This window comes from Amblyraja radiata, chromosome 12 (assembly GCF_010909765.2).
Source record: "Amblyraja radiata isolate CabotCenter1 chromosome 12, sAmbRad1.1.pri, whole genome shotgun sequence".
NCBI lineage: Eukaryota > Metazoa > Chordata > Chondrichthyes > Rajiformes > Rajidae > Amblyraja > Amblyraja radiata.
In genome coordinates, this window is record NC_045967.1 from 38,064,245 (window position 1) to 38,136,333 (window position 72,089).

The window sequence follows — 72,089 nt, forward strand, 5'->3', positions numbered from 1 at the left end:
TACTGCTACTTATTCTGTTTTTATTGTAAAAGTGCCAACAATTATACATTTCCACCCATGGGTTAAATTACAACATTTTATCATCAGAACTAATTTAGTTCCAGTCCTTGGTTATAACAGCATTAGTAATTAAGATAAAGATGTATTTTTACTTATGCTGATAGGCTCCATTAACTTTAGCTTCAATTACATATTTCTTAGATTTAAACAAATATTTTTACTGACCAACAATTGAGTAAACTTTCTCGGCTCCAGTTCTCAAAACTAAGGTATAAAAATGACATTCTAGGCTATGTTTGGGTCACACCATGGAATCCAGATGAACCTGGAAATCATTGGAATCATACAGAAGTTATGTTGTTCCCCATTAGCCAGACTCAAAAGTAAATGGCTGTTGTTAATGAAGGTCAGGATATTACTGCATGAGGGTCTCAAAATGGTGACTGAGAGCAAATATCTGCAATTGCTTTATGAATGATCGCCTTGATAATGTCAGGAGTGGGGGGGGGGGGGGGGGGACGGGGGGGGGGGTGTTCTTTGATGAATGCACAATGTTTAGTTTAATTAGTTGAACTTTTATCCAAGCTCTTCATGTAAGGTACCAACACTCCAATAACCCAACAATGTGGAAAACTGCCCGTGTCTGACATGTTCACAAGAAGCAAGATAAATCCACTTTTGTCAGATAAAACTGCCCAAGCAGTCCATTCTCGATCATAGCAAAGTGGTGGAAGGTGTCTTTTTCATTGCTATCAACCGGCACTGACTCAGTAATAACTAATCCACTGATTCACATTCTGGCTCTCACTGGGACTACGCATCTCCTCACCTCATCACAACATTGCTGCAAACATGGACCTAAGAATTTAATCACAAGCATAAGGTGACACTGTTGTTGACATCAAGGCAGCATTTGACCAAATGAGGCATCAAGATGTCCCTGTAACACCGAGATCAATAAGTGTTGAAGAGGAAATATTCCGCAGGTTGGATTAATACCCTGCACACAGGAATATTGTTGTAGTTATTGGGGGTCAATTCAGCCAGCATCGAGGCATCACTGCAGGATTTTCTCAGGCCAGTGCCCAAGGCCCAACCATCTACATTGATTCGTGATTTTCCATCCAAAAATAAATTCAGAAATGGGTATTATTGCTGATAATTGCACCATGTTTAATTTCAATCAACGCCTCAGCAAGTGAAACAGTCCATATTAGCACGTAGCAAAATGTCAACAACATTGAGGGATAGACTGATAAATAAGTGGAATGGAGCACTCGTACTACAAAACTGCCAGGTAATAATCATATCCAACAAGAGAGCCTGACCACGTCCCTTTAACATTCAATCACATTTGTGTCACTGAGACCCCAGTCATTAATATCTGATCCTGGGCGTCATCTTATTAATAATCCCTTGGAGGTTCCCAAAATAATTTCAAATTTCAAATTTAGCACGTCTCCAATTTGACAGCACTTTCCATCCAAATGATTGATTCAAATGGTAAACTAAACTAGTTGTTTTTTCTGAAGAACAGGAAGTTGTGTTCACAGATAAACAAATAAGGGTATTCATGTTTGGAGAGTAAATTCCAACATGAACACCGTAAAATTCTAAAGGGGCTGTCCCACTTGGGCGACCTAATTGGTGAGTTTAAAAGAGTTTGAAAAAATGACATGTTGAAGACCTCCTTCGACTATGCAGAAGACTTCCTTCGACCTCCTTCGACTGTTGAAGACCAGCTTCAACTAGCTACGACTAGCTACGACTAACTTCGGGAAAATTGGACACCGAGTAATGGAGAGTGAAGACGACCTCCTTCGATGTCCTTCGACCTCCCTTCAACCTCCGTTCGATGATGATGAAGACTATCTACGACTGCCTTCGACTGCCCTCGATTACCTACGACTAACATGACAACCTACTGCAACCTACTACGACTAAACCTACGAGTAAAAAAAGTATCAATTTTTTCCATGGCGACCTTTTTTTACTCGCGGGCATTTTTAACATATTGAAGAAAAAAAAGCCGTGACCGAGCTGAGGCCTCGAGTACGCGGAGACCACTCTCGAGCATGAAGGAGAGTTACGAAGATTACGAAGAGTTACGAGGTCCTACGGCCTCGTGTCGACCATGCTGCGAGTATGAGTCGAGGGCAAACTCGCCAGAACTCGCGGATTAGGTCGCCCAAGTGGGACAGGCCCTTAAAGGGTTGAAAATACCAATAAAATTGGAAAAGATAATGACAACATTTTGTTGTAATGAAGGTGTGCTGCAGAACTAGTCATATTGTCCTATATTTATAGTTTATTTAAACATAAAATTATAAAATTATCATAATTATGCTGGAAAGCGAAAAATAAAATTTCTAAATAATGTGCAAATCAAGTTTTAAAACTTTTGGGGATCCTTTTGATTATAAGCTTTGCTTAATTACCAGCTAGAAGTCAATTAGATCATAAGTCTTTCATCAATGTTCTTGTTAATAAAATAACAGCACAGCACAAATCAGCTAATGAAATGTTAGGAATTAAATCTGGCCATTGTGGAATGTATTTGCACCTGATAAAATATAGATATATAGTCAAAATACAAACTTAAAGTAAATCCTATGGACATTTTATATTCCCAATTGATGTCCACATGACTGTAATGCCTGCAGGGCTTTATTTTGGTATTGCTGCTTGCCTGAGCAAATAACAGAGGTACTGTAGTCTACAATAAAACTACCTTTATTGAAAGCAAGAACTCTCAACAAACAGCAGTATCTGATGCAGAAATGTATCAAAAGTCACACCATATAGTACAGTATTTAAAAATATACTTACATTTAATCCACAATACTGCTTTCACCCCTGAAATCTCTACAAACTTTTCACTGGAAGTGATATATTATCAAGCAAGCACTGGTAACCCAAGAGTATTACTTTTCCTAATATGCTTCACTATACATATCATTTTACATTCTCTCTCTGATTGTTACTTCATCATAAATGACTTCATAACTATAAATACCCTTGAACTACATGGACTTAAGTGACTCCAATTGTCACCTGGACATATACAGGACTAGTAACCTACCAACTGTAGCATTTACAATTATACATTGAATTAGGTATTTTAATGGATATCATAAACTGAGTCACAACATTGTATTGTATTGTATTGTATTGTATATCTTTATTGTTATTTTCCTGAGTACTCACATACCCAGAGGAAACAAAAAAACGTTACTCAAACCAGTGTCCATTCAGTGTGCAGTAAAAAATAAATAGAAATAAAAATACATATATCATGAACACGTTTAACACTACTCTCAACTAAACATTAACAGGCGTTCCGATCGGCAGCGGCACGACAGTGGCTCTGTCCAGGTTGGTGGTTGGTGCGCGATACTTTGGCAGGGGGCAAAGTCCGTTTAACAGTCTTATAGCCTGCGGGAAGAAGCTGAGGAGCATCCTGCTGGTTTTGCAGCTAATGCTCCTGTACCTCTTCCCAGATGGCAGGATGGAGAATATGTGATGCGATGGGTGGTAGGGGTCTTTGATGATGGAGATGGCTCTGTTGATACATCTCTTCCTGTATATGTCCAGCAAGAAAGGGAGTGGAGCACCAATAATCCTGCTGGCGGTCTTCACAATCCTGTCAAGTTGGTGCCGTTCGTACGCCTTGCAGCTCCCGAACCAGGAAGTGATGCCGTTGGTTAATGTGCTCTCGATTGTCCCCCTATAAAAAGTTCGTAGATGTGTAGTGGGGAGACCTGCTTTACGTAGTCTTCGGAGAGGGTGTAGTCGCTGCTGGGCTCTCTTGACCAGTGCTGTGGTGTTGGTTGTGGACATCAGGTCATCTGACAGGTGGAGTCCTAGGAACTTCACGCTGCTGACCCTTTCCACATCAGCTCCATCGATGTGCAGAGGTGTATGGTGTTGTTTTCCCGCCCTCCTGAAGTCAACCACCATCTCCTTAGTTTTTTCCCACGTTGAGAATGAGGTTGTGGGATTTGCACCATCCTGTGAGCAGCTCCTACCACTTATAACATGTCTCCTTACCTCTCATTACACACAGATTGTAATCAAACTCTCACTCAAACCTCCCTTTGACTCCAGAATTTTCATTTTCATTCTTTCCCTTTTGGAGATTTGAAGTCATCTCCTTTACCTTCCCCATCTGGATTGTCTCCAAGCTTCTCAGTTTTACATTCTGAGACCAGGTAGCTCCCGTAAAAGCAGTGTCAAGGCCTTGCGCTATCTGCATCCACGTGAGTTGCAGCCTTTTCAACCTTTGCACTCACATGACCTGCTGATTCCCTCTGAACCTCTGTAAGGTGCCCATGTGATGATGTAAAATAGATTTCACTGCCTTTACCCTCTCTGTCGACTTGTGTCTTGCTTGCACTTCAGACTCTTGTCCTGAATGAATCCTCCTCAGATATTTGAACATGGCTTCCATGCACATGGTTATTCTACATGCTCCCTTGAATGCTAAGGCACCCGGATCAAATAGTTTCACCTTCATTCTCTTATTTGCTAGTCTGTACACCAAGTGATCTCATAATGCCCATCCAAAAAGGTCTGGAAATTGCATTTCTTTGTCAACATCTCCATTCTGACCATGTATTCACCAATTGAAACTTATCGAACAGTGAATGGCTTGAATAGGGTGGATGTGGGGAAGAAATTTCCACTAGTGGGAGAGTCTAGGACAAGAGGTCATAGCCTTAGAATTAGAGGATGTTCTTTTAATGGAGGAGATGAGGAGGAATTTCTTCAGTCAGCGGGTGGCGAATCTATGGAATTCTTTGCCACAGAAGGTTATGGAGGCCACCAATGGATATTTTTAAGGCATGGATAGATTCTTGATTAATACAGGTCTCAGGGGTTATAAGGAGAAAGCAGGATAATGGGGTTAGGAGAGAGAGATAGATCAGCCATGATTGAATGGAAGAAGACCTGATGGGCCAAATGTCCTAATTCTGCTCCTACCACTTATAACCTTATGACCTAATTGTTTCATCCAGTTTCAGCTTGCACATGTCAAACCTGTTGTAGCTCTCAAAAACCTCTTGCACTGATTTAACATTTCTCTGCAAGGTTTTTATAATAGGAAGTGGCCTTCCCTAGTTCATATCACTAGGAGACTCACCATTGCATGTCTATGCTACTTTACAGCAACAATAATTGACTTCCTATTCTAGGGTTGTTGAATTTGTCTGTTCAGCTTCCTCTCCCAGGATAAGATTGTTCAACCTCAGGAGCATTTCCACTCATTCCAGATACAACCAAATACTTGTATCTCTTAAGCTCATCAACATATGTGCGATGGACACTGCATGTCATCAACACAACTGTACATGGAGAACCCTGTACTCTATTTTCAACAAATAGCATCACTGTTTGAACATTTAAACTGTTTCAAATGGGGCAGCAAAGTATGCTAGCTCATGGAGATACTTCCTCACAACATCTGATACCATAAACAGTGCTGGAATTTCAATTTAGTTAATAATTTGGAATTAAAAATAAACTGATAGTTAATAATGTTGACCAAAAAAGTACTGGATTGCGGTGTTTAAAAAAAAAAGATCTTCTGGAAGGAAATCTTCCATTGTTACTTGTTTAACTTTAGAGCTATCTGTGTAGTCGACTCATATGTTTTCTCTGAAGTAGCCCAGCAAGCTACTCAGTTGGATCATAATTGTTAGGTATGAATCTAGACACTTAATTATTCCATCAGAATGTCAGAAGTGGGAATACACAATGTTGAATTCCATTCACAATTTCTTGGTAAATGAAGCAATCTAAATCTCCACATGGCAAGCCCTAGACAACATGCAAGCATTGCTTGTTGTGACAAGTAACTTTGGAGCCACAAAAGTGTCAGTTAATAGTCATCTCCAGCAAGAGAGGTTCAACTGCCAACCCTATGGCATTCAACATTATAGCACCATTATTGACAACTTGGGACTGGCGGGTGAAGAAACAAACTTGAATTGTTCACTCTGTTTCGCTTCCCACAGATAGAGCACTGACATGCTGGGTATTTCCAGCAGTTTCTGTTTATATTTTAGTTATCTAGTATCTGCAGGTTTTCTTTTCATTTTCAGCATCATAAATATCTTGGCTACAAGGGCAACTCAGAGGCAAAGTATCCTGTGGTGAATTACTCCACACGTGGCCTCATAAAGTACAGGTCAGGAGTGTGATGAGACTATCCACTATCCTGGACAAATGCATTTGGAACAACACACAAGGAGGTTGACACCATCGAGACAAAACAGCCTAATTGTTAGATATTCCATGCCCCACTTTAATTATTCAGGCCCTTCATCACTAACGTTGGCCACAGTATGTGCCATCTACAAATTGCACTGCATTTATTCATTGTGCTACTTAGCAGCATCTCCCAAAACTGCAACATCTAACGTCAAGAACTTCGGATCATCAGAGGTTCCTTTCCAAAATGCTCACCATCCTGACTTCGAAATATTTCAGCATTCCTTAATTGCTGCTACATCTAAATCATGTAACACCCAACCCAATATCACTAAGGGAGCACTTTCACTAGAAGATGGCAGCACTTCAACATGGTGGGTCATTACATGGTGCACAGTAAATGCTGTCCTTGCAAAATCCTCCAAAAATCCACAATGAAATAATATAGTAGAGCTATCAACAAAACTTTTCTTATTGAAGGCAATAAGTCTTAAGTAATGGCTGTGTTCATTAGAACAATTTGCCAAAACTCAGTGTGCAAACCGTCCTTACTTAACACTTATTGCACAGTAGTATTAATACACTTTTTATCTCCATCATAGCCTGTTTAGTTTAATTTAGAGTTACAACGCAGCAACAGGCCTTTCGGCACACTGAGTCTGCACTGACCAGCATTCCCCATGACACTAGCACACGCTAGGAACAGTTTACAAATTTTTTTAAACTGAAGACAATTAAGCTACAAACCTGTGCATCTTTGGAGTGTGGGAGGAAACTGGAGCACCCATGGAAAACCCATGTGGTCACGGGGAGAACATAGAAACTCCGCACAGACAGTAACTGTAGTCAGGATCGAACCCAGGTTTCTGGAGCTGTAAGGCAGCAACTCTATCGCTGCACCATCTTGCCGCCTTATTATCACTTATCACTTATTAACACATTCATGAAAAGAGAATAGACACAAAATCCTGGAGTAACTCAACGGGTCAGGCAGCATCTCTGGAGAAAAAGGATGGGTGACGTTTCAGGTCAGGACTCTTCTTCAGAATTTTGTGTCTATCTTTGGTATAAACCAGCATATGCAGTTCCTTGTTTCTAAATTATGAAAAGAGGATTTTCTACATAATTCCCTGTATTTATTTTCTTTAAGCAAATTGGAGAAAGTTGATTGGTATTATGTACAGTGTTAACTGAATAGTCCAATTTTGATTCCCATCACTCAATGTTACAGAGAGCTCTGGAGGAAGATCTGGAGGTCTCCCAGTAACCATGGAACTTAATCTGGCAAGAAGCAGAGCCATTCACAAAAGAGGATAAAATGGAAAGAGATTTCTAACACTGCAATTTGGTAATCACTGGTATTTACTTACCCAATGTGAAGTTTTGATGGCATTTTATTAATTGGGAGTATTAAGGCATATGTGGCAAAGGTGAGTACATGGATCAATCATGATCTCACTTAGTGAAAGAATATGCTAAAATGATTTTTAATTGGGAGTTCTTTCATTGGGAGTTGACCATGCAGTCAATGGGCTCTATATAATTTCAAGAACAGATAAATGCCCTGTAAGATAGATACAATATTCTGGAGAAACTCAGCGGGTTAGGCAGCATCTCTGGAGAAAAGGAATAGGTGACGTTTCGGGTCGAGACCCTTTATCAGACTGAGATTCCTATCCCAGAGGATACAGTTAAATCTACCCTAAAAATATCATATCAGGGTGGGTAAATATGTGCCTTTTGTGTCCCTTTGCATCATTATTTCAGCAGACAGCTTTGTGACTTTAGGCTGTATCACACATGACTTGTAACACAGTACCTGCAAACTCCAAAATAAAATGGACCTGAGGCTACAGGATGAATTATTGTGTGAGACCATTGAATCTTTAATGGGCTGGCTGAAACACAGCAACAAAGAATCAGTAATTTATTCTCAGGAGTGGATTTTTGCATTATTGCATTATAATTATAATTATTATTTATTTACCATACAATGAATTCAGGGATAACATGCCTGTGCTCTCTTTTGACAGCACTGAATGCAACATGAATAATTCCAGCATTTGAAGCCCATGTAGTCTTTTGTTCATGTGATTGTAACCTGCTGCAGAATTATCAGTTGTGACAGAGCCCCTTCCCTTGGATGCCGCTCTGATCTTCATCACCAGCAGACAGGTCAGGAGAGGCCAAACCTCAGCACCATTGAGCTGAGGACACAGCTAAATAAGTATTGCTGTGTGCAATTAGTTTATATTGGATTGGCCTATCTGGATGTCGTCAGCCTATTCCTTATAAACTGGGATGTTCCAGCAAGAGGGGGAGAGGGGAAAAATAGGGGGAAAAAAGAGGAACAGAAAAAGAGAGAAAAAGAGAGAAAGTGGTGTGCCTCCCTGCTAGCTGTGTCCCCCTGTTGTAGGTCTGGAGGAGGACAGAGTCACTGGGACAAACCGAGGCCACCACCTTCTCATTTTGTGGTGAAGACTGAGTTGCCGGGACAAACCTTAGATAGTCAGTGTCTCCTCTGAGGCCAAGACTGAGTGGCCAGAGCAAGCCTGAGACCACCAGTGCCTCTTACCTGTCCACAGACAACAAGGGACTGAGCCCACATATAGAAGCAAAGTTTGAGCCCCCAGGATAAGCCTGGGACCACCAGTGCCTCCTCTTCAAACCCAAAGCTGAGCTGCCAGGACAAGCCTGAAACCGGCAGCACCTCCTCTCGAGGGCCTGAGATTTCTGTGCCACCTCCTTCAAAACCATGATAACTGCCTGGAAAAGCCCGAGATTGCCAGCACCTCACAACCTGCACACTGATGATGAGGGATAGCACCCCTACGCACGCCTGGACCTTTCTGTCACTATAAGTAAACCATATCACGCAAATTCACCTTACTGTGAGTGTTGGTGTCGTTTTTTGTTGACCGGCATCTTCTCCGATATCCCACGGAGTAAACTTTGATATTTTTGTGCAGGCTGTACCTAGGTTATGAAGATCTGATTATGGACACCCCTATGTACAAACAAATTCCCAAAATATTATTAAATTCAATAAAGTCCAAAGTAAGCACATGCGTTCATTCCTACAAATGGCAGAAATAGTTTCCTGTCTTACACCACTGTTCATATTTGTTCTTTCTTATCAGTGTTATGTGCTTTTGATGCCTTTCATTACAATACTCAACTTTTGGACATCTTAGATGGAACCCATTCGTTCAGGGACCAACTGTCCCAGGGACAGTTTGCATCTTGGCATTTTATTAATTTATTAAACACCAGAACACAATAGTTTGTAGTTTTTGTCAACATTCTGCAATTCCATGTTAGTTGCAATGTAGCTAATGCAGTGAAGGGCTCTCAACATGACACCCAACTAATATCTCTCAATCTCACATTATTTCTTACTCTTTTGGAACTTAGGAGCACATTTACTGCATGTTGACTCCAAGTAAAGTGTTCTAGTTCAAGTTTGAATTTATTGTCACATGTACCAATTAAGGTCCAGTGATATTTGAGTTACCATACAGCCATACTATGTGAAAGGCAACAATACACACAGCCACATAAAATAAAATTTAACATAAACATCCACCACAGCGGAATCCACATTCCTCACTGTGATGGAAAGTAATAAATTTCAATCATCTTCCTCTTTGTTCTTTGTTCACCCGTGGTCGGGGCTGTTGAACCCTCCACAGTCACCGCTGCCGACGGTCCGATGTCCGAAGCCCTCGCGTCGGGATGATCGAAACTCCGTCATTGGGACGGATTGGAACTCCCGAGTCGGCCTCTTCTTACTGGAGACCGCGGGCTTCACGGTTGGAGCTCTTCATGGTCGATCTTCGGCAAAGGGTCGCTGGCTGGACATGTTAGAGTCCGCATGCCCGCAGCTTGAAGCACCGGTCCAGTCATCAGGAAAAGCCGCACCACTCCACGTTGTTAGGCCGCAGGGGGGACGGAGATACGATACGGAGAAAATCGCAGCTCCGTCGAGGTAAGTGATTGAAAACAAAAATTTCCCCCAATCTCCCCCCACATGAAGCAAACCAAGAAACACTAAAACATACTTTATCTTCAGCATAGGATAGTTACTTTTTAAACCAATTATTTTTGTGGGAAACAGAGAGCATAAAATCAAAAAGCATGATCCATACTCCAATTCAGTATTGTAAAATAAAGCTTCAGTTTTATCTTTTCAACCAGCGCTTCAAAGGGATATTGTTAAAATATTCACTTCAAGATTTCCCAGGCATAAAGAGTTCTCTCTAAAGGGTCAAAATCCACCAGGCAGGTTTTAGCCTTTTACAAGCCTCCAGAACAGTTCCAGTTCGGCTGGAATCAGTTTAATACATGGAATTAATAGGGGTTTCAGGCCTGGCCAAAGAAGATTATGGACCACTTTGGCCCACAGGCTTGTTTTGAACATTTTTGGCATTTGTGACTGTATCTAATATTGACAGACAACAAAAAAGGCTTTTCTGACAAACACATAATAATGGTAAATGTGTGTGTGATACTGATTACCAGCTTTGGCAGCAGGAAGGCTAAACTTTTCTTTTCAAATAGTTTGTATTGAGAATAGAGCTAATTAACATAATATTGCCTTGCAATAGTGATTTTGTATAATTTGAGTTGGAGACTATGCCAAGTGAAGGGATGGTGCTGGATATGAATGAGAGTTAGTCAAAAGTAGAGTCTAGCCCTCATTCCTCTTTTAACTTCAGGAGAAGTAAAAATTGTTCTGGTTTGTCTCCTGCAAAGCCTCCTGTAAAACATAAACATTGTGGAGAAGAAAAGATCATTCAACCCATTGAAGGCTTTGCTCGCCCACATTGACTCCACAATCACTGCATCTAATTGTAATTTAAATAACTCAAAAGCTTTATTAATTCTACATTGTTTTCTTTAGTACGTTATGTTTACTCTTTTATCACTCTTCACGCTAAAATAAGTTTTTATTTCTGCCACTTGCTTCAAAATTCTGTTCCATCATTTGTTCACATCATTGATTCTGACTCTTGATGCGATAATTCTGATATACCTTAGCTATAATAAAATTATAAAATAAATATGACAGAATATTCTTGATATACTTACTAGTCCTGCAGATAATCAAAGTGATGCAGTATATACACATCAATGCCAAGATACAAGGTTGATTAATCCAGTTTTTCTGCACAAATAATACATTAAAAATAAGTTTGCTCAAGTTAACGATCATTCGTTTGGATAAAATTGCACTGGACACACACACCATTTACATCAAAGCATCAAATATCTTCCGATATCATCTGCATATTATCAACAACAGTTCTGCTTGTGAGCACCAATTTATGATCAGTTACAAACAAATGCAGAATCATGAATTTCCCATTGATGGGTCTGCATGAAGACTGACATATTGATCTAAACATCTGCCTGGCTCATACTCCACTTGTCAAAATATCCCCCAAATCTTTCATTAGAGCAGCCTCATAACTTTATGGCTTTCCAATTTCACTCACCAACACTGTCTGAGTTCCTTTCCCACTCCTACTGATCCACCAAGGAATGCCCTTGTCCAGCTTTCTTCTCCACTACCCCTCCCCCCCAACACTCAGTCTGAAGAAAGGTCTTGACCCAAAACCTTACCTATCCATGTTCTCCAGAGATGCCGCCTGACCTGCTGAGCTACTCCAGCATTTTGTGTCCATCTAGGCTTTATTCACCCTTTGCTGACAGAACATACACACCTGATTATTGAAATTTGTTATCTTAATCGTCCAATCTGCCCATCACCCATACACCTGCCCAACTGGGTTTCTTCCTCCTTGGTTTATCCTTGCTATCCCCTCCCTCATATGGTTCCACCTGCTCCTTTCCCTGGTTCCACTTATCCCTTCCCCATCCCCTCAAATTTGTCTCCATTTGCCAAATTTGTTTTCCGCATTTGTTTCCAACTACCCCCCACCAAACTGTCTCAAAACTGTCCCTTTGGTTCCTCCACATGGTACAATCTTCCCATACTCCCCTACTGCCCCTATCTCCACCTATCACCTACTAGTGCCTGCTTCTCCCCTGCCCAACTTGGTTCTCTTCCCTATGTTCTTAGTCTTGATGCAGGGTCTCAATCTGAAATGTAGACCATCCCTTTGCTTCCGTAGATGCTGAGTTGGCTATACTTTGAATGTAATGTTATGTGACCATTGGGTCATATGACTCTGTTCTGCAGCAACTGGCAGTTATTGTAAATGTAGAAGTGAGCAAACGTAATGTCTGAGACATTGCAAAAAATATAATGTTAAGCAAGAGAGCGCAGAATCAGGGTGTTAAAGGGTTCCGTTTGTGGAACTTTGTTCTTGGCAAAAAAAAACTTACAAAATATGATTCACTGGTTCTGAAGCACTCTGTCCATGAGAAATGGCACATACATGCAAGTTATTGCTATTGAGAGAAGTTTAAGTGCAATTGTAAGCATCATACACTTAGGTTTCTAGCTCTTGATGATGATACCATCTCTCTTTTCAGCTTCCTCCCCATTCTAACATCTTGAAAACTAGCATTGAAAAATTGTCAATGTTTGCTGGCATTACATTGACATTATAGTTTCAATGCCTATTATATCCCCCCCTCTCAGTTTCATTGAAAGAAATATGAAAGAAAGATGGATGCAGAGGACTGTTGATAGCGACCAATGTCAAATTCCTACTCCCTTTGACTTGAATGGTTTGATTTTGGCGCCTATGTCTCCCAACATGTAGGGATTCCTTTAGTACATAAATATGCAATATTATCCTTGATTCACCATTTATTTTTTCCCTTGATAAATGCTGAGCTTCACAAAGGGTTGCTCAGAAATAGCAGCCAAATCCAACAGCTGAAGAAAGGAATGGGTTTTCCCTTTGAACAATAGTTCAAAAATAATGGGAATCGTGTTTTTTTGTAATTATTATGCCCATAGCAGAACTAAGCAAATAACGGAGCCTGGGAAGATGTTACAGGCTCAATCTTCCCCACAGCAAGCAGTTCAAAGTGCAGGTACTAATGAGTAAATGATAAAAACTAAAACAATACTTCAAAGACAAAGAAATAGCTGACTCTGGGTTTTGTTTAAGTTTAATTTTCACAAATTTGCATGTTGACTTACTGAAGGACCATGTCAAAAAAAAGACATAAAGATTAATACCATAAAGTAATTTGACACAAGGGAAATTGTCTGTTTGACAGATGTCATGTGTTGAGAAGGGAATTCCAATTGTGGCAGGATCAACGGGTTGAAGGGAAAATGAAAGGGGAGTTAACCTTAGTACTGTGCTGCATGTTCTGGTGTCTGGTTACAGAGCAGATTAGCACAAGCTGATGTGTGACATGGGCAGAGGGGAAGAGAGAGGGAGGTAAAAGTCAACAATAGTGCTGGGGAAAAATTAAAGCTGTATCATGAAGTGGCCTGTAAAGCACATTTTCTAAAAGCTGGTACTGAAGTTGAGGCCTGGTGTTCACACTCCAGTAAGCAGCCTATTTTAAGCTGGAAGACCCGAGTTCAAATCGTGATGTTGACTCGCATTTGCAATTAGGGTTCCTGAAGAGAACTACATTGAGTGGTCTCAGTGTGATATCTGCACAAGCCTAATAGCCCTGTCCCACGGTACGAGTTCATTCCAAGAGTTCTCCCGAGTTTGCCCTGATTCGAACTCAGAGATTTACGGTAATGGCCATTCGTCGGTACTCGGGGCTCTCGTGGACATTTTTCATCATGTTGAAAAATCTTCACAAGTCTTCCCGTGCTTGCCTGCCGTTGGCAAGTCTTCCCGAGTACGTGCCGTTAGCGCTAAGAGACATCCCCGAGCTCCGACGTACCCGCTACGTTCATTCTCCGAGTTCACCACGAGTTTGATTTTTTTTAACTCGGGAGAGCTCTTGGAATGAACTCGTACCGTGGGACAGGGGTTTAAACCAGTAAGAGACTTCATCATGATTGCAGCAAAATCTTTATTCTCAAACATGGAATGGAACAATCTTATATCAATACAAATTATTTCCTTGCTGGCTTTGAGGGTTAACCATGGAAGTTCATAAAGATATAAAAAGACTAAATTACTGTGAATTCTGGCTTGGTAATCTCTATAAAAATTCTCAATGTGCATTTATATATTTAAGAGCAGTTATTCTCCATATACAGTCGCGGTGGCGCAGCGGTAGAGTTGCTGCCTTACAGCAAAATGCAGCACTGGAGACCCAGGTTCGATCCCGACTATGGCCGCTGTCTGTACGGAGTTTGTACGTTCTCCCCGTGGCCTGCATGGATTATCACCGAGATCTTCGGTTTCCTCCCACATTCCAAAGACGTACAGGTTTGTAGGTTAATTGGCTTGGTTAATTGGCTTAATAAAGGGGCTGTCCCACTGTACGAGCTAATTCAAGAGTTCTCGCGAGTTTCCCGATTCGAACTCGGAGAATTACGGTAATAGCCGCTCATAGGTACTCGAGGCTCTCGTGGACATTTTTTAACATGTTGAAATATCTTCACGAATCTTCACGAGCTTACCGCGTTTCCCGAGTACCCGCTGTTAGCATTACAAGCCGCTAAGAGGCGTTCCGAGCTCCGACGTAGCTGCTACATACATTCTACGTGCTCACCACGACTTTGATTTTTTTTAAACTCGGGAGATCTCTTGAATTAGCACGTACAGTGGGACAGCCCCTTAAATGTGAAAATTGTCCAGTATAAAATTGTCCAACTTCCAGTATTGTCCCTGGTGGACATAGTGCTGAATGATGCTCTACCTAGAGCTTTTCAGCATACTACATCCAGATCCAGTATGCCCAGAATTTTGGACCTGAAATATGAGCAAATCTATAGTAGGTCCCAACTGTACAGGAAGCTGGTGATTTTAAGTTAGGAACTGCAGCAGTGGAGTAAATCCATTGATGACTTCTGGGTCTTTTTAAATGAAAGGAACCATTTTCAAGAGAGAGTTAGATTTATCTCTTAGGGCTAAAGGAATCAAGAGATATGGGGAAAAAGCCGGAACGGGGTACTGATTTTGGATGATCAGCCATGATCATATTGAATGGCGGTGCTGGCTCGAAGGGCCGAATGGCTTACTCCTGCACCTATTTTCTATTTTTCTATGTTTCTATTTCCAATGCTGTTGTGTCGCTTCCCCGAGTGCAGAAATTCTGCTGCAGTCCCAAAATTCCCCAGACAGCGGAGCCACCCCGATTCTTGTGAAAACTCTGCAATCTCATGTCGAAGCTGTTGCAGTCAGAGTCACTTCATTTAAGGGATGCCTTCCAAAAGATTCAGTGTTGTCAGTGCTGTCAATTCTTATCTGTAGATTCCTGCCACAGTGTCATTGTTTTATTGCTGAACTAAATGTTTTTACAAGTCAACTGAGTTGTTTGTAAATGACCGACGTATCATTTTCACACGTACCATGCATTTAGCCGGTCTCTTCCTTGCAACGTCTTACTCTCCAGTTTACTATCATTTAGCGTTTGCAATTGCTAAATAATTGGCACACTGCTCTTTGCAAAGGAAGAGGAGAAATGTATTCAATGCATTTTTTCTTTCTGCAAACATTTTTTGATTTGTGGAAGTGTGACTGGAAATGTAACCACATTTTATATCAATATTCCAGCAGCAAGATTTTATCATTCCCATTTCTATAACCCTGCGTTTGGTTGTGCCCCATCCCTACAACACGCGGAACAGTTTATTTGATAGGTAAACAATAAAAGAATGGCACTTAGATGTATTCAAAATACTTGATATTTAAATGGCCCCACAATAAGGTGATAACATGGATTTCCAATGGAACTCAGGGCATAGAAAACAAAAAGATAAGATAGCTTAAATTCTTTATTCAATCTGATATATTTTGAGCGTCCTCACTCGTTTATTGTTCAGGTGTTGAACTGAATATCAAAATATAGCTCGGCGATGCCTTGCAAAAAATGCTCCCTCCTAAAACCTTTACAGTCCATATACTGTTACCTCAGCAGTATTATATTAACCCAATTATACATGTTATGTACGGACCTGTAACCTCGGTGTTATTGAAAGCACAGCAGGGTTAGTAAAGGGAGCGGGCAGGTCAGTGATTTCTATTGAAATCCTTTATTTCATTGGAGAGGGGATACATTCAACTGTATCAATTCAACTGTATCAATGTTTTCTTCGGGATTTTGGTGAAATGAAAAGCTATGCATTTCCAGCATTTCTTGCTCATATTTGAAATATCCCGAATTCACAACATTTCTGACAACTTCACCACAGTACTTATTTTCTCTGAAGATAGCCTTGAATCTACGCTGATAAGAGGCAGCACGGTATCACGTCGGGTTTTCATCGGAAAGTATCCAGGAGAAAAAAAACCTCCCAAAGAAAATAAAAAATCCAAGATTATATTTGGTGTCAAGCAGCTGCGCAGGAAACCGAACAAACGCACTAGTTAATGACTTCCCTCAAACATGCAGGAAATCCGGCACTACGAGGGTTAATGACTTCCACCTCAAACTTGGCAGGATCCCAGGCTGAGAGCGTTTGTTTGACTGTATAGTTATAATAACCTTTGGATTGTCCTAGAGGGCAGGCCGGCGGTTTCCTAGTGTGGGGTGGAGCAGAGAGAAGCTGGCCCCTCCCGCACGACCTACGGAGTGCTGAGGTATGAGACGTGAGCCACATGATCGGTTGAGCTCCTATGCATTTAAGACACAGCTTCCCACAAAGACTCCCAGCTACTGAGACCCGAACAGCCATTCAGCAAGCACTGGAGCACACACACGCCTCCTCTCGCAGCGACTGATCACTCTACAGCAATTGCAAGTTCACACTGTAGACACAGCAGAAAGAATATGAACGTCAAGTTCCACACACTCGCCCTCTTGGTCCTCTTTGTGACTCTGACCCTTGTATCTGGAGGTAAGTCGCTTATTTGAACTTTTTCCTATTAAATCTTTCCGGGAAGAAACTGAAGTAAAGTTGATCAGTTGACATTGTCGATGAACTCAATTTATTGTAGAAACACCTGTTAATGATTATAAGATGAAAATTACTATTATTAAACAGTCAATGACAATAGAGATTGTAAGATATAACGGGATTCAGCCAATAATGCATAACTTTTAAATCAACATTGTCTTTGATACACAGAACGTCTACGTGCATTTACCTAAGCTTACCTTAGAAATGCGTGCAAGTGAAAGGAAATTATGCTGTGCATATACCTGTTATTGGGCCACAGTGGCGTTTCAGAGAATATAAAATCATCGTACACACACCATGTTGATTGATGGCGTGATACTTAAATCATAGACTTCGTTGAGCTGTTTATCTGCATCTTGCCCCATGGGAGAAGCCACTGTTCAATTTAATTGTAAAAAATTGAATTATTATTTTAAATGTCCATAAATCAGAAAATACTGTCATTTAAACCAATTCCAACTGATACCATATTATAATATTCTCCTCTGTCATTGCCTTATTTTTTAATGTTAAGCCTAATGTTTTTTATATGAAAAAGGAGCCATGTTAATCCTGTGAAGAAAAAAAACTTGCTTTTTTAAATCCATTCAGTAGACCCTGACATCCTCTAGCTGTGAAATGGAACACCACGTGAGATTGCATCTGCATGAAATGTCAACATTTTACATTTGCTCTCACTGTAATAGAATTTTGAAAAAAAAACTCAAAGCCACAAAAAGCGATTCTTATGTCAGTTTTTTGTATCGAGACAAAAGCAAAATATAATTTTAATCAGTGTGTTTATTCATTAGAGTATTATAAAACAAGGCAACAGCTTGAGAGTAGACAGCTTATAATATCAATATACTAACATAACGGCACAAATACCTTCTTTGGTGCTGATGTTTCTATGGTTCTATGATGGAATACTCGATGCCATTCAGTGAGGGTATTTATGCCAAACCCAGCCACGACCTACACTTGGTTGACCAGCCTTCATGGGTATGCAGTCTTTTACATTTGGTCTGCCAGCTGACATGTTTTCAATGGCATTGATAAATGCCAACAGCTCCAAATGGAATCACAACATTTGCCAGTTTAAACAGCAACAGTTTAAACAGACGTCCTGGACATCTTCTGCAAGTGAATGAAAAGGGATGGCACTGCAGGTGTCAATATGTTCTGTGACCGGACTCCATGTGGCCATGGAGTTGGGTGGCAGAAAATATGAATTTAGCAGAAGGGGAATTGCCTCTCTGAACCTGTGGTATAATCGAAGAAATGGATTTAAATGGGGATTGTAAAAGTGTAGGTAGAAATCAGAAACATAGATCATGGAAACGGGGCCCTCAACTCTAATCGCCCATATTAACCAAGATGCCCACTGGAGGTAACTTGTAGGCTGGTGGTGGAGCCTTGACGGCTGTCAAATGTCTGACAGAATGGCCGTGGTGTCCTGGTGGGGGCCTTTTCACTACATAGGCTGCTCTGCTGGAGATTGTGATGCTTCGTGTCAGCAAGAAAGGCTCTCTACAACTGGTCCAGGTAAGGATGTGTGTGGGTAGACAATGATGTAGATCTGAATGGTGTACTTAGGCTGCAAGAGCCATGCCCAAACTAAACCAAGCTTCTTGTTGGGGTTGTTGAGGGACGAGCTTTGGTGCACTTACTGAATGTTGAGTATATATGCAGACAATGTTTCATTCCTAGGATGGATCATATTGGGCAAATTGGATTCTGGTCTCTGACTTCTGAGCTTTATGGAATATTTTCCCTCAGTTACTCATGAGGATCAGAATAATAGTCCAAAGTCAAATGTGGCCAATTCAAAAAATGACCATAGATCCAAGTACCCCAATGCAGTTTAGTTTGGACACATTCATGTTCCTCATGAATGATTGGATTGTAAGTCAATTGCTAGCTGTACCTTAACCAAATTGAACCCTAATTCTGGAAGTCTGAAATAAAAACAGGGAATGCTTGAATGTGATTGGGCTGCATTTATGGAGAGAGAAAAAGAGTTATTGCTCTCGATTGATGACAGTTCAATAACGATGCATGAACTCTATTTCTCTTTCCACAGGTGGCACCCAACCTGCTAAGTACACCCAGTGTTCTGTTTTAACTCTAGTTATCCTTCTGTGTTGTATCCTTAGTAATTTGGTGATAACAGGTTGATGCTTTCTACTCTAAACTTGAGTGATATGAAATAATGCTCCTTGCTTTTATTGTGTAAGTTGATGTAAATCCATGTCACGTACTTTAAAATCAAAACTTAAGACAATTGGATAGGACTTGATAGAGTTGAAATACGTGCTCACTCAAGCAACATCTATTGTTTATCAGGAGTGCTATGGTCAGAGTACTCTGATCTAAACCATTAAGACTTTGTGCCACTCCCACCGGTAATGAATGCACCTGTGGCTTTTCAACAGATTGTGCAATAATGCTTGAAACGGTTTTCATATTTCTTTTGTGTCCCCATTTTTCTCCTCTCTCCTCCATTACTAACTACGCTTACCGGCTGTCCACTATCATAGAAGTGGCGATTAAAATACCAGCCCAACTGACCATTTCAGCAGCTCATTCAAGATTTGAGGTAGAGCTTGCTCATTTTCATGAAATAAATCTGTACATGCTCGTTTTCCAGCAGGAGTCACTGAAAAGCAATTGGAATTCATGTGTAATCTCCCATCCTGTATCTTGTGGAGGTACCAAAGCCAATTACATCCACAACTTCCAATTCATAAGAAATTAGCAGAAACCTACAACCTTCTTGGCTCGAGTAGCAAGAACCATGTTAGATTGTTAGTTTCATTGCTCAATCCACATGCAAGCTACAATTTTGCAATTTATGATCGCAATTAGAACATAGAACAATGCACCACAGGGATGGGCCCTTTGGCCCACAATGTTTATGCCAAACATGTTGCCAGGTTAAGCTGACATTTGCCCTTACATGATCCATATCCCCCTATTCCTTGCACTTCCATGCGTTTATCTTATTGCTTCTTAATACCTGCATCGTATCTGCCTCCACGACCACTCCCGGCAATGCATTCCAGGCCCCGCCACTCTGTGTGACAAAAAACATTTCTTGCACATCTCCATTAAACTATCCCCCCCTCTCACCTTGTAGCTATGCCCTTTAGTGTTGGGCATTTCCACCCTGGGAGAAAGGTTCTGACTATCTATCCTATCTGTGCCTCTCATAATGTTACAGACGTCTATAAAGTCTCTCATTGACCTTTGATATTCCAGAGAAAATAATCCAAGTTTATCCAACCACCCCTTGTAGCTGAAACCCTCTAATTCAGGCAGCATTCTGGTAAAAAATGATCTTTGTTTCAATTAAAATTACTTGTGTCTTTATTCTTTGATTTCACTATGAAAAGGAAGCAAGCTCCTCCAATCATGATTTGGGGAAACAAAATCCAGAATATTTTGTTTTAAGGCTACCAGGTGAAAATAAGAGACCATTGGTAAGGAACAGTAGGTTGGATTGTTTGAACTGATCAATATGGAAATGTTATTATTATGATGGAGCAGACACACGTTTCAACCCAGTCTGTTTAAATGGCTGGGCCCTCCTAAGTATTCACTATTCAGCCTGTTATGTTACATGGTGAAATTCGATAGGGTTTTTGCATCCAGATATTGAACCTCGTGCCTAGATCTACAAGGCCAAAGTTTCCCATAACTGGGTCCAAACATGCATTCCCTTTCCTCCTGGGTGTGAAATATTTGTAGATGTCTTTGGGACCCTCCACTGCTGTTCCAGCAGATATTGTTGTTAGAAAGAATACTCCAAACACAAGATGGTTAAATCATTTCAGGATTCAAATTGGGATAGAAATGTGATTCGTACATGCTGGAGGTACATTGGCATTAAAAGGTTTGAAGATAGTCCTCCAGGGCATTGTACACTACTTGCTTTCAAATTATTTTCCACCCAATTCCAGACATAATTACGCACACCTATTCTTTGTTTTGTTTTTGATTGAAATTTGATAACCAGGAAGTGATTGAGCCTGTAAATCAACATTACAGCTGCTGGCATCTGATTAGCTCGATATAACTCAAATGCTGTAATAAAAGCACCAAACATCACGGTCCTTGGAACCCATAAATTGTTCATACAATCAACTGAGGAGCACTCCCAAGTATCAAGAAAACCATAATGATTGTTTATGTGGGATTTGTGGAATAGATTTATGCATCCTGCAAGTTAAATCATCCCTATTGTAGATTATCTAAATAATCATAAACTCTTAATGCAATTTACCGTTTAACTCCTTACACTTAACGCAGAGATACAAATGACATTGCATTGAATGCACAATGCACCCCCTCCAGTTGTAATATTGTTTGTTTTCTGGCCCTGTGTTCCAGATATTTATGGATATGCTTACATTTCAATTCTTAACAAAGATGATGATCTGCAGAAGACTACATTTCAAGGAATGTTGAAACATTCTCTGAATTCTAGCAATATCATATATTTTTCACTAGTAATCAACGAGGATTAGCTGGTCTATACTTAGGTTTTTGTTTCACTAATATGTAGCATATTTTGACTCCCAATTTCCTCGGAGGATATTGCTTGTATTATTCGTATCCTTTACAAGAATTCACTAATTATAGGAAGCGGTTCATTAGGTCTAAACATTGAACCAGCGGGTGTGGTTTTGTTACCAAAGTTGTAGAGTGAGGCTCATTCATTTATTTCTAAATTATTTTTGTCATTACTTTTAAACAAGGGGTGCCCGCAGTTCATGTAGTCAATGATTGGTTAACAAAACATATAACCTTTGTGGTTGTATTTATTTTATCAGGCCTTATCACACTGGTACCAGCCAAATAAAACACTAGAATTTATTGATCAAAGCGTGGATGACAGAAGCATAATATATGGAAATTAAACCAGCTCTGTGGCACGTCCCCGTGGCTCAATATGTTTGTACAGGGAGTAACTCAGCCATCTAGTTCAAGATCTTTAGGTCAGCTTGCTGAATGTTGTTAAGTTAACAATTGAAACCAGCTTCAGAACGAGTGAAAATCAACCATTCCCATTTCTTGCTCAGTCTGTGGAAGGGTCTCGACCTGAAACTTGAACTAATACTTTTCTCCACAGATGCTGCAGGTCAGGCAGCATCTGTGGAGAAAAATAATACTCTGGCTTTTTTTGTCCATCTTCTGATCGTGTCTTTATGGATGCCATTTAAGAATGGGATTGGTCCTTAATTATGGCCTTTAAAATTAAATGCCTTGCAAATATTGTACAGGGTATAAATGAGATGGGATGTACCATCAGAATGTATTGTTTAAGTGCATGTAGTCAATTCATTGACAATTGTATTTGAGATAACTCTGTTCCCAAAGCCCAAATAAAAAATGTAGTGGTATAACAATACTTGAAGGAAGTTTACCAAGAAAACTTCTACATGGTTAGATCCTGCATTAGCGGCTCTTTATATCAGGCTAAAGGAATGGTCATCAGGATGTGTTTAAATCATGAGAAGAGGACTTGCAAAGGGCCTTGTGTTTAGGGGGTTGTGGAACCTGGAACAGGTGTGTCTTAAACCTTTCTTGTGGCGTCCAGATGACTACACCTGGAGCTCCTGGAATTTCGAGGGAGGTAGAATAAACATACTGTTTGTTTTTTGTCTTCCTTTTATTTGCATCTGGTAGGAATAGGACAAGAGGTTCTTATCTCAGATCATTAGCTAAAGTATCAGCCAGTGTTTGATGCGTGATTGAATCCTACATCATCAAAGAAACCTTTAAGTGAACATTTTATCCACATTCCCCCCAAAAAAGTAAAATAGAAGACATTAAGGACAGAAAGCGATGAGTGGTTTACGCATCAGGTCAATTTGAAGTCTCTAACTGGCTTGTTTCTGCTTAGTGCTTGAGGGGAAAAATTCTGATAGGTCAGGAGAGGTGGGAGACTGGCTGGGTAAGGGATAGGGTAAGGGATTTCAAAAAAATCATGTCTGTCTACATGACTGAGTTCATGCAGTGCAGGTTTATTTTAAAATTCACAGTGTTTCTCATTTCAGATACCAGATAAAAACAGATTTTTCCTTCATGGATAGGCACAAAATGCTGGAGTAACTCAGCGGGACAGGCAGCATCTCTGGATAGAAGGAATGGGTGACGTTTTAAGTCGAGACCCTTCTTCAGACCCTCCACTTCATGGAATTTGATTACCAATTGAGCAGTTAGCTCTTCCTTTCACAATGAAGCTCGCTGCTTCAAAACTGTAGTGGTTATATTAAACAGTGCTGATCAGGGGGATCTGTCGGGGAGCTTGGTTTAGTTCAGTTTAACGATACAGCATGGAAACAGGCCCTTCTGCCCATCTAGTCCATGCCGACCAATGTACGCTAATTCTTTCCTACACTGTACGTACAATTTAGCTAATTAACCTACAAACCTGCATGTCTTTGGAATGTAGGAGGAAGCCGGAGCACCTGGAGGCAACCCACGCAGTCACAGGGAGAACATGGAAACTCTGTACAAACAGCCCCCATGGTCAGGGTCGAAGCCGGGTCTCTGGCACTGTCAGTCAGGCAGCAACACTATTGCTGTTCCACTGTGCCACCCATCTGTGAGCTAAGGAGGAGGGAGATGGAGAGAGAGGGATGTTGCAGCTTCTTTATCAAGATGTTATAGATTGGGACTCCAGAATCAATGGATACATACAGTACTAGCTCGCTCTACTGGGTAGCTCGTCCTAACGTAGGAAATGTGTTTAATGAGAAAGGCAAAGTGCAAGAGTTGCCGCTGCTCTTTCAGAAACAGTTTCAGTCAGGTAGCAACAAAGCAGCAAATGTCCCATGTTTTATTAATGAATATTCTGACTTACAATTAGAGAAATGAATAGAACTGAAATAGCTATAAATAATTATTAATTTATAATCTCATTCTTATGCAGACATGTTGCTGCAGTCCACCAAGAATTATGCACATACTTGAAGCATTTACCCTGCAGAAGTAGTTCACTCTATTTTCAGTATTTTTTTTCAAAATGTGCAGCTGATGGATTAACAATGCTCATGACTTGAATTAAGTGCAGTTATTTTCTGCCTGCCTAGAAAAGGCTGAATTCAGTGTTATTTTTACACGACTGATGAATAAGCGGGTCTTTGCTCGGGTAAGGGAGAGCATTGTTTTTCGAAGGAACTGGCCAACGTTACCACAGCACTGAGCAGGTGAGACTAGTGTAGACGGGGCATCTTGGTCTACATGGGCAAGTTGGGCCGAAGGGCCTGTTTCCATGCTGTACCACTCTATGGCCTGAGCCTGTAAAGAGGTTCAACATTGCACTCACACTGTTGTTGTCACGGAGATCATGGTAGGTAGTTAAGGACATTGGAGAGTCTTAGCATCATTGAAAATTTTACAACACAGAATGAGACCATTTGTGGTCTTTTTTTCTTTTTCATTTTAATATGTTTTATTTATTTATTATTTATTTATTTTTTATGATACTTGACTGTAAGGAAAATTCATTTTGTTGTCTCTAATATGCGATAATGACAATAAATTGAATACAATGCAATGATCCATCCTGTCCATTCTGGTCAAGAAAGAACTGCACAGCCCAACCCCATCCTCTAGCACTCTGTCCACAGGCATCCAAGTCACGATTCTTTAGGTATATATATCCAGGAATTCTTTATGCTTACTGAGGGTGTCTCCCTCTGCCCTCTTTAAGACCTTAACTTTCTTTGAGGTGAAACATTTTTCTTTGTGCTTCCTCTAATCATTCCACCTGTTACTTTAAATCTTGCTCCTTAATCTCTGACCCTTCTGGTAAAGGCATTGTGTCCTTCCTATTTATTATAGGTAGGCCCCTCATAATTTCATACCTCTTTAATTAAGTCGGCCCTCCACCTCCTCTGTTCTAAAGAAGACAACATCTACATATGCAATCTTTCAGCATAGCTTCAGATTCCAGACTGGGCAATGCTGGAGAAGAGGTGTTTTTTTACCAGCAGTTGTTTTGTTTAACAGAAGCACAACATGGTCACAGTCAATATTAAAATAGAAAGGGACAATGAAAAGTCAAAGGGCTTTGGAGCAATGTTCAGTTGAGATAAGCGATCTGGCCTCAATTGCAAGGGCAGAAGAGGTAGTAAACAGATTAATAAACTGATACTGGGAAATCTTCAATTACAAATTAAATATTTCTGCAAGGGAAAATATTAGCAGCATTGAAGATTTCCTTGGATGACTGAAAGGAAAACTAAAGAGTAAGATTTAGTAAACATTTAGATACTGAGATGTTGGACTGCTGAAGTTTGGGCCTTTTTGCCTATTTGAAAATGTTGGAAATGCCATCCAGAAGTGAAACGCTTTAAAGAACTTGGAAGAAAATCACAGACTTTACAATCTGGGCATGAGTCACCAATCTTCAAGGAATTATAAGCAGATAATTCATTATGGTTGGATGTATGTATGAGCATTATATCAGATTTGGGATCTACGTTTCCTGTCATGAGCTCTTGAACAATATTTCTCTTGGGGTGCACCAATTACCATAATGTTGTGCAGTCACCCAACTGAAACTGTGATGTTGGGTCTTTCCTCTTGACCCAATACCCCTCCCCCCCCCCCCCCCCACCTCTTCAAGCCAACACCTCAATTTAAAGTGGTTTGCAAATGTGTAGAACTAGTGGTTCTACACATATAGAATTTCACTCGTGAAATCATAAATATACTGATGTTGCTCAAAAAAGTGATAAAGCGATTTAAATAGTTTTATATCTGGAGCGTGTATTGACAACATTGAGTTGAAAGCAAGATGGGACATGAAGAGCATATGGAATGATACAGGAAATTGTGTGACAAATGGAGTCGGTTCAAAAATCAGTTCAAAGAAAAGAGAAGGGGAAGGAGTACAATTGAACCAAGAACATTTTTTCCTTTTTCTTCTTCTTTTACAAGTTGTAGGTGAGACCACACTTGAAGTATTGTGTTCAGTTTTGGTCACCCGGTTACAGGGAAGATGCCATTAAGCTGGAAAGAGTGCAGAAAATATTCACACGGATGTTGCCAGGACATGAGGATCTGAGTTTAAGGAGAGGTTGGGATGTTTTGGACATTATTCCTTGGAGCAGAGGAGACGGTGGTGATTGTGTAGATGCGTATAAAGTTATGAGGGGAATGCACCCATTTTCCCCCCCCCCTGAGCAGGGGAATGAAGAACTAGATGGCGTAGGTTTAGAGTGAGAGGGGAAAGATTTTACAAACATAAGGTATACTTTTGCAGACAGAGGGTAATATGGTTTGGAACGAGCTGCCAGAGGAAGTGGGTATAATAAAATCACAATGTCCATTTGGACAGGTTCATGGATAGGAAAGGTTCAGAAGGATATGGGCCAAACAGCCTAGTGCACACTGGGGCGATGGGGACAGTGCTCAGGGGTGTATTCCTTTAAATTGGAACATTCAATGTTGATACCATTGTGTTGTAGGCTCCCCATGCAGAATACAAGATGCTGTTCTTCCATTTGGTGTGTGGCCTCACTCTGACAATCGAGGAGACCAAGAACAGAAACTTTGTATGGGAATGCGAAAGGGAGCTAAAATGGTTTGCCACCAAGAGCTCCAACAAATTTTGGTGGACAGAGTGCAAGCCTTGGGTGAAATAGTTGGCTAGTCTGTGCTTGCTTTTGCCGTTGAAGGAGCCATATCAGAGGCACCAAGTGCAATAGATGAAGTTGGAAAGGGTTTAGGAGGTGTAGAGATTACATCTCCTGTGGTTATTGGGAAAAGTGCCTGAATCGGGGGCAAGCTGGATGGAAGGGATGAGCGAACCCAGAAATTTAGCGGGAGTACTCTCTATGGAAAGCAGAAAGGGGTGTGGACAGGAAGATGTGGTGGTGGAATGATGTTGAAGGTTGCAGAAATGTTGCGCAATGATGTGTTGAATGCAGAGGGTGAAAGTTAAGGACCAGGGGAACTCTATACTTGTTCCCATCTGGAGCAGAGGAGGGAGAGCAGAACTGCAGGAAACAGAGGAGATTCCGGTGAGGAATCCATCCACCAGGTAGGGGAGAAACCCCCAGGTTTGCTGAAGAAAGAGGATGCCTGTGATGTCTTGGAGTGCTTCATCTTGGAGACTGAGAAATGGAGTGTAAGGTGATGTCATCAATGCAGGAGGTACGGTGGGACAATGTGTGGTCAAGATAGCTGTGTGAATCAGTGGGTTTGGAATAGACACAGTCCAGATTTTATACATTTAAAGTAAAACTCGCACTTAGATGCCAAGTATATTAAATGCGTCAGAGGTAGGCGTGACATCAAAATGATGCAAAGTGCTTTTTAATATGGAGAAAGAAAGATAGTGAGCTAAAAACAAGTACACTGTGAATGCGTTATCTGGGCAGGCGTTGACCTGAAATTAACATATGATCATTCCTGACTGAGCAAGATATTCATTTTAGATGTTGTTTATAAAAATTAGCAAGCAAACTGCAAGTTTTAATATCTTAGCATGAATATTAATGTTTAATAGGGAGCAGGCAGACAGCTGTAGCAAAGAACATTACTCAATGGAAAATAAATATTTAATGTCAACTGGGAAATTAACACCTAATAAAAAGTTTACGGCTCTTGTATGATTTAAGGAGCCAAATATTATTTTTACATGGAAAACAAACTTTGTGCTTCATTCAACAAATACATATTTAAAAACAAATCTAATTTCAACTAAATATGGTTCATTATATCTAAACATTCACTTTACTCTCACCACTAATGAGACAGACCTTCCAATGTGAAATGTGGATGATTTAGCTGGAGGCTGCTGGCATTTGAAAATGCTGATTTCCAGTCAATGTTCACTACTTGTTTTTTTTGGAGAATCATTATTAGTCCTTGAATGCAGCCAGACTGTGGTTAAAAAAGCCTACGGTTTTGCGAGATTGTGGTTTACAACTTAAAAATGCGGTTCTACCATATGCCTCCTGTGTGGTAAAAAATAGGTTAATAATCTATTTTCAATTGCTGGCTGGATTCATTTGTTTTGCTGCATGTATGTTTGGATGGAATGAACAGCAGTATTACCTCACTATGATCTCCACTAACCAGTCTTTATTCCAAACCCATTCTGGCTGTTAGAGTTTGCATTAGAATTTATTGTGGTCTTCCACACTCACATTTTGCCATAAATGTATCCTCATCCTTGACTAATCTTGCTTATTCCATTCCCAGGGCCAATTGCCATCCTGTCAGAAGGGTCAGCACTGGATGAGAGCAGCATCAGGATGTATGTACAAAAAGGAGGCAGAAGGCCCAACCAAAGGCATGTTCCACTGAAGAAATACAGGAGACTGAGACCCCGACTTTCCCACAAAGGACCCATGCCCTTCTGAGTCAGGTAAGGATAGAGGCACTGCAACAGATGTATAGGCACCATTTTGCAAGAGTTGCATTTATTGATTGAAATGAAATTCAAGCGGCACAGTGGCACAGCGGGTAGAGCTGCTACCTCACAGTGCCAGAGATCCAGGTTCAATCCTAACATGTACTGTCTGTGAGGAGTTTGCACGTTCTCACGGTAGATGCGTGGCTTTCCTGCGGGTGCTTTGGTTTATTCCCACATCTCAAGGACGTGCAAGTTTGTAGGTTCATTTGCTTCTGTAAAATGGCCCTAGGGTGTTGGATAAATGGGATAATATAGGACTAATGGGCGATCAGTGGTCTGCATGGGCCGATGGGCCTGTTTCCATGTGTAGGTGGGAAGTACAGATGCTGGTTTACACCGATGACAGACACAAACTGCTGGAGTACCTCAGCCCGTCGGGCAACATCTCTGGAGAAAAGGAATAGGTGACATTTAGCGTTGAGGTCCTTTCTCACTCGGCCTATTTCCTTGCTGTACAATATCTCTAAGCTAAACAATTAATTCATAAATTTATTGCAAACCTTTGCAAATGGTTGTATTATTTAAATCCCTTGTCACAGGTCCTTTGGAGTATTATTTTTAGTGGCCACACTGCTTTCTTGCATGGCTGCAGTGCAATAAATGCCTTGAGGTATGGGTGGTCCTTAGCACAGTGCAGTCCTTTACCTCCCCAGGCAAAAACGTCTAGCGTGCTGTTTTACAAATGTGGTTGTTTAAACTTTGAACTCGCCCACAATAGTGTTGAAATAATTAAAAACAAATTTTTTCCACATTAATTGGAATGCATTATACGAGAGCCAACTCTTGTGTCTTTTATTAAGCAATGAATCTAACAGTAACTGTCTAAAAGGTTACATTCAATGTTTAGAGCCACTGCCGCATTGACCACATTGCATAGCATACATTGACTAAAACACTGAATTAAATTTTCTATACCCCATTTTATACTATCCTTCTTTCAAGTATAACTTTGAAAAATATTGTGGCAGTCTCTGGAATACTTAATAATTTATGTAATGTTTCACAGACAAACTTGAAGACAGCTAAATCCTTAATTGAACTAATCCAATTTCCAATATGAATTGTTTATCACTAGTTGAGAGTTAGCATGGCCTGCCATGCATCAAGGCTACTAAAGATTTAGCTGTAATGTCTCGCATTCCATCCCCTGATAATCTCAAAAGGCTGATGTTATTCTAAACCTTTAGCCCTGTCCGAGGAAAGTGCTTTTTGTGGAAAAAATTTAAATAAGTGATTTTACTTTCTCCCCAGTAAGTAGGCTTAGTGTGTTTCCTTTTGTTAATTGAAAAGACACACAGACTTGCAATTATTTAGTGCCTTACATAACTTGGAACATTCCACTGTGGTTTATAGGCATTGAATACTGTTGTAGGAAATGCGAAAATCAATTTGTGCGCTGCAGTGCAATCATGACCAAATCATTATTTCTAGGTGTTGGTTGAGGAATTAACATTGGCTAGAACAATAAAGATAACTCCGATGTTTTTCTTTCAAATAGTGCCAGGGGATGTGTGACTCAAGAAAACAGCCTGAGCTGTAGTTTAATGCCTCATTCATAGGTAGCACGCGTGTCAGTACAGAACACTCTGTAGTAGACTGAACATATTTTTTTGTTTTACATTTAATCCAGACAATTGTGAGGAAATGCATTTTGGGAAGTGCAACATAAAGGCAAAATTGACACTGTAAATGGCTATGAACTCAGCAGAGTTCATGTGCAGAGCAACCTTGAGGGAAAATTAGTTGCACCATTGCGCAATTCATTGGTGTCACAGGTGGATAGGGTAACAAAGAAGACATTCTCCACGCTTGCCTTCACAGGGGGTTGGGAGAAGAGGGGGCGGGGGGAGAGGAGGTTGCAGCGACCCGAAGAAAGCTCTGTCCCCAGAGGCTAAACATGAGCTTAACAACAGCTGTGTCACTGGAATGTGGGGCGGGTGAAGAAGGGCTCGCGGGTGCACTTTGCGCGTCGGGAGTCGGGTCGGAAGCCCTAAACGGCGAGAGACGGTTGGAGCCGGGAATGGGTCGACAGGTCATTCGATTCACATTCAATTTACATTTTATATTTGTTTTATTTTAGTTTCTGGCACTCCATGTGCTTTGGAGAAACTAGAGGGGCTAGCAGTCCAGGCAGGCAGTGCATTGTCATTTCATTATTACGTGATCTCTGTTCATCTGCAAATCTGGATAATCTAGAAAGGCTCTGGATCCGAGGGCGCTGGAAAATCAGTGTTCAACCTGTGTTCAAAAGGGAACTGCAGATGCTGGAATATCTAAGGTACACAAAATTGCTGGAGAAACTCAGCGGGTGCAGCAGCATCTATGGAGCGAAGGAAATAGGCGACGTTTCGGGCCGAAACCCTTCTTCAGACTGATGGGGGGTGGGGAAAGAAAGAAGGAAAAAGGGAGGAGGAGGAGTAGCCCGAGGGCGGGCGGATGGGAGGGTGGGAGGAGACAGCTAGAGGGTGAAGGAAGGGGAGGAGACAGCACAGGCTAGCCAAATTGGGGGAATTCAATGTTGATGCCATAAGGGCGCATGGACCCCAGACGGAATATGAGGTGCTGTTCCTCCAATTTCCGCTGTTGCTCACTCTGGCAATGGAGGAGACCCAGGACAGAGAGGTCGGATTGGGAATGGGAGGGGGAGTTGAAGTGCTGAGCCACCGGGAGGTCAGGTAGGTTATTGCGGACTGAGCGGAGGTGTTCGGCGAAACGGTCGCCCAACCTACGCTTGGTCTCACCGATGTAAATTAGCTGACATCTAGAGCAGCGGATGCAGTAGATGAGGTTGGAGGAGATACAGGTGAACCTTTGTCGCACCTGGAACGACTGCTTGGGACCTTGAATGGAGTCGAGGGGGGAGGTGAAGGGACAGGTGTTGCATTTCTTGCGGTTGCAACGGAAAGTGCCTGGGGAGGGGGTGGTGCGGGAGGGAAGGGAAGAATTGACGAGGGAGTTGCGGAGGGAGCGGTCTTTGCGGAAGGCAGACATGGGGGGAGATGGGAAGATGTGGCGAGTGGTGGGGTCACGTTGGAGGTGGCGGAAATAGCGGAGGATTATGTGTTGTATTTGCCGGCTGGTGGGGTGAAAGGTGAGGACCAGAGGGACTCTGCCCTTGTTGCGTGTGCGGGGATGGGGAGAGAGAGCAGTGTTACGGGGTATGGATGAGACCCTGGTGTGAGCCTCATCTATGGTGGCAGAGGGGAATCCCCGTTCCCTGAAGAACGAGGATTCAACCTGTATTCCTTTTGCAGGCTATATGTATCTTAGAGACTAGGAAAATATTCTTGTGCGACCTAATTGGATTTCTTTAAACATGTTAGTTCAATTCCTTTCTTTTGAAAAGATAGTGCCAGATCTAATCCATTAAGTCAATATGTTACAGGTGTTATCAGACTGTCAAAGTGAAGTAGCCAATATGTTAAGATATCAATAAAAGGTAAAAGTTAGTCCTTTAGTTGTTAATGTATTAAGCACATTGTGTCTAACTTCGTTATCTCAAAGTGGTACAGACGTTTGTTTGCTAAACTAACATAATGATTTCCATGATACTGAGCTTGAATGAATTCTAATCCAAAAATATTGGAGATGCAATACAATACAATACAATACAATACAATTCAATTTATTGTCATTTGGACCCCTTGAGGTCCAAACGAAATGCCGTTTCTGCAGCCATACATTACAAACAAATAGACCCAAGACACAACATAATTTACATAAACATCCATCACATTGCTGTGATGGAAGGCCAAAAAAACTACTCAAAGATGAACTACTCAAAGTGTGAACTCCTGTAACACAAGCTTTTAGTTTAGTTTAGAGATACAGCAAGGAAATAAGCCCTTCGGCCCACCAAGTCAGCACTGACCTGCGATCCCCGAACATTAGCACTACCCTACACACACTAGAACATTTTTTATATTTATATCAAGCCAATTAACCTACAAACCTGTACGTCTTTGGAGTGTGGGAGGAAACTGAAGATCTCGGAGAAAACCCACGCAGGTCACAGGGAGAACATACAAACATCCAGACAAATGTACAGACAAGCACCTGTAGTCATTATCGAACACGGGTCTCTGGCGCTGTAAGGCAGTAGCTCTACTCCTGTGCTACTCCAACTCTGGAAGAAATAAGCGAATCCTTAGTATTGGGAACCAAATTTTAGTGTGTTTTTTTTTTTCTTTTAAAATCCAGTGAGTGAAGGCCCAGGGGTGTCAAAAGCTCATCATACGTTAACCCACTTTTTCCTGGGATCATTCCTGTAAACCTCCTCTAGACCATCTCCAGACCCAGCACATCCTTCCTCAGATATGGTGCTCGAAATTGTTCACAACACTCCTAACGCGGCCTGATCAGCTCCTTATAGAGCCTCAGTAGTACATCTCTGTTTTTGTTTTCCAGCCCTCTTAAAATAAATGCTAGCATTGCATTTGCTTTCTTTACTACTGATTCGACTTGCAGATTAACTTTTTGGGAATCCTGTAACAGCCCTCCCAAGTCCCTTTGCACCTCTGATTTTTGGATTCTCTCCCCATTTAGAAAACGCATTTATTCCTAAGAAAATAGTCCACGCCTTTATTCCTATGTCTTCCGCTTCACCTTAAAATTCCCACAGACCCAAGTTGTTCAGGTTTCGTATACATTGTCGCCAGACTTCTGACTGCCCTGTGAACTCTATTCCTGGAAACTGCTATCATTTCAAATTCTCCTTCCTCATCCCACAGATGGCCAAAGAGTAATTTGTATCATATGAAACAATATGCAATGAAGTAAGCCTTCGTGTGAGCAAGCTTTGATTTAGCAGATATTCTGAAATGATTGAAAGGATAAAAGATATTAAAGCATAGAAAATATCTCCAAGTGAGTCCTTTTAGTCCTCAAAAGTTTCATCCAGGGAAACATCACTCGTGCAGGACATAGTGTGACTCGTCTTGACTCTGTTCCATTAGTGCTTTTTGTCTCCACAGCAACTATAATGGCATCAATCTGCCTGCTTGGAGTAATTAAATACTAGAGTTGAAATCAACTGTTGCAGATCTTTGCAATGCCCACATTTATTAGTTGGTTAGGAAAGCCTGAAATTATTTAATACTGCAATGGCTAGTTGGGGGAAAAAAAGCACCCTCTCCAGGAAATTAAATCCTGGAAAGTAAATCCAATCCATGAAGTCTGAAATGTTACAGATAATTGTTCTGAGTTTTTATGTTCTATTTTTATTCTCCCCCAGGTGCACCAGTCTAACTCCCCCCAAAACACAAGGTTATTAAAGTACACGTTTGACATTATCTAATCATTACTGCCTCATTTAGCACCTCCTTATTCTTAGATCTTTGCTGTTGGCTATTCACCAAACCTGTCAATAATGGCAATTGGGAGATGTCCAGAAAGGAAATTGAACACCTGTTGAGAATGCCACCTGGAATGGCGATACAGCTCGGCCAGAGTTTAATTTAGTTCATTGCTATCTAACTGTTCAGATATTTTGAATATTTCTCTTCCATCACAAGTTCCAACATAACTCGCATTTAGCATTTTGACTTCCCAGTAAATTGTGCTTTTTCAATACAAAGATTTTCTGATACGCAGCCAATAACTTTAGACACTGGAAACATTCTGCAATTAATCTCTTCTTTCAAGCTGGTTATGCTGTATCATGTGCTGTTTTCTGGAAGATGTTCTTTGGATTTAGTTTTAAGGACTAAAAAATTTGGCCGATGCTCTGCTTAGCAAGACGGGCATTGATCTTCATGTTAAAACATCATTCCCACCATCGTCCCTCTATCTCAAATGGGGGGGATCAAATGTCCGATCAAGGTCACCACCCTACCCCACATGTGAATTTGTAGCGCAGTGCGGTGGAGAGCCAATTGTGAGAGAGATAAGAGAGGCAATGTACAAACATTGGAGTGCCCACTGTACAGTTGGGAAACAAAGTTAACATTCACTGCTGCTTTGGTTGTCCAGATGTGCAGCAGTGGTATTGAAAATAAAACATTCACAAAAACACACAGTGAATTATGTTTAAGTGCCAACAACTGTTGTGGGGAAAACATAGAATATGTTTGGCACTGACAAGTGGCAGCAAGATGAATGAGTGATTGTTTATGTTATTTTTTAGTTGAGTAAGGGATATTGCCTGGAAGAAATGGTACACTTTTTTTTTGTGTAGCACAGTGCGTTTATTCACATTCACTTGAACAAGCCTCCTTTTTTCAGTACACTCAACATATTTAGATCCTTGGATGTAGCCATTTAAAAAAAAAAAGTTTAATATTCCAATATTTATCAATGCATTATGACACACAGATTTGTTAATATCTCTGCGTCTGTTTTGTACCACTACAGCCCAGAACTACACTACATTATTAAGACCTATAACTTCAAATTCCATTCAGATATTGCATCAATTCGGGAGGCATTTTGTGAGTTTGCAATAGACATTAAAATGACGAACATGTAAATAAGATGTACATATTATGGAAGTCAGGACCTTGTGAGACTACGAGTGGAATATGTATCTGCATATGTGCCTGCAATTGAGAATGATAGGGACAATATCTCACGTACACAGATGAATTTCAATTAAGTATATATAAAAATAAAACCTGAATGTCAAAGAGCCTGGACTTTGTCAGCAGTCCAAGTGAGATACTTCAGTTTTTTTCAGATAGAGTCATTTTGGCACAAGATACAATGCGTCTCTGACAAGTCTAAACCCATTTCAAATTTATAGAAAATGAGCCAGCCGAATGCTTGCTGTGTGATAGGTAACTGCCCATTGTTAGATCAACAGCAGGCCCACTCTGAATTGGTCTGATTCCAGTTTGCTTTGTTGCAGTAACGATGAAATCATGTTAATTATTATCTGCATGTTTTAACAAAATGAAGAAACTAATGGAACTTTTTACTCAGTTGCCAGGAGCCTGTATATCTTTGTGTGATAATTCAAAATCAAACTCAAATGAGAATGACATGCTTTCCACACTGGTGGAAAAATATTTCCAGATCCATGGTTCAAACAACACGTCTTCAACACTGGCAACTTGTTAACAGAATGATTCACAAACAGCTGTTCCGTCCATCATTCTTTCTTTTCTACAAGGGCATTTTGAAAAGGCTGAACTGCTCTGTGCAACAGAAGCCTGTGAATGCTGTAACATTATTCATGTCTAGCTCTCTTGCATGCACACACACTCACACTGGCATAAACACCCCTGGCGCTGTTGGAGCCCAGTTGGTTCAAGTCATTTAAGGTTGTTTTATTGGCAGAATATTCTTTTAATAACGTGCCCTTTTAAAAAAATTATTTCAAACCATCCTGACAATCTGTCCAAATAGATATTACATTGGGCTGCTTTAGGTTTTAGTTTTAGTTTTAGAGATACAGCATGGAAGCAGGCCCGTTGCCACACTGAGTCCGTGCCGACCAGCAGTCCCCCACACATTAACGCTATCCTACACACATGAGGGACAATTTACAATCTTTACCAAAGCCAATTAACCTACAAACCTGTTCGTCTTTGGACTATGGGAGGAACCCAGAGCTCCCGGGTTAAACCCACCCAGGTCACAAGGAGAATGTACAAACTCCGTACAGGTAGCATCCGTAGTCAGGATTGAACCTGGGTCTCTGGCGCTGTAAGGCAGCAACTCTACTGATGCGCCACTGGGCTGCCCTGCGCCACCGTAGTGGCCCGACATGAGTCAACATCTATTAACGTTTGCTTCTGCGGTAAAGATAGAGGGAAAGAACATAACCAGAAATCTTATTTTTGATTTCTATTCAGGAACTAGAACAGATTTAGGCAGGGGCACACTTTAAGCTTGGCAAGTGACCTGCTGACACTTATTTTCTGTGCTCACATGTGAAGAATGGGCCCTTGGATGAAAGTTGAGGGTAACCAGCACCAGTGAAACAGATTCCAAGTGTTTTCTGTCAGCAGGATTCTCATGAAAGGATGGTGAATATTAAGTAATATTGGAAAGGGAACTAAGATGGGAAAACATTTCATAGAATTACACAGCATGGAAACAGGCACTTTGTCCACTATGACTATATCAACATTTTTGCCAATCTATGCTAATCTTGTTTGCCTGCATTAGGATCAAATCCTTGTGTTTCTTAGATGGTTCTTGTTGGAAATACTTAACGGAGGCACTGTGGATGCCTAGCTGCTGAGAACATCTGAGGCCCAGTTGATTGGTTGTTTGGTCATGAAGGGAAATAGAGGGCTCAGGAATTGAATGTTAAACTGAATGTCCAGCATGGGTTCTATTGAAAACCTGTGGAAGGGCAGAGTGGCCTCAAAAGGTATTTTCCTACCTCTGCTTCTTATATACTCTGGAAAGCATATTTAATCCATAATTGCAGACTCAGACACCCAAATACACTCGTCGAAAAAGCTTGAATGAAGTTCAAATGAAAGAAACATTTTTTGCATGCTGATGAAATCTTAAAGAAAAAAACATTAATCTTCCCATATTTTGGTACAATTTAGTATCTACATTATATATTCATTCTTTAATGTGTATCAGTTGATCTATTTTTGTACTTGTAATTCATAGTCAAAACACAAGTCTTATGTCAGTTACTGTCACTCACTAATATTTCAACAATATGGCAATAAATTACTTTATAATTAATACTACCAAGTAGTATTAAATGACTCAAATATGACTTGAGAAAGAGTAGGATTACTTTGTGGCACAGTGGCGGAGACGAGTGGATGGGTTGCTGTATCCAAACAAGCACTGCTGAAACACAGTCATCTCTGCACATAAAATTTTCAATTGCTAATCTAACAAACTCAATTTATTTGTAGAGCATTTCAGTTTCATAATGCTGTAATTAAAATTGATTATTATGAAATTTGAAAGCAACAGGTTATTTCTGTTGAGCATTTTAGAAGCCAGCAAATTCAATAATGGCTTGAAAATATTAGCTTTGTGCATGGTTTGGACAGGCATTTTTTACATAACTACATACTTACAGCTATTTCATTTGATGCCCACATAGTATTTGGATTCTCTTTTTCAAAAGCTCATGGGTGGCACAGCGGTAGGGTTGCTGCCTGACAGCGCGAGAGACCCGGGTTCGATCCTGACTACGGGTGCTATCTGTACAGAGTGTATTTGTTCACCATGTGACCGGTTGGGTTTTCTCCGGTGCTCTGGTTTCCTCCCACACTCCAAAGATATACCAGTTTGTAGGTTAATTGGCTTCAGCAAGTTGGTCAGCACGGACTCAGTGGGCCGAATGGCCTGTTTCCACGCTGTATCTCTAAAGTTCAAAGTTTCTGCTTTCACATTCAATGCAACAAATCTGCCGAGAATGGACCGGATCTGCTGGCAGATAAGTCCGTATCTGGGGTATTACAAAGTGTCGGCTGGAGTGCAGCCTTCCACTCAATGGGCAGGTTTCCCAGCCTGCTGTGGGACACCTGCTCTCAGGCTGGGAAATCTGCCCACTGGGCCTGCACAGGATTAAACCTCATGCAAGTACAGAAGTCCCATTAAAACGAATGGGAAAAATTGGCAGCTGCTGACAGAAAGGTAAGTAGACCTTTTTAGCAGTCAGGAACATGGACCTAAGTGTTGTTTAATAGCTGGAGTTGCTACCAACTCTACTTCCCATGCACAAGGATGGCCATCCCTTGTGGCTTGGACAGTGATTAAACACGAAGATGTCAATGCCAGCAATCACAACATTTCCAGAACTAAAACAAATTGCCCAAATCAAAGATCAACTACTGCCATCTGCCAATTTGGCACGATTAATAAATAGGCTGGCATGCTAAATGAAAAGTCTGATGATATTTACTCGATAGAATCCTGAGATTAATTTCAACTGTTGTTTTAAAAAAAGGACGTAAAAATTATATTATGGCCATCTGACAAATCTTAAAGCGAATGGTCCTGTGTGATTCTTTCTTCCCAGAACTAATTAACATTGAGAAGCAGAAGGCAGAGGAAACTGTCACATATTATTGCCCTTTCAAATAAAATACTGTGGTTCAAATAAAACTTGGGTAGATTCTTGAAAGTCTCTTCTGATATAAGATTGGGACCATTGTTATTTCACCCTTGTAAACCTAATTAACAATGGAGATAAAATTCTGTTCTTCGTGAGCTCCTAATAGTTTATAATGCAAGCTGTAATGTGTGATAACGTAATCATTTTGTAGGATAAGCTCCACTTTCATACAAGCTACTGCATACAAATATTAGCTGCAGACCACTATTGAAAATAAACATTGTAAATATTTTCCAGGTTACTTAATCACCAACGTCCAAATAAAATTTGGATTTAGTTTCTCATCTTTAAAACAGTCGCTGAAGTAAATGTGAAGTGTGATGTCGCATAATGTATAAACAAATAGGTCTAGGGACTCTTTCCTTCAGCAATTGAATTGTTTAAAGGAAACCAAACAACAGAATTGGATTAATGACCTTTTTGCCCACCTCTTATGATATTTTGCAATACACCAGTTATCATTCTGTCTGTCATTTTTGTCCCTCCATTGTTACATAGAACATAGAATAGTACAACACAGGAACAGGCCCTTCAGTCTACAATGTTTGTGGCGACATAATGCCAAGATAAACTTATCTCATCTGTCTGTACATGATCCATATCCCTCTACTCCTTGTACTTCCACATGCCTATCTAAAAGCCTCTGAAACGCCACTACCGTATGCCTCCACCATTGCTACTGGCAATGTGTTCCAGGCCCCCATTACTCTCTGTGTGTAAAAAACTTGTCCTGCAAATCCCCATTAAACTTTCCTCCTCTCCCCTTCCTCTTATGCTCTAGTGTTGGACCTTTCCACCCTGGGAAAAAAAGTTCTGACTGTCTACCTTATCTATGCCTCTTATAATTTTACATACTTCTACCAAGTCTTCCCTCAATGTCCAACGTTGACATAATCATTCTCAAATTAATTGACGATCTTTGATCAGGTAAAAGGCCCGATCCAAAATGTCAGACAATCTTAATTCATAACTGCAGCACCTTACCTGGCAAGCAGATTGAGAGCTGGTTAAATTTAGTAAGACGAACTGGACAGGATTATCACAGGCAGGCTTGAGACTTCAACATCAGCTGTTTGAATGAGAGTCAAGATTCTGACTACACGAGTTGCCAGATCAAAGACTGATTTTATTTAATGTGAATCAATCCTAATCTGTTAACAGCTCTTTCCCTTTCATGTTAACTTTCTTTTTGCATCAGAAATTGCTCACAACTTTCATGATATCTATTCTGTTTGTATATTGCTAGTGGTTAAAAACGGTTATACAATGAGGAATTCCTTACCCAAATGTGGATCAGCATCAGTCATGAGAGATAATGGAGTATCTATCCTTAAACATACTATTAAAATGAATGTCTATGCTTTTTGCTTGGCTAGTATTTTAGGCAAATTATGGTAGGTTTTCTAAGCAGTCAAGTTGAATGTTCTTCAAACTAATCAATTAAGGTTAATGGGATAAAACCAGGCAGATTATATGCAGAGTGGGATAAGTGGTGCAAATCAAAATCTGCCTCAACCTTTATTGTCAAAAAGATGTTATAATCAAAACTTTAAACCTTCCATTTGTCCCTTATTTTCACCTTTTAGGGACTTCAACAGTAGAAGATACTATCTCTATCCTTGGACCTGAGGATATGCATTCTTTTTATCAGAGAATTAAAATTTATATTCATCGGAAAGATGCTCTGCGGCTTTATGGGACTCTGTCAATGGGGAATGGTGTGTTGCATTTCCATGTAGTTACACCCACAACTCCATACCTTAGTGTTGTTTGGGTAAAGCTACACGGCTGCTGCATGGGGGTATATGGAATGGTTTATAGCCTGCAATGTGGCTGAAAGCAACACAAAGCCCAAGATATTCCTTTGTATAGTGGAACACTTTGAGAAAGACTGCTATCAGAAATGAAATTACTATTCTGTTTTAGTACTTTTATGAGAGTGATGTTAGAATCTTGAAGTGGACTTGCCTGCAAGGGTGTTCATGTACCAAACTCTATGGTCACATGTATATTGCCCCTAATTAAATTACTTAAAGCAAATATTTTTGAACAAGAGAATTTCAAATGCCACTTAATGCCCCAATACATATCTGGGAATCTTTATGTGTAAATATAAATTGGAGCGTCAAAAGGCATTTGAAATTCTCTTGCTTGAGTAATTTTAATGAGGGGCTGATTTACCTGGTCTGTGGCTATCAAGTTTTGTATATGAACACTCTTGCAGGCAAGTCCACTTTAAGATTCGAACATTGCTCTCATTGACATCATTTCCTTCCTGGAGTCACATTTCTTTCCTCACTGCAGGTCTCCTTCTGTCCCTCATCACCACATCCTGGCTGATTGTGTCTGTGACCATTCAATCCAGCAACATATTGTGACCTCAATCACCTCTTCCAGCGAAGTATGAAGATCCTCCCCCCGATACTCAACTCTATTCTTGCAGTTTCTCTGTGATCTCCTTCCACTATAATTTCCCCTCACCCCCTTGAATTCTAGTACTAATGCAACAATGGCAGAGGGAAGGCTTTGTGTGCATGCCATTTGCCAGGTTGATATTGTTCGCAAATTTGTTTGCCATATGCGCAATAAAGTATTGTGGCTGGGTGCCCAGACATAAATCACACTGTCTCATTGCACATTGCTAGTTTTACGTGTCTTTTGAGGCACAGAACAATTTCTCGCCCCAGATATTTGACAAGTCGGATGGTGTGCAAGAGGAGCCGCAGCAGCATGGTTAGCTTTGGCATCATGACAGCCAGCTGTGTGAAAGCTTGCATAAAAAACCATGAAAGAGCAATGTCTTTAGTCATAGTGGTTAGAAGCTGGAACACACCACCTGGAGTCTTCCCAAGTTTCATCTGAAGACTTGGGTAACTCTGAGCTTCTATAACTCTGAGCATTTCAGTTCAGTTCTTTCAAGAAAGTTGGAGTCACAACTCAAATGCCTTGAGGCGATCTCACTAGTAAAGTTCCTGGTGCTACCACATGCAATGGTCGAGTGCACCTACACAAACCACTTCTTAAAAGTACTTTACACATCTACGGTAGTGGAATAAGGTTCAATTCAAGTGAACATGTCAATGTACACTTGTCAAACTGAATGGTTTTTATGCTGCTAAATTCCATGTGATTCTGTGTAGATTTGCAAAAGAAAGGGTAACTGGATAGAAAATTAAACTGAGGAGCCCTCGAGGGACAATGGGAAGCCGGACATCTCGTCAGATAGAAAATGCAACCGAGCATGAGGAAACCAGAAATAAAAGGCAGAAATAATTTTCAATGGGGAAATGCAGTTTTATTCTCTTCGTGCATGAGATGGTATTGGCTAGAAGAAAGGATGGCTTTCATTATTCATATCTACTTTGCAATCTCAGGACAAAGTTTATACATTTATGTTCATAACATTCAAGCCAAAAACACAATTTGTAAAATTTACCCCAAGGTCACAAAACAAAAATAGATAATGAAGACCATTTGGCTCACCTTAATTCACAATGAATTGAAAAGCATATGGGGCCTACTGACCTCTTCATTCACATTCCCAACATATGCTCCAAGCAAACAAAGATGTGCATTCAGAATCCTAACATTTATCCTGTTGTTTTAATGAACAGACTTTGTCTATCATATAAGACACACATTTACTTAATGTAACAAAATCAATCTTGTGAAAATGAAATCTCCGCATTCTTACAAAATGAAAAAATCTTCAAAGGTTTTATTTATTATGAAGTGGTCTGATTATAATGGAAAGTCAATTAGCTATTGTAAGGAACTTCTGGTTAGGTGAGTGGCAGGAAAAGTTGTGGATATTGATTGGTTTGAGAGAGAGAATGGTTTACAGGAAAATAAAGTGGGTAAATAGGACTGAATCGAATTCTCTTGACTGTTGGCATAAACCTGATGGGCCAATTGGCCTCTTCCCATGTGTATCAAATTATAATTGGAAACGTTGTCACATTCAGCATATATAAAATGAAGGGGAAATTGAAATAACCCAATGTAGTTTTGTGTAGTTTTTTTAACTGCAATGAAATTGGTATCCTTCAACACGTTTAACATTTTTTTACCTTCTCTCTCTTTTTTTCCAGGAATCCCCTAAATTCTCTTTCCTTTGAATCTCATCACTACCTTTTGAAACCTCCATGGAACCCAGGCCATCCCTAGAAGTGGAGCACCCAAGCCTCACCATAGCAACGTGTCCATTTACGAGCATCTTAGTGTCGGCAATTAAAGGCAAAGGAAGAGGCCCTCATTCACATCGCTGACCTGTGACCTTGTCAGGCATTTTGCACTGTGCAACATCTGATTTGAGGGTCTGTCCATGTCGGTTTTATCTTAACAGAACACAACTGTCTCCTTTGCGAGAACTCAACTATCTCAGGGTGTTTAACATTAAAAAAACATGCAAAAATTAATGCTGATTCTTATTTATTAAATTTGGAAAATGTATTATTGTTCTGTAGGGCCAAGGAAGATTCTAATTCTTCATAAGATATTCTGTAAATACTTTAATTTTTTGTTACTAAATTATAAATATATGCTTAGCTCTTTGGAGCACTGCTTTTCTTCTGTAGCTTGAGACGTTAAAATGTTCTGTCTTATAAAGAATGTGTTGTGCAAATTAATCCTAATTATTGTAAAAAAAAAAGCATAGAAATAATGATTAAAATAAAATGCTTCACTTTATTATATTAAAGAGTCGTGCAGCTAATATATTGTCAATGAAGAGGCTCCCAAGTTCTGTGAAAATAAAACAAAAATATAATTATTTAAGAAAAAACAAAAGAGCCTCAGTGCCTGATTGCAAGTATCTGACTTTTTCTTAACACATTAAAAAAAAATATCCCTCAAAAGTTAGATGTGCTCACATTGCAATGTGTTTCGAAGGCTTTGAACTTCATTGAGGAGAACTGCTGTTAAGTGCTGGCAAGAGTTCAGGGATTTTTTTAAAGTACATATGTGCATGGAACAGTGAACCACATAAATTGCATACAGATCAACTTGCCAGTTTCCATTAGCTTATACCTGTTAACCACTGTCAGAGGCCTTGGACTACAGCTAATCGCAGTTCACCAGGTAAAAAGATAGTGATCGTGAAATTCGCTTGTGTAGCACGTGACTTCTAAGTGCATTGCTATCGATTATGCGGCATGTAACTTTGGAGAACAAGCTTCCTTGTGCTTGACATGCACCAGGCACTGAAAATACAAGCCTGCTCCCTCAGCCACGTGTCTGGAAAGCAGTTCCTCATCACTCTCCCTCCTGAAAGATAGGACAAATAGATGCTGAACTTTCAATTGGCTCCATTGCCCAAACATTATAATGCATAGCGCCACGTTGTGATTCCTCTACTACTGATTTTCCGTCTCTGCACAAGCTAGAGAAACTAGAAACAATCAATTCAAAATACCAAAGCTATTTATACTTGTATTCGAGAATAAAACCATAAGGTCACCGAGTTTTCAGTCAGTTTTCCACAAGCATTTGCATTGACCCTTTGTATGTGAGGTCAAACTAGTGCATGGTTGCTCATTTAGAGTGGAGGAGGGAACAAGGTAACTGTGATGGATGCCCATGAGCGTATCTGCCCAATGGGCAGCTACAAAGAACCATTGGAATAGTGGTGGGACCCGAATGGTGTTATCCCGAGAGAGATTAGCAGCTTCACAATTAGTGAAGCAATGACCACATATCAGGGTAGACCATCGGCCGAACTCAAAGCCTGCTTGCGGATTGATCACTGGAATTCCAACACAAGCTCTCAGGCAGACAAATTATAGCCAGGTTTCTGTGTGTGTGTTGTAATTAATGTTAATCTATGGATTGCATGATAGATAGGGTGATCTGAGAATTCGGGGGGAAAAAAAATGGGTGCAGCCACACTATTTAGTGAGATGGCATATGAGCTACCTTCTCCCCCAGCCACAATGCAGTCAACTTGTGGTTGGCGATTGAACAGGTGTAGAATCTGCCTCTGAAACCTTTCCTACTGCGCCTGGCAATTTGCTGTCAGCCAGCGACTCTAAGTATCGGAGGCAGTGATGTGGTGTCTGCCTTCTTACTGTTCTGACTACTGAGCCCTGCTGCCTGGTCCTGGATGAGTGGCTGGTATTGCCCAGTGCAGCATTGTGATCGTGGTGAGGAGAGGGACAGGAAAAGCGACGCACTTGGAACATCTGCATGGCGTAAAGCAGATGTGTTTGCAGAATGAAGTGGAGATGAAACACAAGGAGTAGGATTGGTTAAGAGCAAAACATTACCTTCAGTAATCTGCTGTGTGGCAGCCAAGCCATTGTCGATCTTCCATAGAATAGTTAATACACAAAAGGACATAAAGTGCTGGAGTAACTCTAACGGGTCAGGCAACATTGCCATAGAACACAAATAGGTGACATGCAGTCTGAAGAAGGCTCCCATCCTGTCACCTATCCATGTTCACCAGAGATGCTGTCTAACCTGCTGAGTTACTCTAGCTCTTTGGATCCTTGTCAATACAATACAATGATACAATTTATTTGTTGTCATTTGAACCTCATTGAGGTTCAAACGAAATTTGGTTTCTGCAGTCATACACACAAGAAAAAGAACCAAGACACAACACAATTTACACAAACATCCATCACAGTGAATCTCCTCCTCACTGTGATGGAAGGCAAAGTCTTATCCCTTGTCTTGTCAGCCTCTATCGTTCAAATAACAGTCTGTAGGCACAGTCTTGCCAGTTTGCTGGTTCAGTCTCTCTTTGCGTGCATCCTTTTATTACATGGGAGAGGAAAGAGCATTAACATTTTATAATGTGCATATATGATATGCCTACGGTGACTGGATCGCTGAAGGTGTGAGATGTATGCATGAGTGATGGTATTTGACTGAGGTTGCATGCATGTCCGCAGAGGGGATTTGTTGCGTTTCTACTGGCCTTTATCTTGTGGAATTGGTACCAAGTTCTAATGGGCTTTACTGTGGCCATTTATCTCCAATGGCCATTTATTTCTCTTTGCTTATCCTTTGTATCAATGGGAACTTCTCTACCAATGTCCAACCTTTTCACCAAGATTTCCAGATCTGCTTCGATGAAAGGATTGTCCATCCATGCCCATGCTCTGCTGGTTTGGTTGCCCTGAGCTTCCTTTGTGGTGCACAACCAGCAGTTGTCTTCCCTCTTGAGGCATTAGAATTGATATCAATCAACACGAGATGGCTTCAGCAACTATGCGTGACTTCCAAAATCATTTAAGCTTTACATATGGCATTATTATGTTAATCGGCAAAACATAGCAATTGGCAACAGCAAAGTAAACACAAGTTTGAAAGAGATGCAAACGTGAAAATTCAGGCACTACCAAGATCAAGAATAAAAGGGCATGTGTCTCTGTACAGGACCATTTTAATTCTGGCCCATCAGATTCCATGACAAAGCTACAGTTCAGTCCACAGTACAAGCGTCAGGGAAAGACAAGAGACCATTCACCACTAGGCTAAACATCATCCCAAATGACTGTGTCCACAGTTCGTCACTTCACACAATCAAAGGACTAGTGTGAAAGAACCTTTCATTAGCTCTGTGAATTTGATCCCCCGTCACAAAGTTGAAAGGCCAGTGTTTGTTACTGCCTCTACAAAAAAAAACTAGCTACTTTGTCGATTCAGGCAGATGGAATGATTAAACAGACAATGTGAGCAAGATAGCAGTTAAAATGGATGGGAGATTTAACCATCAACTTAAAGTCTCTGAGGTATAGAAATTCATATGTGATTGAACGTGGTAACAATATAAACAGTGTGCATTGTACCCCATTTCTGAAATTCACTTTCATTGAAGTCAAGCGACCAAGGACATTATCTTCCCCTAAATCTACTTTGTTTACAGGTATTTTGCCTGCAAGTTGCAGCCCTCCATCGTACCACGCCCACCTTGGTCTCAAACATAGAATACAAGGTGATAACTTCCAAATTAGTGAATGCAACAATGTAATGTGATGTAGGGTGAAGTCAAACTCTGGACACATCCGAAACAGGAAATGTTGCAAAGGGAAAATGGAAGAATATACATTCAAAGTGCCAATAAGTTTAATCATTTAAAGATCATTTCTCTTCATTCTCTCACTTTAAATGGCATGAAATAGCAGAATGGATTAGCGTGTTCACCTTCAATGAGAATACAATAATTTTATGTCACAGAACAAGCAATTGAAAAGAGTTAATGAGGTAGAAATTATATAAATCAAAACTTTCAAATTCAAATTTGTGGGTCTTTACAGCGCAGTATTTGGCACATTTACTTAAGATTTGTGAACTAGGCTTTGACATCATTTTACTATAAAGTTACTTTTAGTTGCGGGTTAACTGGGCTCCTTGATAGATGTGGAGATGATATTGGAACAGTGAGACATGCCAAGAAAGGATGGCTACTTGCTCCAGAGCTCTGATCCAAATTTGACATTTCTATTGAACTGGTAAATCCTGGCTGCTAAATGATGGTTCTGGTGCACCCAGTAAGTCATAAATATGAAATTAATTTGTGGTGGCTCTGGTGCTAAATAATAGAACTGCAAGACACGGCAAAGTCGAATGGGGTGAGTCCGGAGTGATTATCATTCAATGTACTTTTCTTGAATGGGAGCTTTGGGTGGTGGGGAAAAGACTATTGGTTTAATCAAGTACATACTAAACCCACTATAAAGCAAAGAAACAAGAATAATGGCTAGAGAGGTAATCAAGTCAGGGTTGGAAACCACAAGTAAGTTTGGGGTTTCGTGAAATTAAGCCATGGCATAGGAATGTGGAAGGCCACAGAGGCTGATTAATGAGAATTGTTTGAGTTCTCATGGAAATTATGCTTTCTTAAACAAAAAGAGTTTATTATTTTATAGATATTATCTTTATAGTCATGCCTTCAGCTGGGTCAGATATATAATCAAGATACAAGAGACTTTTGTAGTGGAACGGTAAAATGGAATCACAAGAGACTTTCAGTCTGAAGAAGGGTCCCGACCTAAAACTTCACCTGTCCATTCCCTCCCCAAATGCCGAGTTCCTCCAGCAGTTTACATTGTGCTCAGATATATAATTGCTGGCTAGAATCATGGAAATTTTTAATTCAGTGCTTGATTGAATAAAACCACAGCTTTTCCATTGATTGCCTCCTCTGTGGAATCTTTATTTAGATCCATATTTCTTCAAATCTGTTTATGGTTAAATTGTTTAAATGACAAGATGAGAAAAAAGAGTCGAGAGTTAAACAGATCTCAGGAAAGTAGATTCCCATTTAGGTGAGTAACCTAAAGTTGAGGTCATGTTCCACGACACTAAAGGATTGAAAACAATAGAAGCAAAGCTCAGTGATTTCACCCATGTCACAATGGCCTGCCAATACTACAGTGCACCAATCTTGTGTGAAGTATAATACGTCTGATATATTTCGTATGGCTGTTTGGTTTCTTCAAGCTTGGCACGAATACTTGGAAAACTCTGAAGAAATGGAGTTATTGGTTGAGAGTTTCAGATGGGAGAAGTAATTCAGCACTGAAGACTACATCTCAGATTTCATTATACCTACATCTTACTTTTAAAAACGGTGCTCCTGTTCAGAAAATATGCACCCATGATAGAGCAGCATTTTAAGGCCACATACAATCTTTCTTATAAATATGCCCTTGACCCAGTACATAGATGCAATCACAAAAACATTATCACCAATCCTCAGAATTTTGAGGAGATTAGACATGTTGGCAATTACACAATCAACCTTCTACAGGTGTACAGTGAGAATATACTGACTGTTTGCAGCATGTACTGGTTTGGAAATTTAAATGCTCAAGAACAAAGGAGGCTACAAGATCGTGGTGCTTGCCCAGTCCATAATAGGCCCTGACCACAAACAAAGGGATGTATGGGAAGTGCAGCATCAAGAATGTAACTAATACCATCAAACACCCACACCATCTGGCCACGCTCTCTATTTGCTGCTACCATTGGGAAGCCTATTGCAAGTTACTTGAGAACAATTTGCTCCAAATTCAAGAATAGCTTCTTCCCATCAATCTTCAGGTTCTTGAAACACCCTGCGTAACTCTAACTAAACTCTTGCAAACCACTACAGACTGTGCATTACTGTGATTGCTCTACATAGGTTGTTTTCACGGTCTAGTTACTTAGAATAACTGATCATTTATTGTTGTTGTTGTGGCGTCTAATAACGGGCTTGCAAAGCCGCAGAAAGTTCCGGTTCCTATCTGGTGCATCTAACAAATAAGCATTCTTGACTTTAATAACATTAGCTTTGTTAGATGTTGTCAAGTAAAATAATTCTGTTTATTTGAATCATGAGTGTTTCTGTGGAAAAGTTGAAAAGGGTCAGATTGACAATAAATAAAAATTATGATGGTAATGACAAGTGATTCAACCTGTGGATCTTAACATGTCTAGTAACTAATAAAAATTGTCTCAAGACTTGGGTGAAATTGTTCCAAATATAGCAAAAAAATAGAGCAACCCTGAATTTATAAATATCTCACAGGTCAGCCTGACGCCTACTGAGTGGTGAACTACTGAAAATTGGTTCAATGTGCTTTTCATACCATTTTGTGAAAGGTATTATGTTACCTTTCCTTAAGACAAATGTAATGGAAAATCAACCAACAGTTTTCCAACCCATGGATTTCAAAGTTATTGGCTATATTTCCCCCCAAAATAGTGAAGCTAATCTAATAAGTAAGGTCTGACTCCACAAAGTGAAAGATGTAGCTAAACTGCAAAAGGAAGGTCTCCTTGAAATGGCTTTGCTCGATGACCATGTCAATTTCATTGAACTAATGAGACAATGGTGATGGACAGATAGGAAAATAAAGCTTACCAGTCAGATAATGAAGTCAGATAACCTTGGATCCAGGTTAAGAATGCAAGCAAGCTCAAAGGACCAAATTACCTACCCCTACTTATTTTCTAAAATGCTGGGAAAAGGTTTCATAGAGAAGTTCATGGTGTTGCTTATGGCTGTAGAGTAATCAGGTTATACTCACTATTTAGATTATCAGGAATAATACACAGCCATTTTAATGATCAGCATTGTAGCATCCCTAATCCATGTCTCATCTTTAAATATTCACTAGCCATCGATTCATGTGGTTGAGTTAGTGTAGTGTAGCAACATTACTGGTCACTGGATACACTAACGTTGTTACTGTGCTGACTTCATGTGTAAGTAGCAGGCTCTGTACATCCCTGCTCAGGTAATTACAGATGGCATTATCAGTGAGTTCAGTTAGAGTTTCAGATGACAAGCCCACAAACAGAAATGAAAATACCGTAGAAAGCACTTAACTGTTTCTGACTTTAGCGGCCCAGCTCCATCAGTAACAAGAAATATCGTATGTCTACATTGATAGTATCTGTCCTTCATTTCTCAGAACTTTACAATAATCTTTCCATTTTGAACTCCAGAGTCAGGAATACGTTTGTCCAGAATTTGCTTAATTTAGTGAAATAACAAAGTCGAGTGTTCACATTGATAAAATCTTTTTAACATGTTCAACATGAGAAAATGCACTTCAAACATCTGGCACAGTTTCAGCAGCAAAGGGTTACACAGCCTAATTTAGTGATTTAATTAGCATATTTGTATCCTTGTTGGTAAACTTTAATTTTGCTCAAGTAAAATCTCGCTGCTCTTTTATGATTAAAACATAGATTTGCTTTCAAGGATCAATCTAATATCCAGTTCACTGCCTCCAAATTTCCTCATAAGCTTTCACAGGAGTGACAGTGTCAAATTTCCTGATACTTATGTTTCCTTAGAATCTATTACAGAGTTCCTGTAATTGCTCTCACACACGATCCAGAGATAATGTGTAATTTATGTTTTCAAATACCCTAAAGAGAAAAAGTCAGAAAATATATTTGTCTGAAAAACCTCTGCTTAAAATTGTAATGCCTGGTGCATCCTCTCCAATCTTGTATGATTGAAAATTGATATGTAACCATGCATTAGGAAACTAAGAAGGTAGTTTGGGAAATTAGGCCCCACTCTCTGCAGCAACGTGCACTAGAACACATCAGACATTTGATGCGCAGAACACACACGGAGTGATCACTCCTTATACAATACCATTCACTGCAGCTGTGAGACTTAAAGGGATACTCACACAATTGGTATTTGCTAGCACAGCCTGCTGCAGATTTTTTTGGAAGCTATTCATTGAATTAGGGGTCTTCTGCTATTTGCGGTGACCATGGGTGGGGTGTTCTGCCATTTATCCACTGCACATCTTTGCCCTCTCAGTGGGGGTAAGGTTGAGGGTGCTGCAAAAGGTGTAGCTATGGACTGGCATTGGCAGTAAGCAGGGACCAAAGGAGGAAGTAGTCTGAATGTATTTGGAAGTTAAAGCAGTACCTTCAATGAGGACCTTGCAACAGCAGAACCAATGAGAGGGCAGGCCCTACAGGGCTTAGTAATGTGTAGTGAGCCAGATTTAGTTAGTAATGTTTTAGTAAGGGAAATACATGTAAACGTTTTCTTCAAAATAAACGTTAATGTGATTGTGACCTTTCACATTTTTGAAAGAGGTTGCTGTTGTGGATAGGGACATTTTCCATTGGTAGGCAAGTATGGAGCAGAAGGACCTGACTAGAACATCACCAGGTCAATCAGGAGAGTAACTGGGGAATGTACCTTCACACTAACCCTCCTCCGCAAATATATCACCATTCCTTCATTGCTGACGAGACTGAATTCTGCAACTTTCTACCAAACAGAATGCATCAACACCTTCTCACAGGCAGCCAAAGCTAACCTTGCCTGTACCGCCACATCCTTAAAATGAATAGAAAACTTGACAGATGTTTGAGCAAATAAAGCATTAAATATTGTGAACACATTTATCATTGTTGTCAATATTACAAAATGTTATTGTTAACTTTCAATCTGATTATGGAGGGTGCAGAGTGTGGAAATGGAAGGTTGTATTTTAGTATCAAGGGATGCCCACTTTATTTTGACTGTGGAAAATTACTCCCACTGTGCCAGAACTGTCTGGTCATCAGCCACCATCATATGAGACACTGGATTTGACTAATGATGATCCTGCATTGCCATTGACCTACCATCTACCTCATTGGAGACCCTCAGACTATATATAATCGGACTTTGTGGACTTTATTTGGCACTCAACATTATTTCCTTTATCATGTATCTGTACACTGTGAAAGGCTTCATTGGAATCATGCATAATCTTTCCATTGACTGGCTAGCACACAACAAAAACACTGTTTTTGCTATACTTAGTTACACATGGCAATAAAGTAAACAAAACAATTTTGTTTGGTAGTAAGTTCCAGAATTCAGTCTCATCAGCAATAAAGGAATGGTAATATATTTACTGGCCAGGATGTTATGCGGGTTGGAGGGAATCCTGCAGATAATGGTTATCCTATGTGTCCACAGCCCTCATCTTCCTTGATGGAAGAGGAAAGTTGATGTGAAGACATTCACCACTGTCTTTCTTGAGCCAGGCAGCAGGTAATTATTTGAGACCAGTTAATGGCTAAGCATGTCTTTAAAGATGAAACTATTTGAATGTGAGCCATAGTTTTTACAACAGAGATAGGAACAACCTTACTGTTGCAGAAACATAGAAACAGAAACTTTGAGCCAGCACCGCCATTCATTGTGATCATGGCTGATCGTCCCCTATCAATAACCCTGCCTGCCTTCTCCTCATTTCCCTTGACTCCACTGGCCCCTAGAGCTCTATCTAACTCTCTCTTAAATCCATCCAGTGATTTGGCCTCCACTGCCCTCTGGCAGGGAATTCCATAAATTCACAACTCTCTGGGTGAAAAGTTTTTTCTCACCTCAGTCTTAAATGACCTCCCCTTTATTCTAAGACTGTGGCCCTTAGTTCTGGACTCGCCCAACATTGGGAACATTTTTCCTGCATCTAGCTTGTCCAGTCCTTTTATAATTTTATATGTTTCTATAAGATGCCCCCTCATCCTTCTAAACTTCAGTGAATACAAGCCTAGTCTTTTCAATCTTTCCTCATATGACAGTCCCGCCATCCTAGGGATCAATCTCGTGAACCTACGCTGCACTGCCTCAATCACAAGGATTTTAATTTGTGTTTTTCATTACTGGGATTGTCAATTATTAAACCTTTCTCATGTTCTTCTTCTTGCGTATGCCGTGCACAGCCTAGTCGGAGGTCAACTTGTTCTATTTGATCTTGTTTGTGCACGTCGGGTTGATAGTATTAGTCGAATCAGGGTGCACCACGTGAAGGTCGCAATCTCCCACCCCTTTCTCATATTACCACATAGGCATCCCAAATAGATTAAGAAAGTAATCATGAATTAACTGTTCAAAAAGGAACTGCAGATGCTGGAAGTTATCGAAGGTACACAAAATTGCTGGGGAAACTCAGCGGGTGCAGCAGCATCTATGGAGCGAAGGAAATAGGCGACGTTTCGGGCCGAAACCCTTTTTCATTAACTGTGTTGGACAGTAGAGAACGTACTGACTGGTTGTATCGTGGCCTGGTTTGGCAACTTGAACATCCAGGAGCGGAAAAGACTGCAAAAAGTTGTAAACACTGCTCAAGCCACCACCGGTTCTGACCTCCCCACTATCGAAGGGATCTATCGTAGTCGCTGCCTCAAAAAGGCAGCCAACATCATCAAAGACCCACACCATCCTGGCCACACACTCATCTCACCACTGCCATCGAGAAGAAAGTACAGGAGCCTGAGAACTGTAACGTCCAGTTTCAGGAACAGCTTCTTACCTACAACTATTACGCACTACAACCTCATAAGCTATGAACGACAATAAACTATTATTATTATTATTGCACTATTATTATTTGTTCTTTTTTTCTGAGTTTTTGTTATATTATTTATTATGATTACATATTCTGTTGTGCTGCAGCAAGTAAGAATTTCATTGTTCTATCTGGGACCCATAACAATAAAACATTCTTGACTTGACTAGGAAATTTACCTCTTTAAACCAGGCAATCATAAACAAATTGTTACATCTTTATTGGGATCATTTCAAGTCAAGTCAAGTCAAGAGTCAAGAGAGTTTATTGTCATTTGGCCCAGATAGGACAATGGAATTCTTGCTTGCTGCAGAATATTGTAGGCATAAATACAGATCAGATCAGTGTGTCCATATACCATAAAATATATATATATACACACACATAAATAATCAGATAAAGTGCAATAGGCTGTTATAGTTCAGAGTTTGTTTGAAGTTGTGTTTAATAGCCTGATGGCTGTGGGGAAGTAGCTGTTCCTGAACCTGGATGTTGCAGATTTCAGGCTCCTGTACCTTCTACCTGTTGGCAGCGGAGAGCTGAGTGTGTGGCCAGGATGGTGTGGGTCCTTGACGATGCTGGCAGCCTTTTTGAGGCAGTGACTGCGATAAATCCCCTCAATGGTAGGGAGGTCAGAGCCAATGATGGACTGGACAGTGTTTACAACTTTTTGCAGCCTTTTCCGTTCCTGGACGCTCAGGTTGCCGTACGAAGCCACGATGCAACCGGTCAGCAGCCTCCCTACTGTGCACCTGTAGAAGTTCGAGAGAGTCCTCCTTAACATACTGACTCTCCATAATCTTCTCAGGAAGTAGAGGCGCTGATGTGCTTTCTTTATGATTGCATCAGTGTTCTGGGACCAGGAGAGATCTTCGGAAATATGCAGCCTAGGAATTTGAAGTTCTTGACCCTTTCCACCATCGACCTGTTGATAAAGCGGGACTGTGGGTCCCCATCCTACCCCTTCCAAAGTCCACAATCAGTTCCTTGGCTTTGCTGGTGTTGACAGCCAAGTTATTGTGCTGGCACCATTTGGTCAATTAGTCGATCACACTTCTATACTCTGACTCTTCCCCATCAGTGATACGTCCCACAACAGTGAACTTGATGATGGAGTTTGCACCATGTCCTGCTACGCAGTCATGAGTATAGAGTGAGTACAGCAGGGGGCTGAGCACGCAGCCTTGAGGTGCTCCCGTGCTGATTGTTATCGAGGATGACACATTTCCACCAATACGGATAGACTGTGGTCTGTGAATGAGGAGATCTGAGAGCTTGGTAACCAGCTTGGAGGGAATGATGGTATTAAATGCCGAGCTGTAGTCAATGAATAACAGCCTGACATATGAGTTTTTGTTGTCCAAGTGGTCCAGAGCGGAGTGGAGAGCCAGTGAGATCGCATCCACCGTTTCTGCAACTGCAAGATAAATTGTGAAGAAAGAATAACATAAAGGTCTAACTGTTTGTTATTTTTATATTCGGATATATTTGGAGTTATAAATATACATTTGCAAACATTCAACCAAATCCGTGTTTCCAGGAATCTAATCTTTCACAGGGATATGAATGTGCAAAAGAATTACCACAACTAGTTGCTCCAGATCAGACTGTGGCATGAAGTGGTCTGTTTTCAATTACACTGATTGACTGGGTGATGAATGTGTAAGATTTGCCAAGTGCCACAATCAATTGTGTGAAGGGGTCACATCCTTATAAAATCTATCAGTCTTTCCTACAATCCAACTACACTTGGTTCGAACCCCCATCATTCAATTAGGGTTGTAGAACTGGTTTTAAAAGTTAGTTATAAGTAACACTTCTTTGATAAAATGCAAATCTAGAAATTCTATTACATTTGAAGGATGTAATTGTAGTCAAACAATACCCACATGAGCAGAGCTATATTTTACAAGCTTCGCATTGAATGTGGTGGAATTATGATGAAAAGTGGCCAAATTTAATAAAAAACAGAGCACAAACATGATAGTCTCTGGATTACTAGCTGAAGCATACATAAATTAGCATCTGGTTATTGATATTAGAGAGTTGACTGTGAGGCCCAGTTATCGGTGGAAGAAACAGGTTACAATTCATTGGACAACCATTATTTTACTGAGGACAGAGGAAGCTGTTATGTTGGAATGCACAACTTGAAACAGGCTGATTTTATGCCTGTGAATTGTTGGCTTTATGTAAGAACATTTGAGGATGATCAGATTCCAAATATATAGAGCCCTGGAGAGATCACACCTGGAAAATTGTGTGCAGGTCTACCCAAAGCAGGGTACGTTTGTGATAGAGGGACTGCAAACAGAACAAAATCCATGTTGATTCCAAGCATTGGGCAAAATTTGCCTAATGGGGAAATTTTAAACAAATAGAGGCAAGAAAGCCTACACTGTGGTTATACTCTCTAAGCCTAATAGAGCAAACGCTGATCCCCTTGAAACTCACAACATTCTTCCAGCATCCAACAAGATAAATGTAGGAATGATGGTTCGTCTGGTTGGAATCAAAATATGGAGTCAGACATTTAGGGCTGAGATGAGAATAAATCCCTTCATCCATAGAGCAGTGAATCCTTGGACTTTTCTACCCAAGAGTGTACTGATGACGATGGGCCTCAGTTTCAAACCACTTCTTCAAACCCCTTTTTATCCTAGATGTAAACTGGATACTACTGTAGGTGCAGTTAAAATAGACTATTGGCCCATGCAGGCTAATCACAACTGCTCGATAACTTCTGTCTGACATGCCTGTAGACTTCCTGATGCATAAATAAATATTTTTAAATCCCTCTTGAGCATTGAGCAAATTAAAGTAATTTAAAAAAATAGTTGTTGAAAGATTTCTTTGCTTTTAGATTGTGTTTATTGCATTAATGCCTTTGGGATGGTTTGCTTTCAAAATGTATATGGTGTATGTATGGGTCCATGGTGGCTGCCCAGAGTTATAAAGAAGTGACCTAACCCAGCCTAAACAAGCGGTCAGCTTAGGGGCAGTTGGAAGGGTCAGCTTTGGATGGTACGATGAAGACTTTTTCATGGGACTGAGTGGGCAGCGGAAAGCTGCTTAGGAAGCAACTCTCCGAAGGAGGTACCCTGTTAAAACAAGAATGACACTCGTGTACTCATGAAATGCACAATCTGAAAAGAAACTAATGTCCCATTATAAATTAAAAGGCAGGCAAAACACAGGGGGGCCAATTTACTACCCAAGTGGTGAAGAAGAAAATTATGCATCCTTTCTACCTGCCTCCACCATGAGTTATCACCAGCCACAATAGCTCCAGTCTTAAGATAGTGTGAAGTTGGTATATTCACAGTGCTTCTGACAAAATGTATCCATGGAATGATCACGTTCACGTTATAGGAGTAGAATTAGGCCATTCGGCCCATCGAGTCTACTCCGCCATTGAATCATGGCTGATCCCACTTTCCTGCCTTCTCCCCATAACCCTTGACAGCCATTCTAATCAAGAATTTATCTATCTCTGCCTTAAAAATATCCACTGCCTTGGCCTCCACAGCCCTCTGTGACAATGAGTTCCACAGATGAACTACCCTCTGACTAAATGATAACACAATGTTTATTCCATGTGTTAAGATATGGCAGCATAACATCTACTCCTTTTACTTATGTTTTTAATAGACATTTCAAACTAAATGTTCAATATGCGAGTAATGCCAGCTCAATTACATGAAGGATGATACACAAAGACTCTTCCATTATGAGATTGTCACAGAAACAATTTGTTTTGAAGAATTCTCTTTCTCTTCTAAGGTAATTTTAAACGACTTCTAAACATCTTTCTGAAGACAGTGGTTTAGAACAGATAGGAGAAATGACCAAGAAATGTGTGCCTACAATTTGTTCGTGTTAAAGGCTGTCATTTAGCACTCATAGGCACCTGTCAGTGTAAACACTTATAACATTTACTGAAAGATAACTTTTATTAAAAGATACCAACAATATCTTGAGGGAGAACAAGGGAACTCCATTCTGAAATAAAAAATGAAATATAAAATGTCAACAATCATTTCACCTCTACTTTCTCAATAGTTCATAAAGACATTTGCCTTGCTCTTTCCCCTGTGCTATGGAGATAACAACGTCACACATTTCCATGGAATCTTTAATAGTAAGATTAAACGAGAACTTACCAGTTTGAAGTTTGATCTTTATTTTATGAGGAGTTACGATGAGGGACTACGTGAATATCGTCAAACGCATAGCGCAGCGACCGGTTGTAGAGGGGTAGAGCTCCTCCAAGCAGTCGCTGCGCTATGCGTCTGACGATATTCACGTAGTCACTCACGTGACTCCGAAGTAAAATCTTATACACATCCCTGGGAACTTCAATTGTATGCTGTCTAAGCCACATGAAGAGCTATTAATAAATGAGGTGGCATTTAAATGGTATTGTAAGAGTGGAATGGGAAGCACATAGTTGAAGACATTTAGGAAATAATTTAGAGTTAGGCAAAAAAAGTGTTCCTCAAGGAGGAACTCAATGGATGTCAGCATCTGTGGAGGGAAGTGGAGATACACGCGACTGCAGGTGCTGGAATCTGGAGCAAAAAGAGGAGAACAGCTGGAGGTAATTAGCTGTTCAGGCGCGGTACCAGAATCTTGGCAACTGAAGACAGTGTTGCAAATAACCGAGTGCTTAGAAATGGTAAAGCGCAAGAGGAACAGGAAAATTAGTGTCATTTGGCCCCTCAAGCTTGTTCTACAATTTAGTATGAATTGTGACCCAACACCATATGATATCCCTTTTAGATAACAGAAATCTTTACCACCAAGCTGATAATTAATCTCACATTAATTGACATTTGGAATAGGGTATTTCAAACTTCTACTTTTGTATGTGGGAGTGTTTCTTAATATTGCCATAGAAACATATGACTTACATTTGGACCATGTCTATGTTTTGCCAGAAGTGACTTTTTTTTCTACCCACCACATCATTTCCCGTAACATTTTGAAAACCATTAAAATTGCCTCATGCTTAATCTTTCAGATTACTGGAAATACAACTCAAGTTTCAGTTATTACAGCATATAATGTCGTCCTTATCATCCATGTTTAACTTGCACTCAGTACAACAGTCATCCTTACCCTGACCTTTGATGGTTGTGTTACACCATTTACCTACAATAGCATAGTATGATCACAATTAGTTAAATGCCTCGTGGCCGTGAGAGTGGTAACTCAATCCATTGGAGTTGCTCCAATCCTCTGTAACAGTTGTGCAAAATTGGTGGAGTTGCTCGAGAAAATGCAGTTATTTAAAAATAAGAAGCTACACTATTTCTTATAGGGTTATACTAGGTTCTTATTAAAGACATCACATTTCCACTAGCAGCAATTCAAGGTCAGATATCCCAAATATTAGCTTACAACTATTGTTTCTCAAACTGACATCATTCTGTGAATCTGCATCCAGTCATTGTCCTGTCTGACTGTTCATCTTCCTCTCTCTGTAATCTTGAACCTCTGCTCCCTTTTCATAACTCACATTAGCTCCCATACACCCATTAATCCTGAGGAAAATCCATCTCTTTGACAGGGTCTTTCCTAATATCTTCCTCAACTTTGGGTTGTTTAGATTTTAACCCTTTCATTGGCTAAATAATTTATACTCTAAATAAATGCTGTCCGTTGTAAGAAACCAATCGTTCAAAGGTTTATTTATTATCACGTGTACTGGGGTACAGTGAAGTACTTTTGTTGCATACAACAAGACTATCATCATACATAAACACATTCCCCCAGTTAGTACAGAATGTACAGAACAGCCCACTCAGTCTATATGCAGGAGGTGCCATTTTACAGTCCCAGCAGCAGCTGGCTGCAAAAGCCCATAGAAACATAGAAACATAGAAAATAGGTGCAGGAGTAGGCCATTCGGCCCTTCGAGCCTGCACCGCCATTCAATATGATCATGGCTGATCATCCAACTCAGTATCCTGTACCTGCCTTCTCTCCATACCCCCGATCCCTTTAGCCACAAGGGCCACATCTAACTCCCTCTTAAATATAGCCAATGAACTGGCCTCAACTACCTTGTGTGGCAGAGAATTCCACAGATTCACCATTCTCTGTGGAAAAAATGATTTTCTCATCTCGGTCCTAAAAGATTTCCCCCTTATCCTTAAACTGTGACCCCTTGTTCTGGACTTCCCCAACATCGGGAATAATCTTCCTGCATCTAGCCTGTCCAACCCCTTAAGAATTTTGTAAGTTTCTATAAGATCCCCCCTCAATCTTCTAAATTCTAGCGAGTACAAGCCGTCTATCCAGTCTTTCTTCGTATGAAAGTCCAGCCGTCGCCTCCATTCCGGTCGTCTGACAAACCGTCGTCCCTCTTCTTGCACGGCCCTCTTCATCTCTTGCTCCCCAGGGGGCATCTCTCGCAGCCAACGTTGAGGACATGGAAGGTAAGACTCCCTGGTTCTTCTTTTCTCAGCTATTGTCCATCGTCCGTCGCCATCGCCAAGTCCCTCCATCCTCCTCTCCGATTGCCGTTTTTCAGTGGCTCGCTGTGACTGGGCTCGCAGGGCTTCCCTCTCTGGGCAGATATACTTGGATCATACACACCAAATTTCAGGCACAATTGGAAAGACATCACACATATGGGTATCGCCATTCAATTGGCTAACTAATTGGTCACTCATAAAAACTGCTAAAGATATTTCATAGCCTGATTTTTGTAAGCATTAGAATGCTCCTCCCTGTCCCACAAAAATACTCTGACTATTATTGGCCTTTGTAGTTCTTCCTTACCCGACCCCCAATCCTTAATTCCATAGATCTCTTCTCCCCAATTGTTCACTCTTCCAGTTCACTGGCATTATCAACTCAAGATTCGGGTCATAAAATGAGTGAGACCAACAGTGTTGTGGGTCTGAACACCCATTGTGATTCTTAAATCAGCTAAGATGTACTGAAAGACATTCTTCTATGATTCAAACTTCTGTGTTTATAGTTAGACTGTTTATACACGAGGCACACTGTGAAAGCAATCTTCATTCAACATTTAAGCAATAACAATGATGATAAAGTACAAAAATCATGTCACAGCTGAAAACCTAACATTCAATCTCCACAACATGTTTTAGTGGAACAGTATATGTCACGAATTTCCATACTTCCCATAATTTGTTGTCCAGGTAATTCTATGTTCTGTAAATGTCCCGGAGGTGGTGGAAGTGCTGGTTGCTCAGTGGATCTGAACAATAATGAACCATTACTGCAATAGATCATAGGCTGTAATGATACTGTGTGTTAATTTGTGCTTGAAAGCTCCATTCTGCAATCAAGCAACATCACCAGTCCATAAAGCTGGATGTGATTATCTTTTGACAATTTGCCCATAATGAATCACCAGGAACAGGTGCACAATGAGTTATAGATTCACTCTGAAACTGCAGGTCTGAAATAAAAACATAAGGTTTATTTTCTAATCACATTAATCAGATTAACAGGTGGAACTCATAGAAACATAGACACATAGAAATTAGGTGCAGGAGGAGGCCATTCGGCCCTTCGAGCCACCACCGCCATTCATTGTGATCATGATTGATCATCCACAATCAGTAACCCATGCCTGCCTTCTCCCCATACCCCTTATTCCGCTAGCGCCAAGAGCTCTATCGTACGCTACTGCCTTCTGTGGCAGAGAATTGCACAAATTCACAACTCTTTGGGTGAAAATGTTTTTTTCTCATCTCCCCTTTATTCTTAGACTATGGCCCCTGGTTCTGGACTCCTCCAACATTGGGATTTATTTTTCCTGTATCTAGCTTGTCCAGTCCTTTTATAATTTTATATGTTTCTATAAGATATCCTCTCATCCTTCTAAATTCCAGTGAATACAAGCCCACTCATTCCAATCTTTCCTCATATGACAGTCCCGCCATCCTGGGGATTAACCTTGTGAACCTACGCTGCACTGCCTCAATAACAAGGATGTCCTTCCTCAAATTAGGAGACTGAAACTGCACACAATGCTCCAGATGTGGTCTCACCAGGGCCCTGTAAAACTGCAGGACCTCTTTACTCCTGTACTCAAATCCTCTCGTTATGAAGGCCAACATGCCATTAGCTTTCTTCACTGCCTGCTGTGTACCTACATGTTTACTTTCAGTGATTGGTGTACAAGGACACCCAGGTCTCATTGCACTTCCCTTTTTCCTAAACTGACACCATTCAGATAATAATCTGCCTCCTTGATCTTGCCGCCAAAGTGGATAACTTGGGCAGACACCATTAAAACATTCGGCACATTCATCAGTTAGATTCTTCCTAATTTATACATCGCATACAAAACAATGGAAGGCAAAATTCTTCAGATTCTGAAAACTTGAATTCAAAGCAGAAAATGCTGGAACTACTCAGTAGGTCAGGCAGCATATATGGAAAGAGAAACAGTGTATTGTAATAGACAAAAATGCTGGAGAAACTCAGCGGATGAGGCAGCATCTATGGAGTGAAAGAAATAGGCAACGTTCCGTGGCGATACCTTCAGACAGGTCTTCGCTCCATAGATGCTGCCTCACCCGCTGAGTTTCATAGCAAAAGGATTTGAGTATAGGAGCAGGGAGGTTCTACTGCAGTTGTACAGGGTCTTGGTGAGACCACACCTGGAGTATTGCGTACAGATTTGGTCTCCTAATCTGAGGAAGGACATTCTTGCCATAGAGGGAGTACAGAGAAGGTTCACCAGACTGATTCCTGGGATGTCAGGACTTTCATATGAAGAAAGACTGGATAGACTCGGTTTGTACTCGCTAGAATTTAGAAGATTGAGGGGGGATCTTATAGAAACTTACAAAATTCTTAAGGGGTTGGACAGGCTAGATGCAGGAAGATTGTTCCCGATGTTGGGGAAGTCCAGAACAAGGGGTCACAGTTTAAGGATAAGGGGGAAATCTTTTAAGACCGAGATGAGGAAAACATTTTTCACACAGAGAGTGGTGAATCTGTGGAATTCTCTGCCACAGAAGGTAGTTGAGGCCAGTTCATTGGCTATATTTAAGAGGGAGTTAGATGTGGCCCTTGTGGCTAAAGAGATCAGGGGGTATGGAGAGAAGGCAGGTACAGGATACTGAGTTGGATGATCAGCCATGATCATATTGAATGGCGGTGCAGGCTCGAAGGGCCGAATGGCCTACTCCTGCACCTATTTTCTATGTTTCTATGTTTCTCCAGCATTTTTGTCTACCTTCGATTTTCAAGCATCTGAAGTTCCTTCTAAACAGTTCATTGTAATGATATTTTTAGGTTCTGAGGAAAGGTCTCATACCTAAACTGTTTACTGGGCCTCGTTCCACAGATGGAGTGGGAAACAAGGTAGAATCATCCCATAACCTGCCTTTCCGATGGATGTCCTGGCCACATCCCTATCCATCCCTATCAATGGGCAGGCCTACATTATTTGCCAGAGGAAGACCAAATAATTCATGGTCAATGTAAAGGAATGGAGAATTGATGCAAGTGGTGTCAGCCCCTCTTTTACTGTTTTACTTTTATGGGACTTTTATTTACTGTGCATTTTAGGAAAAGCAATGCAAGTGAGAAACCACAATGGCAGAGTTAATGAATGGCTCAGTTTGTATTTACTTCAGGAATGCAAACAAGCTTCATACTGAAACACTGAACATTTTGTTTTATTTACAGGCTGCGCATTCCCTGTTGCTTGTGTACTCCTGAGACAGGATGTATCAATGGAGTCTAGCCAGCTCGGTGATCATAAAAAACCTTTTACTGTACATCAGTGATAGTTGGAGGTATGAAATTATATATGTGTATATCTCTAGGTGAGAATTAGTTAATTATGTAAAATAGAGTTGCAATAAATTCATCACCATTTCTAAAATAAATTGTTTTTTGGAATTCACCTATTAAACCTTGTCAGAGTTGTTTATTGAACAGGTGAATGTGTTGGAATGCAACAGAAATCATTGCCCAACTGGAAATTGTGTATACATGGTGCGAGTTGATTTTATTTCTTTAAGTAAAGAAATGGTGCCAAAATAAGAAATGAGTTATGGCGAGCAAGCAGACTTAGAATTAACTAATCCATCAACCTGGTCTTCATGAAGTGTTTTCATTAAAAGCAATGTGAGGGCTTTCAGTCTTGGCTAAAGCTACGCAGAAACTCTGGAGAAATAGTGTCAACAGTGTTGATGATGTTTCTTTGGCATTTCTGTGTGATTTTGTCAAAGTTAAAGTGGACAATCGCTGTAATTTAACCCACATGTGGTTAATCCTGGAGTGAAGCTTAAGTACACAACTTTCTGCCATAGATTTGAGAAATTCACCAGTTCAGCTGTACAGATACTTAAAATTAATTTTGTTTCAGTGATGAGAAGGATGCATGTAAAAATATTCATATGTATATTTTACCCACCTAATCAATTTTATTATGACAGTAGTAAGTTTATGGTTTCATGAAAACATGCATCAAAACCAAGCACTGTTACAACATCTTGTCTGTTAGGGAAGCATTAAGTAATATAGCGACAGATTTGCTTCTCGGTTGTACAAGCCCTTGTGCAATCAATATAACTCCACACTATCTCGAATGTGTCTGGAGTCAGAGAGTGATGAAGCTGGTACATGGACAGGAATACCATCTTGTTTTTCCGTAGCATTGTAAGTTCCACACAGGAGACACTTGTCCTACCCATCACAAGGAAGAGATATTAGTTCACCAATTTCCCCCCACAAATACACAGTTTGTGTTTTTCGAGAGTATTGCAGATTCCTTTTGTCGAATTTTCAGAAGTTCGAAACATTCACTAGTCAATGGATCAGTTTAGTCTATTAAGGCTATTGCAAGGAGAAAATTAAAGCCCTGCAAGTCCTCACAAACTACACGTTCACTTTTCCCATCACTGCCCATCCCTGACGTGTTGCTTGGAGTCTAAACTTTTAATCTATCCATATTTCCTAGCAAAGAGTCTGTACAGAGAAGTAGTTAGGAAACAGGGGTTTCCCTATTCAGTTATGGATGAGACTCTCACTAGGGTCTCCTCGATATCCCGCAACTCGGCTCTTGCTTCCCCTCCCCCCATTCACAACAAGGACATAGTCCCCCTTGTCCTCACCTTCCACCCCATCAACCGTTGCATACAGCATATAATCCTTCAACACTCGTTACCTCCAACGAGATCCCAATACTGGCCACATCTTCCCATCTCCACCCCTTTTTGCAAAGACCGTTCCCTCCGCAGCTCCCTGGTCAACTTGTCCCTTCCCACCCAAACCACCCCCTCCCGAGGTACATTCCTCTGCAACCGCAGGAGATATAACCATATAACCATATAACAATTACAGCACGGAAACAGGCCATCTCGACCCTTCTAGTCCGTGCCGAACACGTATTCTCCCCTAGTCCCATATACCTGTGCTCAGACCATAACCCTCCATTCCTTTCCCGTCCATATAACTATCCAATTTATTTTTAAATGATAAAAACGAACCTGCCTCCACCATCTTCTCTGGAAGCTCATTCCACACAGCCACCACTCTCTGAGTAAAGAAGTTCCCCCTCATGTTACCCCTAAACTTCTGTCCCTTAATTCTCAAGTCATGTCCCCTTGTTTGAATCTTCCCTACTCTCAGTAGGAAAAGCTTATCCACGTCAACTCTGTCTATCCCTCTCATCATTTTAAAGACCTCTATCAAGTCTCCCCTTAACCTTCTGCGCTCCAAAGAATAAAGCCCTAACTTGTTCAACCTTTCTCTGTAACTTAGTTGCTGAAACCCAGGCAACATTCTAGTAAATCTCCTCTGTACTCTCTCTATTTTGTTGACATCCTTCCTATAATTAGGCGACCAAAATTGTGCCCCATACTCCAGAATTGGCCTCACCAATGCCTTGTACAATTTTAACATTACATCCCAACTTCTATACTCAATGCTCTGATTTATAAAGGCCAGCACACCAAAAGCTTTCTTTACCACCCTATCTACATGAGATTCCACTTTCAGGGAACTGTGCACAGCTATTCCCAGATCCCTCTGTTCACCTGCATTCTTCAATTCCCTACCATTTACCATGTACGTCCTATTTTGATTTGTCCTGCCAAGATGTAGCACCTCACACTTATCAGCATTAAACTCCATCTGCCATCTTTCAGCCCACTCTTCCAACTGGCATACATCTCTCTGTAGACTTGAAAATCTACTTCATTATGCACAACCCCACCTATCTTAGTATCATCTGCATACTTACTAATCCAATTTACCACACCATCATCCAGATCATTGATGTACATGACAAACAACAGTGGACCCAACACAGATCCCTGTGGCACCCCATTAGTCACTGGCCTCCAACCTGCCAAACACCCACTCCACCATTACTCTCTGGCATCTCCCATTCAGCCAATGTTGAATCATCTTGCTACTCCAACAATAATTACCCAACCATGAACCTTCTTAACCAACTTCCATGAGGAACCTTGTCCCAAAGGCCTTACTGAAGTCCATATATACCAACATCCATGCTTTACCCTCATCAATTTCCCGAGTAACCTCTTCAAAAAATTCAAGAAGATTCGTCAAACATGACCTTCCAGGCACAAATCACATGTTGACTGGTTCCTAATCAGACCCTGTACAGGTCTGTCCCTTTACCTCCCCCAGCGGACTCATCCACAAGGACCCCGACCGTCTTTTTCCGGTGAGGCAGAGGTCACTTGCACCTCCTCCTACGTATCCACTTTACTAGGTGTCAACTTCTCGGCATTGGCGAGACCCAAGCGCAGGCTCGGCGATCGTTTCGTGACGCTGAACATCTCCGCTAAGTCGGCCTTAACCTACCTGATCTCCCGGCTTGCTCAGCACTTTAACTCCCACCTCCCATTTCCAATCTGACCTTTCGTCCTGGGCCTCCTCATTAAGCCCTTGCTTTCTCTCTCCCTCCATCCCCTCCCCCTTCCCAGTTCTCCCACCAGTCTTACTGTCTCTGACTACATTCTATCTCTGTCCCACCCACTCCCCTGACATCAGTCTGAAGAAGGGTCTCGATCCGAAACATCACCCATTCCTTCTCTCCAGAGATGCTGCCTGTCCCGCTGAGTTACTCCAGATTTTTGTGTCTAGTTTCCATATTAGCTCCATTAACTTCCATAGAGTCCATAACACCAAAGTGGAAACCGGTTATTCTAGATTCCAAGAGATTGCTTAAGAAGTAAGTTATGAAGAATGCCTCTATCGGCTGGTTGGTGAAGGGAAAACTAGAAAGAGAAAAGACAAGGTGATAGTGGTGCAAGGTAGGAAAATGGGTAATGGGCAGTAAGGGGAAGAGCAAGCTTAAGTGTACAGCTCCAAATAGAGTCAGAGCAAGTTAGAATATAGGAAAGTGAAGACTAGTTATCTGGGTGCACACACAGCATTCACAGCAAGGTAGACAAATTAATAACATAAATTGCAATGAATTGTTATGACCTAATACTAATTACAGAGAGGTGGTTTCAAAGTGACCACGGTTAAAAAATAAATACTTCAGGAAACTTAACTTTTAGAAGAGAAAAGTTAAATGAAAAAGGAAGCCCTGATATAAAGGATCCCCCCCCCTACACATCGCCCTGTCCCCAGTCCACCCACCTGCCTTCCTCTGGCCCCAACTCCCATCCCTGCCGGGTGTTCACCATCCCCCCCGACCTCCCCCTCTCCCACACCGAACGGTCTGTCCTCAGCAGAGGTCTTACCTTTGTCCCCCTCCGTCTCCATCTCAATGAGTTCCGTGCCCACCATGACTTGGAGCGCTTCTACCGTCGCCTCCGCCTCACAGCGCACTTCCATGGGAAGGAGTCCTCGCCCCCCAATGATGACCCTTTTCCCGTCTCCAACGCATCCCCTCCTCGTGGAACCCCTCTCGTAAAGTCCCGGCTCTGGAACTCTTTATCCAGACCTGCCGCCGCGACGTCAACCGCCTCAACTTCTCCACTCCCCTGTCTCACTCCAATCTCTCCCCCCCTGAACGCACTGCCATTGAATCACTCCGCAAAAACCCAGATTGGGTTATCAAACCAGCCGACAAGGGAGGTGCCGTGGTAGTCTGGCGCGTCGATCTCTACAAAGCTGAGGCCACGCGCCAACTCTCGGACACCTCCTCCTACTTACCCTTGGACCATGACCCCACTGACGAGCACCAGGCCACCATATCTAGCACCATCACCGACTTCATCAATTCCCACGCCCTGCCCGACCAAGCTTCCAACCTCATCATCAATACCTCTCCGAGTAACCTCTATCAAAAAATTCAAGAAGATTAGTCAACCCCTAAATGAATTCTCAAGTCATGTCCCTTTGAATCTTCTGGCACAAATCCATGTTGACTGTTCCTAATCAGAGCTACATCTACACCTCCTTCCTCCCCTACTCCAGAATTGGCCTCCCAATGCCTTGTACAATTTTAACATTACATCCCAACTTCTATACTCAATGCTCTGATTATTTTCAGGTGAGTGTGCACAGCTATTCCCAGATCCCTCTGTTCACCTGCATTCTTCAATTCCCTACCATTTACGTCCTATTTTGATTTGTCCTGCCAAGATGTAGCACTCACACTTCCTTAACTGCCATCTATCCATCTTTACTCTACTTCAGGTGTCAACTTCTCGGCATTGATGCAAACAGACCAAGCGCACAAACAACCATCCACCATTACTCGGCGATCACCAATAATACCCAACCATTTCCTTCTTAACTGGAACACCTCCCATATATACATCATCCACTGCTTTACCCTCATCAATTTCCCGAGTAACCTCTTCAAAAAATTCAAGAAGATTAGTCAAACATGACCTTCCTGGCACAAATCCATGTTGACTGTTCCTAATCAGACCCTGCTACATCTGTCCCTTTACCTCCCCCCTCGACTCCATCCAAGGACCCCGACAGTCTTTTCAGGTGAGGCAGAGGTTCACTTGCACCTCCTCCTACTGTATCCACTTTACTAGGTGTCAACTTCTCGGCATTGGCGAGACCAAGCGCAGGCTCGGCGATCGTTTCGCTGAACACCTCCGCTAAGTCGGCCTTAACCTATCTGATCTCCCGGTTGCTCAGCACTTTAACTCCCCCTTACCCTTATGCAGGCGGGGGACAGGGCAAGTGGGGGGAGCGCTGTCTGAGTTAAATTCACACGGTGCAAAGCCAAGGTGATACAGACACACACCACGATGAACAGGAAGGTTGGCGCTATAATTAAGACGGTGAAAGCAGTGTATGAAAAGGGTCACATAAGTCGTTTAAAAGAGGGGGGGAGAGGGGGGGAGTGGAGGGGAGAAGGAATAGAGACTACTTTTAAGAAGCCAGAGATACACGGCTGTGATGCTCAGCGGACATTAACATTACCAGTCGGTTATCCTTGGTTCTGAAAACTATTGCTTACGTTTTTTTCCCAATGAGCCAATGAAATTCACCTGTCAGCACCAGCTACAACCTACGAGAACCTACGACAATCTTCAACCTCCTGGCAACCCACTACCACTGAACCTATGGCACGAGAATTCTCGCTACTCTCCATTGCAGCTTCATTCTGGCCGCCGCTAATTTTTCAACATGTTGAAAAATTTACAGTGACCATAATGAGGCCGCAACTAGTTCCCAGAATGCGGGAATTCCACACAAACATGAAGGCGACTACCCGGCAACCACCCGCAAACATGTGGTGACCGCATAGTCTCCTGCAGTCGCCTAAAAAGTCGCCTAAGTGGGACAAGCCCATTAGGAACTTTTAGCTGTTGACCATCTCCACTTCACCACTATACCTGCAGACTAACCAAAAATCATCATCCCACTGCAAACACGCCATCATTGCATATCCTTTATGGTGTAAAATAATTTTACATATATATTTAGTCAACCATGCTGTAAAAGACACTATCCAAGGATTAACACAAAAAATTGAACATCAGAAATTATTTAGCAAATACTTCAAAAAAAGACTTTATTTTGTGATGACCTAAACAAAATGACCGTGATATTGTAAGTATGGAGAGATAAACTTTATTTTTTCGATTCTGAGACCACCCAGAAAGTTCTGGTGCAGAATGTGATTCTGATTGGAAACAGTCATAGTGCAATAAACTCTGATAAAGGTTGCAGGAACCAGCTAGTACTGGCTGATTTCCTATACCCTGTAATCAGTATTTTTTTTAAAGAGGAATAACTACTGGAATTTTAGAGATTTCCGAAACCATATTCAAAAACCATGGCTGTTGCTGAACTCATAATTGCGCTCTAGGTGACCTTTCTAGTTCCATCAATCACTGGCTCTATCAATGCCAAACAGTTCTGGGAGTCAGGAGCTGAATGAAAACCATTTGCTTCAATTCAGCCCATCTTATTTAAGATTTATGGATCTTACCCACACTCCCTCTTTTGGGGGTCTCTTTAACAATATTTATTTGTATTGCTCAGCTTGTGGTTTTAAAGAAAAGAGCTATTTACTCACCTCAAGAAGTAGCTGTGGCATTTGTCTTTTGCATGTAATTACTGCGACAGCAAACCTGTATTTAAGATTTGCTAACATTTTAGCCCAGATATTTCTGTTGGCACAGCTGCAGGGCATTAAAACTTTAAAACAAATAACTATTTTAAAATGACGAAGGGCTATCACATGCATGCATCATGCATCTTTTAGCAGCAATTTTTAAGCCGTTAAAAGACTATACAAAAATAAAATATTTACAGACAACCGAAGCACAAATTAGTTCAGCAACAGGGTTTTTGAAAATTGTTTTGGAAATCTGTTAAATTCTACTAGTTACTTTGATTTGATTACAGACTATAGGAACGTGGCTAGTATTAACTGGTATAACAATTATTCATCTCATTATGCAATCTGAATTTTGCACAACCCAATACTATTGAGCTCTTCTTTCCCAAATATCAAGAATGTAAGGAGAAACTATTTGAATGTTGAACAAAATTTCGTTCAGACCGAAAGGTCTGAATGACAATAAAGGAATCCAATCTAATGTGTAGTTAACAGCATGTAAATAGCATAGCATTTCATTTGACTACCTAGAATAAAATCATTCTCGCCCATTCCCTTTGGTATCAGTTGAAAGTTGTTAATGGTTGTAATTTTTCATTTTGTGGCATGACAGAATTTCTAACAATTACATGCCCACAAACAAATTATTAAAGATTAATTTATAAATAATTTTCTATGCACTACTGGTCTTATGCAGATACATGTTCTTGCAATAAGAATAATAAACGTTCATGGATTTTTTTAACCAAGATCGTTCGAGGCATGAAGTCTCATGGAGTAATAGCTAAACATGAATAACCCTTGGTCTACAGTCTTAATCATGTAAATGAATCAAGCTCATCATTAATGGTCTTAAAACTGACATTTTTCGAGCAAAACTAGAAATGTTATTGATGGCTTTTGAATCTGACAACCATCGTTGAAAAAAGGTGATCTAGAAGAACCATTTATAAAGAAGAGCATAAAGAGATTAGAACATTACCTTTAAACTATATAGTCTGAACTTTCTCTTCATTATGACTGATGTTGGGTTAACAAGTGGTGAACGTATAAAAATGGGGAAAAATCCTTTTAATTGCTCGATTTTCTGGAATCACTTCCAGCTGACACCACACCAGCAAGAGAGGTAGGTCGTTTAAATACTAAGGTGATAATGTGATGACATCACCATTACCTTGGTAAAACAAGCTGTAAATCATGTCTGCATTAGACTAAGGCCAAGATGCTGATGTAACAGCTGAAGTGCATGTACAAGGTTGGCCAATCTCAGCTAACAACTATGTCACTGCCATAGACTTTTACTGTGGATCCATTGATCGCCACTCTAACTCAGTATAAAGAGGAATAGTAAAGTTAGTTTATTGTCACGTGCACCGAGGAACATTGAAAAATGTTTCATTGCGTGCTATCCAGTCAGCAGAAAGACCATCCAGGATTACAATCAAGCCATCCACAGTGCACAGATACAGGATAAAGGGAATGAATGACATTTAGTACAGAATAAAATCCAGTAATGTCCGATTAAAAATAACATTAAAGAGGTATGCTTCTGGCATACTATAAGGAGGAAAGCCACAGAGGCCAAAGAAACGTGATCGAAAGGAGAACCATTAATGAAGAGGATGCAGGTGATACGATTTACCAAACTGCACAGATACTCCTGTTGGTCTAAAACTGAAGTCCCTTGACTATTCTGTCCACTGTGATAAATCCTTACTAGACCTTCTCTATTATACGACACAGAAAATGCCAGGCGAGCCTTCCTTGGGTCTCATGTATCTCATTGTTGTGATCTTGTCAAAATCACTTCCGAACCTGGCCAGAAATCTTTGTTGCATAATTTCAACGCACTGATTATTTTAGCATAAATAAGCAATGTTGCTGTGTGTATCCTCTATTGTCAATGTTTACCCTTAATTCTAATTGAGTGCTACTCCAACATCTCACTTCTGTGTCGGGAGGTACAAAATGGCTGGTTTCTGCTATATTACCTGGCAAGTTTCTACGATTTAACATCACGTCCTTTAGCATCATAACCATAAGACAACTTTAGTTTGCTGCTTACATTATTTTTCTTATATTCTCCTGTGTAGCTCATGATAACTTCAAGACATTTC

General features: G+C 40.8%; 1 long non-coding RNA gene across 1 annotated transcript; it reads left to right on the forward strand.

The window, feature by feature from the left end:
• Nucleotides 1-16,787: 16,787 nt before the first annotated feature.
• Nucleotides 16,788-43,407, forward strand: LOC116979097. The gene is made up of 3 exons (XR_004413629.1): nucleotides 16,788-17,110; nucleotides 28,379-28,544; nucleotides 42,723-43,407. It is a non-coding gene; the product is annotated as an uncharacterized LOC116979097 (long non-coding RNA).
• The last annotated feature ends 28,682 nt before the right edge of the window (nucleotides 43,408-72,089 follow it).